General features: G+C 38.9%; 3 protein-coding genes across 4 annotated transcripts; all 3 read right to left on the reverse strand.

The window, feature by feature from the left end:
- Positions 1–291: 291 nt before the first annotated feature.
- Positions 292–14,267, reverse strand: LOC137096079 (keratin, type II cytoskeletal 5-like). The gene is made up of 9 exons (XM_067463875.1): positions 13,530–14,267; positions 11,782–11,996; positions 9,818–9,878; positions 9,271–9,366; positions 6,861–7,025; positions 6,078–6,203; positions 3,818–4,038; positions 2,020–2,051; positions 292–1,900 (listed from the first exon to the last, which is right to left on the reverse strand). Exons 1-9 carry the CDS (start codon positions 14,148–14,150, stop codon positions 1,554–1,556), a joined length of 1,884 nt encoding a protein of 627 aa, XP_067319976.1. The 5' UTR covers positions 14,151–14,267; the 3' UTR covers positions 292–1,553.
- A 4,841-nt stretch (positions 14,268–19,108) lies between these two features.
- Positions 19,109–36,806, reverse strand: LOC132768382 (keratin, type II cytoskeletal 5-like). The gene is made up of 9 exons (XM_060764201.2): positions 36,085–36,806; positions 34,244–34,464; positions 27,732–27,792; positions 26,251–26,346; positions 24,967–25,131; positions 24,005–24,130; positions 23,030–23,250; positions 21,205–21,239; positions 19,109–20,120 (listed from the first exon to the last, which is right to left on the reverse strand). Exons 1-9 carry the CDS (start codon positions 36,721–36,723, stop codon positions 19,801–19,803), a joined length of 1,884 nt encoding a protein of 627 aa, XP_060620184.2. The 5' UTR covers positions 36,724–36,806; the 3' UTR covers positions 19,109–19,800.
- Positions 36,807–48,158: 11,352 nt separating this feature from the next.
- On the reverse strand, positions 48,159–60,440 carry LOC132768381 (keratin, type II cytoskeletal 1-like). Of its 2 annotated transcripts, XM_060764198.2 has the most exons (9): positions 60,043–60,440; positions 57,251–57,462; positions 56,477–56,537; positions 54,374–54,469; positions 52,994–53,158; positions 51,482–51,607; positions 50,430–50,650; positions 48,719–48,747; positions 48,159–48,593 (listed from the first exon to the last, which is right to left on the reverse strand). In XM_060764198.2, the coding sequence occupies exons 1-9, from the start codon at positions 60,382–60,384 to the stop codon at positions 48,538–48,540; spliced, it is 1,308 nt and encodes a 435-aa protein (XP_060620181.1). In that variant the 5' UTR covers positions 60,385–60,440; the 3' UTR covers positions 48,159–48,537. The 2 variants fall into 2 exon arrangements, with proteins under 2 accessions (XP_060620181.1, XP_060620183.1); XM_060764200.2 differs by lacking the exon at positions 48,159–48,593 and having other exon boundaries at positions 48,699–48,747.
- Between the last annotated feature and the right edge of the window lie 3,067 nt (positions 60,441–63,507).

Below are 63,507 nucleotides of genomic sequence, written 5' to 3' on the forward strand. Positions count from 1 at the left end.
ACATGTGTCCAGAGTCGTAATCAAATCCTCAAACCAGTATGCTCTGTGACTGTGGGGTAAAGTGCTCCACATACCTGAGGAACTCAGACTAGTTTAAGGATATCAAAGAATCTGTGGGAAACAGAGGGAGAAGCGGAAGGAGCAGTAGGAAAGGCTGACAGACTGCCATACTCTAATGTCTGCAACCTGAGGTGATTGCCTCATTGTAAATAGGGAAAATCAATCCTGAAACTAGCAAACACACACCAGATTTATGCTTTTCAGAAGAGGGAGAAACAAGAAGACAACAAATTTAAAAAGACAATTGCTCTTTATTTGTCATGCAGCCTTAGCCATGAGAATCAAGCAATAGAATTCAGTGTTACAGTTCACAAAATAGCAACAGCAAAAGCAATCACCTTTTCCAATGGTGCTTACACTTCAAAGAAAGGAATCAAAGATGTTGTGTAGTAAAAAAAAAACTGGGGCTGGAGCGTGTTGGAACACAGGGTGGGAACAGATCTTATCACAAGTGTCTCCAAATTGTTTTCTTTTGGCAAGAGCTGGTACTTTCATGGTTCATTAGCACTGTAACTGTCTCTTGTTTGAAATTACAAAGAACATGTTCAAACAGGTGAAAAGATCTTCAGAAAGCATGTTCTGAGTGAAACAAATCCCTGCAGTCTGCTTGCCAACCCAAATCCTCCATCACGTTTACCATAGTTGTCTGTCCAAGTGTACTGCTAAAAGCAGAAGATATTACTAAGTGCATTCTGAAGTCCCATTGGCAGGCAAAGGAACCAAATATACATTTAAAGTTGATAATGTGCTAAATTGATTATGGATTTCTTGTTGTTGCCCAGAACTAGAGGGACAGACAAGTTAGACCCTCTCTTGAGTGAAACCAGGTTATTGATAAGTTGAACCAATCATGTAGCCTTTAGCTGGTTCTCAGAAACTAGTAGAGTACACTAGTAGAAACAGATTACACATTCTAGTGGACAATTTGTGCTTCATTAGAGAGATCTAGAATCGTATGAGTGGCACATAAGTTTGTTGAAATAGGTAAATCCCATGATTTCATTACAGAATGTCTGATGTGACTCTGGAGCTGATCTACATGATGCACTGGCATTGCATTCTAACAAAATATTTGTGTGAATTTATATCATATCATGTATCAGAACCTATTTCATATACTCACGACCCACTCCATTCCCAGTGCTGTACAAAGCAAATCTCTTTTGCTTAAATGAGACTTTTCCTCTAAGAGGTCTACATATGGTTCACTTGATAATGTGGCTTCACCCCTCTGCATATCAAGCTAAGATCCACTTGCTACAGCTGATTCATTTACAGAAACCCCTTTTTCTGCAGGTAGAAGGATGAACACTAGACTGGGACAGCAATGCTGGAGCTCGTTACAAATATGTGGATCCAGGTTGAAGCCAAACGCATGTGGAAAAGGTGAAAAGTATCAGAGGGGAAAGCTTTGCTGAGTTATTTACACCATGGGTTGAAGAACTTCTACTGGGAAATTGCCATACCAACAGACACTCAGGACAGGACAAGGTTTAATAGGCCATTTTCTTAGTTGAAGTGGTCTTAGATACAATTTTCACACTAGAGCTTCCTCCTCCACCACCACCACCACTTGAGACGCGCCCTCCTCCAGAACTGTAACCACTACCACCTCCCAGACTGACCCCAGAGCTAAACCCACTCCCGCCACCAAAGCCACTGCCACCACCAATGGAGTAGCTGCTGCCACCGCCTCCGAGTCCAAATCCTCCTCCGGATCCTCCTCCAGAGCCTCCTCCAAATCCGGATCCTCCTCCGCCTAAGGCTAAACCGTGTCCGCCGCCTCCCAGAGCAAAACCACTTCCTCCATAGCCAGTGCTGCTGCTACTGCTGACCACAGCTGTGGAAAAAGTCATTTTAAACATTAGTGAAGTTCTATTTGTCACTTCAAAATAGCAATCACGTTCAGAACCTCTTTTTAAAAAATCCCAAACATGTATAAATAGAGGCATTACTTACTATAGCCCACATTTCCAACACCTTCTGCCAGCCTAGGAGTAAGAAAGAAGAAGAAATTAATATAATAGGTATACATCTTATTCTTCATTCCAGCTAAGGAGTATGCCTGTCTCTCTGTGTGTGTGTTAAGATAATGATGGAAGCAGGTTTGGGAATGGTGAGCCAGAGGACACAGAGTGAGAATTGGACTAAATAAAGTGAATTAAAACAACCATCAGGAATGGGTTGATTTTCTGGGTATTTAAAATGAGATAGTGAATTTGCTCTTTACAGAAATTCTGTGCTGCCTACCTCCCACTATGCTTAGCTTTACTACATTAGTAAATCTGGATATTGCAATCTTAATGAGATCCAGTGTGGTATAGTAGTTCAAACATTGGACTATGACTCTAGAGCAGTGGTTCTCAACCTGTGGGTCCCCAGATGTTTTGGCCTCCAATTCCCAGAAATCCTAACAGCTGGTAAACTGGCTGGGATTTCTGAGAGTTGTAGGTCAAAACACCTTTGGACCCAAAGGTTGAGAACCACTGCTCTAGGAGACAGTATCAAATACCTGCTGATCCATGAAAGTCCATTGGATTACCTCAGTCAAATGACACGTTTTTAGCCTCCAAGATAGGCAAGGGCAAACCCCCTCTGTAAAATCTTGTCAAGAAAATCCCATGATACTTTTGCCTTAGCGTCACCCTAACACATGGGAAGAACAATAATTATTAAATAAAATAAAATATCTAAGTCTGCAATTATGTTTCCCTTCAACCTGGGTGAGCACAGCCTTTTGAACTTACTGCTTGGGGAAGTAAAAAGGGATATCATTTATATGGTATATAATTAAACAAATTACAGCAAAGAATTATTAGGGGGAATAATGAGGAGAGAGAAAAAGCAGAAGGAAAAAGATGCTGAAGCTTGTGGCAAAGTTTAAATGCATTCATGGATTATGCATTTTAAAAAATCCTTTTTTTTTCTTCCAATTTAATGCCATCACTTTCCAGCATCTCTGAAAAAAATCTGTGCATTTGAGTATAATACTTTAGAAATATGGTATTTCTATGAATGCTTGTCAGCAGGCCCTTCCACACAGCCATATAACCCAGAATATCAAGGCAGATAATCCACAATATCTGCTTTGAATTGGGTTATCTGAGTCCACAGTGCCATATAATCCAATTCTATGTGGATTTTATGCAGCTGTGTGGAATGGGCCAGCAATTCTGCCCTAGAGTACACTGCTGAGGATAAGATTTTTCCATTTAATGCAACAAAACATGAGTTTCTTTAAACAGAACATCATAGAAACATGATGTTGTTCTGGTTTGCCAGGAACTTTATTGCCATTCCAGACACATCTGTCAATGTCCCTTTCAGGATGAAAGCTTCCTGGCCCAGACAATCAAAGGGCAAAATCCTCAACTGACTTTTTTTAGGAAGAAAAAAAAAGGCAGAAAATGCTTTGGGAAACATGGAAATGTTATAAACTGAAGGCGATGATGTTTGAACCATACACCCCCTGGTAAAATGTTAAATTATAAGGAAGGGTAATTGTACCAAGACCAACAAAAAGAACAATCTGAAAGTAGCATTGAACAATTATTTGTTCCTGAATTTTGCCTGCAGAGAAGTGAATTTACAAAGACCTGATGTTATGAAAAAAAAATGAAGATACATTCTGCTTTTCTTGTATGGCAAGGCATGAAAGATGTTACCAGGGTTTAGATAAAACCTATAAAAGAACTGAACCATTACTTCATCAGTGACTAAGGCCATTTTGCGAGAGCTTCCTTCCACTGCTGCCTACCTGGTTTCCTCTCCTTCCAGCAGCTTCCTGTAGGTGGCAATTTCAATATCCAAGGACAATTTGACGTTCATCAGCTCCTGGTATTCCTTGAGTTGCCGAGCGAGGTCCTGCTTTGTTCTCTGCAGGGCTTCCTCCAGTTCGCTCAGTTTGTGCTTGGCATCCTTGAGGGCCATCTCCCCACGATCCTCAGCCTCAGCAATGCCTGCCTGAAGATTGGCACACTGCAAAGGAGGGAAAAGGTCAATTCTTCTTGTTGCGGTGATTTCAATACACTCTAGATCTGGGCTTCAGAAAGGGCTCTGTGACTGAAAAAGTTTGGGAACCCCTGCTCTAGATATTACAACCAAAGATCAGTTGTTATGAAAGTTTTTGTTCAAAACATCAGAAGGGTGCCATATTACACAAAAGGTGGGGAAACCTTTCTCATCCATAAACCAGGAAAAAATGAAACATTTCAAGAGCTAACTAAAAAAGGTTTTAGCCATTTATCGGTATTGTCCAAGCAAATATTTTCCTGGCCTAGAAAACACTGATGCTTTTTTGCTCCATTGTTCCCTTTAGTGCACCAGTGAAAGCAATAAGTGAGTTTTATACAGTTCCCAAATTATGTTCTTCTTCAGCTCTGGGGATTAGTTTCAAAGTGATTTGTCAGGAAAACTCCCTCATGAGATTTCTTACCATGGGATCTTGTGGATGCTTCAGAAAAAAAATACTCCTTCCAAATCACTAATCATTTAAAAGGTCACAAAGTTTCAATGCAAGCTTTGACCCCAAATCTCCATATGGAATCAAGATATTTTAAACAACTGGTGCCATTTGCAAAGTCACTGATGCTGGATATGCATTTGTATCTGCATTCAGACAGGTAATATATGTATATATATGCAAAGGTTGCAACATTTTGTACCTTCACATGGGCCTGGATGAGTCCATTGCCCCATTTATGTGGGTTGCTCAGTTTTCCTATTTATGGCAGTATAAAGAATAGAGCAGAGGTAAAACTGCACCAAACTGATTGAGTGAAGTAGGATTTTGAGCTTTTAATAAATGCATCTATTTAATTCATGCCAGGACAAGACCCCCCCCCCCCCCCCCAATTGTGCACAAAATGCAGTATAATTGCCAGACACATTGATTCTAACTAGATACACAGACATCTACACATTTATGGGTATGTAACAAATAATTCCAAATAAAAAGCAGTGTTTGCACCCTCATCCTCATTTTGTTTATAAATATTGGGGGGGGGGTGTCCTATTTTGAAATGATTTTGAGAACCTAGACCACTGTGGCTGGTCTTCTCATGTGAATTTTGGGGGAGATTGGGGGTAAAACCCTTTTATATTTCATCAGACTATCTGTGTGTCTAGGGAAAGGTGAAGAAAGAGATTTCTGATCTTATTTGCTGTGTTTCAGTGATACTACAAAGATAACAATTGTGGTTTATTCAACTCATTTACATTTGATGCCCCACAGCATTTTTATTTTTTTTGCAGTGAGAACTATATTATCTGTGACATTACTAGCATGGTGGTGGAGATATTAACACTTGCTTACATTTTGCATATATAAAAAGAAATAGAAGCAAACTTAATGGAACTAAATATTCTACAACGCAATGATTGTCCAATCCTACCCTGTTTCTGTATTGTTTCTAATAATATTAAGCACAATTATTATTTCAATGTTCAAAGAGCAGATTCAAGGAACCCAAAAGTGGCCATTCTGTACCTTTTTCCTATCAAGGAGAAAAGGAGAAAGAAAGGGTGATATTGTTTACAATACCTGAAAGAAGATGAGAGAAGAATTCCCTTGAATGATAAAAGAAATGACTAATTTTGGTTATGTGAAGTAGGGGAGGATATCACTTATTAGCTTTAATGGAAAATGGTTGAAATAGTTTATGTACAAGGCACTGCAGTGGATCTAACATCGCGGTCCTCTGTTTCAAGGTCTTTATTGAAAGAATAGATACAGTCAACAGAATCAAGTACTAATTCTCACTCCCAACTGAACCACATGTATGAAGTGATGGGAAAAGTGGGTTTAGTGATATATTTAATTGTTTCTTCCTGATAGACACATTTCCTACATAAATAAACCAAGCACACCAGGGAAAGAGGATTCAACATAGCATTACTCCTGATGTGATTTTCCATTATTTTAATCTTGTTGAAAGATCCATTGACTCTCCCATCACAAAGAGTCAACACTGGTATATTTGTTAGCTAGACAATTGCAAGGCACATCCAAACCTCACCTGTTTCTTCAAGGAATCTATTTCACTACGCAACCTCTGGATCATCCGGTTGAGCTCAGCAATTTCTGTTTTTGTGTTGCGCAGGTCATCACCATGACGCCCAGCGGAGACCTGCAGCTCTTCATACTGATATTCAAAAGACAGGGAAGAAGAAAGATATATAATTCCAATCATTATAGGGTGGGTGTGTATTATAGAACAGGTATTATGTATGTATCATGTAAGGTTGTAGTTTCTGTAGGGGAGTAACAATCCCATGTGATACTGACCAAACAGGTAGTTTTACCTTGTAACTCTGACAATAGCAACAGCAACTATCTTCCTTCCCGATACTAGCTTTGGGGGCATATGCCACACCCAGATCTCAATATCCCTTGGCCATTTGAGGCAATTACACTATTCTGCCAAATGGTATGGCCAGCTCTGCAAAGACTTATCTCACTCCATTCTTCAGACCTGTATGTTAACATTTTGGTATGGCCACAGACCACCATATGTATGTCAATTGGTCTCCCCCTTTTTCTTTCTCAGGATGAGATCCTGAAAGCACTAGAATCAAAACGTTTGCATGATGCAGTCCAACAATATTTATGGATTAGGCTTTGGACTAATTTCCTTCCTTATCACCCAAAGTAGCACCTTTAGACAACCTTCCAGGTACTCCTAAGCACAATGGGAAATCCATCACTGGATGGTGGAAGTAGTTGTTGTTCACCACTATTTGGAGGGCAGAAGTTTCTCAATTTTTGCTTCTAGGCCCTTCACCGAGTCACTGTTACTCACCTTGGTTTGATACCATGATTCAGCTTCAGTTCGGCTCTTCTGAGCAATGTCTTCATATTGTGCCTTGACTTCTGCAATGATGCTGTTCAAGTCCAGGCATCTATTGTTGTCCATAGATAACACAACAGAGGTGTCAGATACATGCTGCTGCATCTGTGATAGTTCCTGCACAGAAAAAGAAACATGTGTCATTAAAAATACAGGAAATAACAGAAATATTACAGTTTTGGAGATGCAGTAGATGGTATGTAGGAAAATAAAATCTTCAGTAAATAGCTTTAATATTGGTCTATGGGAGAAAGGGTACTGTTTTGCTTCAAAAGCAACCTTCATCAAAACTCATTATGTTCATTTTTATACAAGGAGTTTTCCTGATCCATAACAAGGAGATTCACAGGAGGAAGCAGTTTTTCACATGGTTCACATGGAGACAACAAAAACATTTCCCCACAATTTGATGCCACTCAAAGACTACTGAATTGGCTGTCTTTTGGTATGCAGCCTTCTCCATACCTTTGATTATTATTATTGCAGTTTAATTAGAAACACATCTGGATCCAGACATTTTCATTTACTTTTACATTTGAAGGTCAACCTAACAGAAATTGTACCAGTTTAATTAACAATAAAATAAAATAAAATACATGAACAAACCATAGCCTTTAAGATGCAGACTATGCACTTCATTCTTGCCAAAACTCAAATTGAAGTCTGGAAGTCTGGAAGTTTTGGAGGGAGCGGAGAACGGGAAGAAGCAAGAGAGTCATCTCCTCTTCCTTTGAGTTTCTATAATTTTGTGCTTCAATATTTCAGATGTTGCCGCATTGAAATAAGTTCAATTACTGTTTGAATTCTCCGGCCTTAACCATTGCTTAAAGTGTGATTTGAAAGAAACAGACACAGGGTTCATATCCTTGTTGGGTCTTATAAAAAGATAAATCAGGGGGGAAAGCATTGTTGGTTTTATGCAACCATGTGATTGTTGTTCAATATTTTTGCTATGACTATTGTCAATTTCATTTATATACCATCTGTCCTCAGGAATAGCTCTCTTTTCTCCCACTTCACAACAACCCTGGTCACCCAGTGAGTTGTTAGTAGCTTTGTGGACACTAGAACCTTGCTCTTTCATCTCCTAGTCCAGAATCTTAGCTGCTACATGAAACTGACTCGAGTTGCTGATGCTCTGACTACTCTCAAACAGAATTGAATGCATGCAATCACTTTAATGTGTTTCCTAATTCAAGTGATTAATATAACTGGGAGAGGCTGCCAAAGAAAAAGGTGGATTTTCCATTTCTTTTTAGCATCAAGTCTAGACAGGTTCCCAAAGGAGAAGCATTATTCAACAATTTATCTGTCTTGATCCAGTAATAATAGCTGGAGGAAACTCCACATGGGTTGCACAAGATGTGATAATTGATGCCACTAAGTCTGTGCTTGCTTTAACATCTATTCATCATTGCAGATATATTAGCAGAGGTGGGTAGATACAAAAAAAAAATCCCAAATATCCCCACACATATACCTGTGATGTGAAATTTTCTACGCTGGAACATGTTTCAACACAATAATATCATTGAAAGCCTTGGGGGCTTCCCAGCCCTTTCCTCTTTCCCTTTGACATTGTCAGAAAACATTTTTTCCCATTTTAAACTGCATTTTTTTATATTGTGAAAGGTGCAATACTGGTAACTTGCAGTGATTTTAGTTGTCATTCAAGTTTGGAAGGCGTCAGGGAGACACGGCTATATAGTTTCAAGATGAAGTCTGCAAATCTGAACATGTATGAACTTCGAGAAGGTTTGGTTGAAATCAGTGGAGAAAAGGCTGTCAAATCTTATCAACGTAATCTTAAATTATAAATGCATTAACAGTAGTTGAACTGATTTAAAAATTATAGTTCTGGATTTTCAAGGCAAACGGGTAAGTAAAGATAAAGGTTTTCCCTTGATATTAAGTCTAGTTGTGCCTGACTTTGGGGGTTGGTGCTCATCTTCATTTCTAAGCCGAAGAGCCAGTTTTGTCCATAGACACCCCCAAGGTCATGTGGCCGGCATGACTGCATGGTTGGCAGAAGCTGGGGCTAACAGCAGGAGCTCACCACGCTCCCCAGATTTGAACCTGAGACCTTTCTGTCAACAAGTTCATCAGCTCAGTGGTTTAATCCACTGTGCCACCAAGTGAATACCTTTGGAATTTCCCCTTCCCATATAGTACTAGCTTTTTTGTTTGTTTGATACAATTTATTTTAAGGAAGTCTGCCTTTGCTATAAGTATGAGATTAAGAGAGTATGACTTGTACAAAATCATTTAGTGAATTTCCATTACTGAATGAGCCCTGTCCTATAAAGAATGACAATTCAGCAAGGTCAAATAAAATGTAACATTTCCAAGGGAAGATACATACCGCATCATACAGTGCTTTCAGGAACTCGCATTCATCATTCAGGCACTCCTGTTTGCTAGCCAGTTCAATCTTGTTCATATAGGCACCATCAACATCCTGCAAAAAACATGGGGAAAGTAAGCTTGATTTGTGTGAGTCTGTGTTGTTTCTCAGTGGGAGAAATCTATGGCATTTATCATTGTATTTTGAAATATATTAGCCAGTTGTATTTTAAAATAATGTGGAAAATTCAACATGTTTTAAACAATTTCAGAGGACCTAATATTGTAGGGACTGGCTGTTGTCCTTTATTTCTGATTAGGATTGACTGGACCCAATCAGCAGTGATTGATTCCTAGCAGAACTTACTCAGGGGATGTTAAAAATATTCAGCTTCAGTTAACATAAACATATGAAAATTTTTCGGTAATGTAATATGTTAGAGATCCTAAAGGGTACTGGTCTGTTAGAAAGTATTGTTCTGAACTAAGAGAAGACCACTACTTTTACTTGGTACACAGCTTATTGTATTCATATTATTTCTTTTGTTATTTTAAAGATAAGTTACCTTCTTAAGCACCACAAATTCATTTTCTGAACCTGTACGCTTGTTGATTTCATCTTCATATCTGTAAGGGCAACAGAAAAAAAAGATGGCATTAGTGATTTTTAATATGAAATCTTAATGTAGGAAGCCAAGCCAAGACTTATATAAAGGACATTTAGACCATAGTGATTGACTGTTGAATTATTTTTTAGAAGATCAACCTGCCTTGATTTTTTTAGGTTATAAACCTTTCTAAAAGCACCATATGTGCAGCGCATTGATTTCAATGGATTTCCAGTGTGTGCAGAAAATTTATAGGAATAAAGTTTTCACAGGCAAATAGAATCAATGTGTGGTACTGTTTTTAAATTTCCTCTGTGTTAAACTTTCTCTTGCACATCTGCAGTGATATCATGGGAAATAGGTCTGCCTGCAATTTAGCACAAAACTATTTCTCAACTGGATGTCAAACTTTTTCTTCAGCTATGGGTTGCAGAGTGATCGGTCCTCCTGCCCTATGGAGTATGAAGGTTAAAATGATAAACAGTGCTTATATATGAAGCTGTATATAAAGACAGATCATCCTTTAATGTTATACATTTGGAAGGCAGGTCTAAAGGACAAATTTTAACAGGATTAATAACCATTTATGATGGATTCGTGTGAACTTTATCTACTGAGATGAGCAGAGCAGGAGAAATGATAATAATCAATTATTTCACTAAACTAACACGGTTACCAATATGATTAAGACTAGAATACAACTTGCTTGATGGCTTTGTTGTTTGACTATATGCCTGCATGTGGACTGGCTTGATAAATTTGGTGATTTCAAGGGATATATTTCCCGAGGAGTCACATGTCTGGTTTTGGAACAATACTGAAAAGTGTCTTACAATGTTTCAGGCATACATCAATAATTTTTAAAGTATTTAAAGGAATTCTGACCTTATAGCTAAGACTGGGTTAAATGAATAAAACAACACATATCTACTAGATATATAAGCATCAAACACACATATCTGTGAGGCAGGATTAGCTGCTTTTCTCCATTCGGATATATATAGAATGTTTGTTGTATGAAACTGCATGTGTGCAAATATCTATGTGCATCATCTGTAGCATTATCTGATATAATCCATGTTCCTTTGCCTTGGTTTCACAAGAGACCCATGTTACCATAAAGGCATCCTTTTTATGAAATATCATGACTTAGGGCCAAATTGGCTATCTAGTAGGCAAGGTGTGGCTAACATCAATTGGAGAAAGACTTAAAAGATTTGGGCATGGCAAGAAGATATGGTGGTGCCAGGATTTATGATGATTCATTTTGCCCTCTGGCAAATGAAATTTAAAACAGGAATATGTCTGGCATGGATAGAAAAGATAGTATCAAAAAAGATATCTCATCCATGTAACCACTGCCAAGTTTTTGATCAGCAAAAACTTTGTGGGGGGGATGGGTGTTTGGTTAATCAAAATGGGGAAGGGGGAAGGATTGCAGATAAGATTTATGAGCCAGTGAAATAGCCAATCATCTTGAACAAATATATTAGTGGTGTGTGGACTCTTAAGTTATGCCTTTGTAGTATTGTCTTGATCCAATCAAGTAGAGCAACATTTACATTTCAAATAGTCCAGAAAAAAGAAGAAATATAGTTTGTTATCATACCTCTCCCAGTTATGCCAGATGGAATGCTGCTTAATTTTCTCTGAGAAATAACTTGTGTACATTTTGCCCATAGGTTACTTCAAAGTGAGCAAAAGGTATCAACCTTCAGGTTCTTACCAATCTAAGGATGCAATCTCATTTTAACTTATTTGAGGATAAACCCCCTTGAACTAAATGGAGTCATCTGCAGAATAAAATCTCACATAAATGGGCAACACATCATCCAGCAAAAACTGTTGACCTTACTGCTTTCTGCCAATTTGTTATACAGAATACCTCTGTTCACCTGGCTATGGAATTGAAATATTCTTACTTGTTCTTATAGTCTTCAACCATATCTTGCATATTCCTCAATTCTGAATCCAACCTTCCCCGTTCATTTGTCAGGGAATCGAGCTGCCTCTTCAGGTTTGTGATGTACATATCAAAAAGGGGATCAATGTTGCATTGTCGGGTAGTTGTCCCTTGCTGTTGCAAAAGATCCCATTTGGTTTCAAGGACTTTGTTTTGCTGTTCCAAGAACCGGACCTGCAAGGTAAAGTAGGCAAGCAGTTGAAATGCTTTGCATGTTACAAACAACCCACAAGTCCACTGGAAAGAAAAAAAGATGAATTGTCCATGAAGCAGAAATAGAGGTGGTCCTCATTTGTTTGGAAAAGTCTTTAGTGTACCCCAGTGAGCCTTCCTTTCTTATCTCCAACTGAAGCAGCCTAAATATTCTGGAACTTACTTTTCTTGGCCTTTCCTACCATCTTTTATGTTTCTTCCCTATAATCTAAGCTCTTTGAAGCAGAGAGTTATCTTGGTAATGTATTCAAAATGCTGCCAGTTATGATCTTAAAAAGGACTGAGGAGTTTTTGACTTTCAAGATGATATTGGACTTTCAAGTTGCTGCTATTCCTGCCTCTTATTTATTCAAGAACACAGGGAGGGCACATGTCTGCTATCCCTAGATATAAGAAAGGAAGCAAGTGAATTGAAGAAAAGAAGACAAGGATGGAGATAAGAAATCAGAGGCAGAAATATTCAAGACAACTATAACAACTGGCAAGAAATTACTGCATCTGCCCAGGGAACACATGCTGAGCATGCACACACTGATATCATTTAATGGAGAGTTGAATAGACTAGAATTCTTTAGCAAGGGGTGGCTGTTTCAAGAAATATGTGGACACGTTTATTGGCACATCTTTTTTTAAAAGGTTGGTGGGGTTCTATGTTAGCCATTATATTTTTGTTCAGCCAATTCTTCAAAATGCTGTCATGATGACATCACACTGGTACCTTGTGGAATACAAAGTGTGTTGTGTTGCAATGCAAAATGATTGTGAATTCATTCAAAGGATGAAAGAAACCATATTTGTTTCATAGACTCATTTACAAAAATAAATGTCAGCCTGTAGTATGGATGGACTGAAAATTTAGTTTTCATGTATTTTCCTCATGCATTTAATTTAATCGCACAAATAGGATGTAGACACCATTATCAGTGTTGAGTGTATTAAAGCAAATCCCTTGTGCCATCTGTTTCTGAAAATAATATTTTGGACCATATTTGATCTCAGGATTTTCCCCTTTCCCTCTATCTTTATGGATTTCAAGCAAATGAGTAAAGTCTAAGTACACAGTCATAACAGGTTTTATTACTGTTAAGGCTAATGAAGCAATCAAGCTATAATAGGCTTCTCTTTATCTATTTGGCCACATCGCATTTTCAAATGGATCTGGAAGTGCATTTTGTCACTTAGCTGACCTTTTTACACACATTTTTCTAGGACATTACATAGCTATCCCTACTATAAATAGTGACATTGACAATTCAGATATACTCAGTGACTTTGGAGAGTTAGAGGCGTAGTTGTCCATCCTTATGTATGTGACTGATTTAAGGCATGAAGTCATAGATGAGCAATCACCTTTCCCTATGCTTTAATTATCTCAATAAATGACAATGCTGGCAGCAAGAACAGGTGTAAGATATTCATTCACAATAGACTTGGTGCCTCAGAAGTACATATTAACAGAATTCGTGAAGATATTAATCAAAAGTATTGACTTACCTTGTCAATAAAGGAGGCAAATTTGTTGTTGAGAGTCTTGATCTGTTCCCTTTCATTTGTGCGCACTCTTTGGATTTCTGGGTCAATTTCAAGTTTCAGGGGTTGTAGGAGGTGCTGATTGATGGTCACCTCCTGTATCCCACCGGGTGGGCAAACTGGAAATCCAGGTCCACCTCTTCCACCAAAACCTGGACCACCTACCACAAAGCCAGCACCAGGTCCTCCATACCCAGGCCCACCAAAACCCAAGCCTCCACCACCGCCGCCACCACCAAGGCCAACACCAAACCCAAAACCTCCTGCTCCACCACCAGCACCATATCCTCCACCACCAGCACCAAATCCTCCACCACCACCAAAGCCAGATCGGTAGCCTCCACCAATGCTACTATAGGAGATCCGCTTGTTTCCACCCAAGTTGTAGAGACTTCGGCTACCAAATCCACCGCCGAGCCCATAGCCGCCACCACCACCTCCAGCTCTTCCTCCTCCAACCCGAGACACAGAGTAGGAGCTGAAACTTGATCTCCCACCGCCACCACCGCCGCCAACAATCGCAGAACCAGAGGTGAAGCCTCTGCTTCCTCCTCCAGTGGATGCTCGATAGGATATACGACTCATGATGACTTTGTTCAGAGGGAGAAAGGAAAAGGTGAAGAAAGGTTTTGACTACAAGCGGAGCTGCAGGAAAAGAGCGGAGAATGAAGGCAGGACCCCTCTGATAAAGATGAGCGGGAAACCTCCCCTTTTATTTGTTTGGGAAATAACCTGGCACAGGTTCCAAGGCAATCTGATGTAGTCATATGTTTAATATGCCTTGCAGCAACTTGTTGATGAGACACACCTCCTCCAGTCGACAACGTGGAGCTGGAGAGGTGGGGAAAGGCATTGTCTGCAAGTAACTGCAAACTATCAGTGCAAGCAAGTGAAAATTATCCCCCAGCCCCTTTTTAGCAAGGTATTTCATTAAGGGAGAGGAGGAGGGAAGGAAACGAGATATCAATACTCACAACTCTACATATTTTATAACTAGGATTTCCAAATCTTTTTAAAGGATAGGATAATATTCTTTTGCAAGACCCAATCTGTACAAAAGATGGCAGTATGAATTTGATGACTCCAGCAATAGTCATCTATGGTCTTGCATGACACTGGGCAATGGGAAGAAAGTGTCTTTCAGGACCCCACTACATGTACTGGATTTACCTAAATATGTTGATAAAACTTCATAAAGTGAGACCATGGGTCATGAAGGTTCCTGCAGTAACACATGTATCAACCTTTTATGATGCCTGTGGAAAGCCTGATCTACCTCATTTGCAGCTTGATTTCCCACAATATCTCAATAATATGCTTTACCTTCAACAAGGTACTACACATCAATCTTTGCAATTCCAATGCCATTTGCTCCATAGCAATGTATGAGGTTGAACAAACATGTAATACCATCGCAGTATTGAACATATTACTGTAAGTCCTGCCTATAAACAGCTCTCTGGGATCTTCCCTAGCACCAGTGCCTGAAAGCTGGAGATTCCAAGCACTATACGTTGCATTTTCTGTATATGCTCCATTGGCGTTACCACTGAGCTCATACTAACATAGGTTACTTGCAGGGGTGGCTCAACCCATTACGCAAAGTAAGCATTTGCAGTATAGTTGATTTTGTCCAGGGGTGCTCTTGAGGCTCTTTTGGGGAAAAATAGACCTTGACATATGCGAGTTGTAGTTACTGGGATGTATAGTTCACCTACAATCAAAGAGCATTCTGAACTCCACCAATGATGGAATTGAACCAAATATGGCACACAGAACTCCTACAATGAACAGAAAATATATATCAGTGATTGGTTGGTTGGGGGGGTGCCAAAATACTGTTTGCTTTCTGTTGAAAATTACTGGGGCGGCCTCTGGTTACTTGATTAATTTCATCACTAAGTAGAAGGCTGAATTAAGCTCCCATTTCTCTAAAGCAAATGTTCCATCCACCGTGTTGTCTACTCTAACAGAAAACCACCGAGATTGGTTTTCTTGATAAGTCTCCCTTGGGTTCAGTGGGGTTCACTCCCTAGTAACTGTGCCAGGAATTGCAGTTTCAACATCCCTTATTGATTGGCTGCATCAGCAGACACTTATCGGCGGATTTTCTTAATGATCTTTGCATAAGATTTTGGAATGGTTTTCAAAAGTGGCAGTAGATGCATGCCTCCTAATTATCCTTGTGAAAAATTTTCTCTGAGTGCATGTTTGTTAGGAAGGGTGGAATTAATAAGAGAGCCAAGGAAATTTAGCTTGCGATACTGCATGTTAGGTCTGCAAGAAACAAACAAAAAAAAAACATTCAGGCAGTTCAAACCACATCACTAAGATTGGATTGCCTACACACATGCTTGCACTGAATTTGATGATTATGCCTTTCAATAAAACATCTCTATCTCCGTATTTTGACATAAAACTCAGGGAAGTTTCAGTTCAAGGGTGGAACAGATACCCTCATGATCCTTCCTTCACTGGATAATTAACTAGAAACTAGATCAACATCTATCATTAGTGCTACAAATGCAAATTTCCATCACTGTGCAGGGAGTTAGACTACATCATTTCTAAATTTCAAATTCTCAGTGTCTGTGATTTGATCATCTCTGCTTAATGTCAAACGAAAGTACTTTAAAACCCCTTTATCAATGGCTACTATGCAATCTTCAAATAAGTCATTTGGTACACCATTTTTGCTTTAAGAAAATATATTTGCAGTGAGCTAGGTGAAGTGGTGAAAATGATTTGAACCAAAACTGTACTTTGAAGTTTTTGTCATTGTTTCATCAGTTTTGGAATTGGTCATGCTTTTATTTGTTATTACCTTTATTTTTAATGTTTATGTATGTGTATAGTCTATTTATGTCCCGGCATTGAATGTTTGCCTTTTATATGTTGTGCTCTGCCCTGAGTCCCCTTCGGGGTGAGAAGGGAGGAATATAAATGCTTCAAATAAATACATAAATTTTATTTTAAGATATTGTGGTACTAAAATCTTTTATTGGTTAACAGAGAAATCATGTTACATTTATAATAATAATAGTAATAGTAATAATAATAATAATAATAATAATAATAATAATAATAATAATTCCAGCATCCCCTCCCTGGTATAGTGAAAGACTTCTTTTCAAAAATATATTTCAGATTTCTTATATCTTCCCTTGCAACTTTGTCATATTGAGATGACTCCAGAGCCAACAGCTGGTAAATTTTAATGTAGGTGTCATTAAGTGCAACTTGTGGGCTGTGAGTAATCATTTCATAGGAATGTTTTCCCCAAATGCCTTCCATGTTGATTTTTTATTGCAGTTATACCTGAAGGAAAAACGGGGGTGGGGGTGGGGGAGAGACCCCATTGAACTGGATCCTTGAGTAAATCTATGGTTAGTTCAAGAGCTAGATTCCACATCATCCTATCAATCTTGACTTCCTCCCTTTTTGCCCATAAGATAAGTCCAAGGATATTACATGCTTGCTGGCTAAACAAGTCTCAACTTCATCACCATTTAGATGTGAAACCATCACACCATTCAGTTTCTATGTTCCTGAAGTGGAAGAGCTGGATGTAGCTGACTTAACAGCATCGGCCTGTTTCCCTTAAGCTAACCTCTTTGATTTCATTGCAGTTATGGAGGAGACAAGCAATGCAGTCTGATGACTAGGACTGACAGAAGAACCACCCTGTAGGAGTAGGAATTTGCATAGGCAGACCTGTATAATACAAGCCCAGAGATGGTATCTGATCTGAATGCCTGAAGGGCATTAGCATTGTCCCATTCTTGGAAGCCTTTTCCAAGACTAGGGTGGTTTCTTTTGGATGGTTTCCCCCCTGTTTTCTTTCTAGAGACTTGATAGAACCTGAACCGAAGGAACCAATTTCTTTTCTCACGGCAATCTGAAAAGTCTGATGTTTGCACAATTTGTTTCATATGCAGGCATTCCTGTCCCTATGCACTGCCAATAATGTGATTCATTCACACCCAAGGCTCTTAGAAGAAGATATCTTTGATTGTGTATTAGAAATATTTAGAATGAAACTTCAGCTGCATGGGCAAGCCTGAGCTGTAGCAAGGAGGTGCTGCAATCTCGGAAGAGCTTATTGGAGAGCTTGTGACTTCTGTGAGCATAAGCAATTTTTGTCACTCTCCAATCATCCATTGGTCCCTTTGGAAAATGCCAATGCAAAAGCTGAAAAAGTGTTAGTGGAATTCAGATTTCACCAACTCATTGGATGCATCCATACTGTCCCATTTCTTTTTGGAACATCTGGGAGGCATTGCTTTTCAATAATTGTTTTGCTCATATTAAAGTCCACATTATCTCCAATTAAAGACTGCAGAGTTTCATGAGCTTAGATTGATCAAGAGAAATAACACACCAGGGCTGAGGAACCTGTGGCCTCCAGATGTTGCTGGACTACTCTTGTTATCTGCCTATGCCAGGTTAGTCAATGGTGAGAAATGATTCCAGTTTCAGTCCAGTAACATCTAAAAGACTGTATACTTTCAGCCTGCAGAAATTGAGTTAATGCTTTGATTCACAATGAAACAGTTGCCCATTTTGATTGACTCAAAGTACAAAAGGTGAACTTCATACCAGAGCCCACTTTCAATTTCTTGGTGGCTCTGGAGCGTATGGAGCATTTCATGAGGGCCGATGCAGTCTAGGGCAATAAACATACGATTATCCTGAACTTGCTTATCCTTGCTTCCTTCATTTCTGCGTTTAATGGGAAAGAATGTCCCATTTCTCTTTGATGTGCAAGAATTCAAACATTTCTGTACAATTTCTAGACATTTCTGGACTCTTTTTCAGAAAATGTATTTTTGCAAAAATGTTGTAACTTTTCTGTCCACAAAATATGATTTGGGCACAATATTTTGATGCAGGTAACTGTTTTCAATCAGCCAACCAGCCAGCCATCATCTCTCTGTCTTTCTATCTATCCTGCTTTTTCACTAAGAGTGCAAGTCAAGAGGGCCAAAATAGCACTCAATGTATTTTGAATAAAATGCACTGTTCCATGAGTGAGCATGATGGACAGAATCAACTATGGCAGAACTGTGTAGCCTTGATCCCTCATTTAGAGGCCATGTAGAGTCTGTGAAAGTCACTCTCACTTATCAGTCAGCATTCCTTGCAGTCAAGAAGGATCTGTTCCCCTATTGAGCAGGAAACAGCTGGCTAGTGATCCACTTTTCCTGCACCTTTTTATACCTCCTTTTTATGTGAGTGTATCAGTGATACCCAAACTTTGGTCCTTCAGGTGTTTTGGACTCCAGTTCCCAGGAGTTCCAGTCAACTGGGACAGTAGTCAGGAATTATGGGAGCTAAAACAGTTGAAGGACCACAGCTTGGGAAACATATAGTATTAAATATTAACAAATATTATTCAGATCTGTAGTAGTTCTTGCAAATGTAACAAATATCAAAGCTACTCCAACCTGGGTCTTTTTGTGTGTATGTGACAAAGACGGATAATAAATTCCTTCAATCTTAAAAGCAGGGAAAGAAACAAACATTAATTTTGTTTGAGTAAGTTCACTTTTATTGTTTCAACATGTAAATAATATTTTAGATTTTCATGGTATCAGGTTAAGTTTCAGTTCATACCTTGGTATGGATATATTCTCGTGGCTAAAAACTCATGCATACATGTTCATTTTCATTCCTGAGGACTCACACATATACACATTTTAATTACAGTACAAAATCCCAATAGTAGGCAATTGTTCAGACATGCACATCTGACTTTTTAATGCAAATTTTTGTCCTGGACATTAAAATAGAAATGCTCTTACTAGGAATCTTTGTGACACTTTAGTTCAGGTTGGATATCAGGAGGGCCAAAATCAAATGTATAGGCAAAGAGCAGCTCTAAAAACCTATTTATTTTCTGACAGATAGGTATGACTTCTACTAATGCTCAGTGGTGTCATTCAGATGGTTCATAGCAGTTAATCATAAGTGGTAGTTAAAATTCTAAAAAGGCATAGAAGATGCAGAGGTTAAAAGGGGGTAGGTGAAGTGGAGGAAAAATAGAACAGAATGGATGAGGAGGCCAGATAGTAAGGAGTAATAAAGAAGTGGGTTTTCCAGAGCCATGGAGAGAGCTGCTTAGCATGGCACCGTTACTAATTCCCACAAAAGATGGGAGCATATATGTGGTTTTTTCGCTTGCTCATGTTTTTTTTTGTGGGGGGGGGGAGGGGAAGGAAGTATTCTGTACATTTTAGCTTTTGATACTTTTTTGGCTAGTAGATGTTTTGGAGATAATTTTCACACCAGAACTACTTCCTGCCCCAATGCCTTTCCCACTCCCAGAACTGAAACTTCCTCCTCCAAAACCCAACCCCCCACCACTGCCACCGCCATAACCAAAACCAAGTCCACTTCCAAAGCTGCCACCTCCTCCAAGATTGAAACCACTTCCAAGACCAAAACCACCTCCGCCGCCGCCGCCTCCTCCAAGACCAAGACCAAGACCTCCAAGTCCTCCTCCAAGACCACCTCCACCTCCGCCGCCACCTCCACCACCGGTGCTCACAACAGCTGTGAAAAAAGCACAAGTAGCTACTTAGGTGCCCGGTAATCGAATCATTCTTGCATAATATACAAACAGAATGGCTATGGGAAGTGAAATTCTGTGGCTAGGAGAGTGGTCACAGGTCCTCCCTTACAGGTAGAAAAGATTGCCAACCTGCTGGTAGAGCCTTCCCTAGTTACCACAATGAGTAACTGCATTTCCTTACAGGGTGTGGGAATCTCTCGGATGAAAAGGTACCTGCCCTAACTTGGGACAAAAAACAGATATTTGCTATTGTTGCCAATTGGTTCTGCTGGGAGTGCTGAATTCAGATTTTTGAAAGCTAGAACACAGATTTCCTTTTTTTCTGGAAGAAAGCTGCAAGTTCATCATATAGTTACTTCCAAAATATGTGTGTGTATGTTTGTGTGTATGTGTGTGTGTGTGCTCACAGTCAGGTTTCTAAACAATAGATTGGTGTGCACCTAAGGCCACCTAATTAATCTTAACTTCTGCACATGTTTTTTTTTTGTCACCAAGTTTACTTCATCTTGCAGTAGCATTTAGAACCCTTTCTTCACAAGGACATAAAATAGCATTTTTCATCTCTCTTGGTAGGATATTTCTGAAAGGTTTTATTTGTTTGCTTTCTTGAAAATGTCATGAAAAGCAGTTTTCAGTGCTCCCTCCTTTATGAATATCCTGACCTAGAAGTCACAATAGGGCGAATCTGCATTGTAGAATTAACACATTTGACATCCCTTTAACTGTTGTGATCCAATGCTATGAATCGTGGAAGTTGTAGTCTTACAAGGTCTTTAACCTTCTCTGCCAAAAAATGCTGGTGTTTCATTGCAGTTAAAGCAGTGTCAAGCCACATTAATTCTACAGTGTAGATGCCACCTAAGTAAAACATTTCACATACTAATATGCTATATTGTTGGCTGGATAGCTAAAGTACAAACAAACAGGAAAGCAATCATATATTTTAGCTAAGGGGAACACCTTCCTATATTTAATGGAAATGACCTCAGTTTAGACACAGATGGGGATCAGATTGTAAAAAAAACCAACCAAACAAAAGCCAAAATAACTAGTCAAGGTACTTACAGATACTGACAGGATTAACTCCCTCTCCAAAGAGCCTGTTGAAGAAGAAGTATAAAATAATTTTAAAAGACAGGATGTGATTTTTCCCCATGAAGATTAGGATGATGGGAGTTGTAGTAGGGCAAAGCTGCGGAGGCAGTTTCAAATTAAGCTAGACAAGCAAGATGGGTATGTCAGGTACACTCAGGGTGGATTTACACTGCCATATAATTCAGTTTCAGAATGGAGGTTAACTGCATCGAACTGGATTATGTGAGCCTGCCATATAATCCAGTTCAATGCAGTTAATCTGCATTCTGAAACTGCATTATATGGCAGTGTAGGGGCCTTAGCCCCATCAGCTATTGCCTCATATCATTTCTTACATGGCATTAAACCTGAACTGTGTACTTCTTGCCATCATCTTCTTGATACACAGCCCTTTTGCAGCCCAGTACTCTAACTTTCCACTGTGTATTATTCTCATATTTGAAATGCCTCTAGAACATGGCCATATAGCCCGAAAAAACCCAAAAGAACTGAGATATTTGAAATTCCTTGATGAATGGATGCAGTCAAATGAAAGGAACACTATCTCTGGCACAGTGTTATAGAGCTGACGGGCCTATTCTTCTCTTGAATTGGCCCATATTTAGCAGATAATAATAATAATAAGAAGAAGAAGAAATGCTTGTTTCTGGCCTCTAGGAAGTTTATGACTGCTACCAAAAGGATTGTTCACCACTAGTAACAGTTCCGCTTTGACCCTACACTAGACTGTGAGTACTGTGAGAGATTAAAGATTCTTGCTAGAAGTTTGACAGTAATTGATAGTTAAACCCTAGGGAAGATCCTAGTACATAAAACACCCTCTTAAATAAAATAGCCATATAGCTAAACAAAATAAAGCCCCCCATCTGCTAGGACCCTGAACCAATTGACATCCTGAAAGAGACTGATGACCTTGTCACTTAGACGTCAGAGTTCCTTCACTTTGTGTGTGTGTGGGGGGGGGGGGGCAGCACCCCACGCCCTGCATTGTCCAGCAGTGGCATATGCTGACTCCACCCTCCTTCACCTATGGAATGACGCTGCCATTGTTGAATGGGAGCCAGCGGGCTTTGTGGGTTACCTGAGCTAAATCGGCACATGCAGCTGATTTAGCCCCACGTGAAGAGGTCTTTCGTAAGGAGTCCAGTTTATCCGATATGCTTATGATCTTCTTTTGGTTTTTTAAACAAACAGATGTAGAGTAATAAATAAGTCTTGATTTTTAGCTCATTTCCCAATTCAGAAAATTTCATTGGATAGACTACACTAGTTCTAGTTTCTTAGATATGTGTATTGAATGACAGGAATGTTTGTATCATAAATCTGTGCTTTTAGCATAAAATAAGCATATTTTCATGTAGTTAAAGACATGAAAATATATTGAGCAAATATCAACTGGTATATGGTAGATGTTATGTATGTCAAAAACTAGAGCTGATCATGGGAAACAGGTGCCATTTTTTGAAATCAGAAAGTCAAATATGCCCAGAAACAGGTGTAACATTTCTTTCATTTTTGTGCCATTTCCTAGACTGGTTGATTAAAATAAACCATTCCACCCCTCTACTCCGTTTGAAAAACATTTTCCACAAAATCCAAAAGGTGGTTGTTGTTGTTGTTGTTGTTGTTGTTTTGTGCCAATAAAATTTCCCCCCAAAATGTGAAATGCAAAACAATCTCATTGAGGTTGACTGATTTCTCAATAGGTTTTCTTGATCAGACACATTTTCTCTTTGAAGGTGAGAAACCTTGGAAGTATTCTTTGCTTCCCTATCATGGTTCTGATAATCCTTACCTGCTTTCTTCACCTTCCAGCAGCTTTCGGTATGTGGCAATCTCAATATCCAGAGCCAGCTTGACATTCATGAGGTCTTGGTACTCCCTCAAGAGCCGGGCCATTTCTTCCTTAGCTTTCTGGAGAGCCTCCTCCAACTCAATGAGCTTGGCTCTGGCATCTTTGAGAGCCAACTCACCTCGATCCTCAGCATCTGCAATGGCTGTCTGCAGATTGGCACACTTGAAAAGAGAGCAGACATGTTTAGATTATTGTTCCCCTTTTGTCATTCAGCTGTTTCCAGGCATTATAATGGTTGTTGTCATCATTCATTTACTTATGTTTTTACTGTTTGAAGAATTTAGACTGTAGTCTTATCTAGCAGGTAGTAAAGAAAGTCAGATTTCCTCTGAGTGAAAATACATATGGTGTCTCATTTTTCATGTAGTTTCTGTTCTACAGTTTAAGCAATTAGAGACAAGAGTTCTCATCCAAAAAGCTCTAGTACCTTACCAAGCTACAAATCCCAAGATTCCATAAGAAGCAACTATGGTATTCAAAGTACAGTCATAGTACGCTGACTATGTAGGATGAAAAGGCCCTTTGTTTGTTTGTTTTACTTTGTTCCAATGTGTGGCTTGTAGAAATTGACCTAATGTCTCCCTTTCTTTCATTTGAATGTATGTACATATATGCATATAGTGAAACACATATTCCCATATTAGAATGTGGTATCATTATGTTCTTCTCTGCTGAGAAACAATACAGCAGTAAGAGCACTCCTCAATGAGTACAAGACATTTTATTTATTTCAGTAACTTATTTCCAGCCAAAACTGCAAATTCTCATCTGCTGCTGCTAATCTAGAAAACTATGGTAATGGTGTCAAGTCAAGATGATATCTTACCACAAGAACTGTGAGATATAGATCCCCTGTGTTGTTATGTTATACAGTGTGCTGAGAAATAACATGATGCCCTTTATAGATGTTCATACCTGGTTCCTGGCATTTTCAATTTCTGCCCGTAGCCTCTGAATCAGCCTACTGAGCTCTGAAATTTCTCCTTTAGTGTTTCGTAGATCATCACCATGTCTCCCTGCAGTTGCTTGGAGTTCCTCAAACTACAAAAGCAAAATGGGGGTAAGCACAGGGAAGGAAAAGGAAGACACAGATGAACATTGTCGGTTAGTAAATAATTCTTTCAGAAATCTGCCGGATTATGACTGTGCTGTCTTAAACTGGAGAATGGATATAAATCTTTGCTTATTCGGTTTTGGCATGTATGTTCCATTCCTCACTGCATGAAAATGCAAGGTCTTCCACATAATTCTGCACAAGATAAGGATTCAAATGTAAGACAAAAGGCTTCACAAAGAAAACGTTAGCTGCACACCGAACATGTGGAGAAAAAAATATGTATTGTCGAAAAAAATGTGTATTGTCGAAAAAAATGTGTATTGTCGGGAAAAAAAGTGCACACATATTGATCTCTGTATATCCTGGTCTTGATCTTCAGAGAATATTAGACAGAGCAGGTGCTCTACCACTGAGATAAGGTCTGCTCTTAAAATTATTTCAACATTCCTCTTCCTCTCCAAATTACCTTGCAAGATTGTTATATATTTTTACTGAAGAGGTAGGCATATATAATATTTTATTTTATTTTTTAAAAAAAGATATTGTATGTTATAATTGAAAAATTATTTTTAAAAAAACAATTAAAAGCTATAGAAAAGTGAAAGTGTGGGAAGGTAGGGTTACAAGAATACGCAGAAGTACAACCATTGGAATCAGCTAATTGTTGCTATTGCATGGATGAAGAAAGATGCAATAACAGGAGTGCTCATGCTGGTATGTGGCTGCTATTGGTAACTGTGCACTGCCATGGAATAGCAGTATTGTGTGACGAAGTCCTCAGTATTAGCAAGTGCAGGATGTATGGAATGGATTTGCCCACCTTGGTTTGGTACCAGGCCTCTGCTTCTGCACGACTCCTGTTGGCAATGTCTTCATATTGTGCTTTCACTTCAGAGACGATGCCATTTAGGTCCAAATCCCTGTTGTTATCCATAGAGAGGATGACAGCGGTATCAGACATCTGTGCCTGCAATTGAGCCAACTCCTGGAAAGTACAGAAATTAAGAATCTGGATGAAGGGACAAACCTCAGATGTGCATGTAATTATACATTCAGTATTGGGATCGGACAGAGAGATAATCTTTTTCTTTCTTTCTTTGCTGGCTGGCTTGCTTGCTTATTTGCAACATTGCACAGAGTTGTATAAAACATTTATGTTTGTAGAGACCAGCATTACATGGGCAAGAGGGAGTTTAAAAATTCAAAATTTGGAATTTGGTTAGAATCAGCATATCTTTTTTATATAATGATTTTGAAACTTGAGTTTAAAATATGAAATGAACATTTTGCTGATTATATCTTTAGAATTTTAAAGGCAATCTTTGGCCTCCACATCACTCCATGGTGAAGAAACCTATGACCAGATGTCCAGCATGCCTATTCATTCTGAGATCCAGATGCTAATGCTGCATGGATGGACAACTTCAAGGCCCTGCTCTACTCTCCCATCTCAGGATTTTGAATTTTTAAATCAGGGCTCAGCTTAGCCAATCCATCAAACAGATGAATGCCCTCTTTAAAAGGTATAGGGCCTCATTTACCAAAGGCCTTTCAAGCCTTTGTTCTTAAGCATTATTCATGAACAAACATGTGAGATTAGGATGGAAGGCTTGAAGAAATAATTGTGATTCATTAGCTCCATGTAGGTATTTTGCAATCGTCCATCTACAGTAGAGATTGACATAGAATGGCCTACAGGCTACATATGTGTCAAAACCTTTTTTTAACAGTCCTAGGTTCATCCCAAAGCTCCCCAAATTCTGGCATATGTGAGAAACAACTGAAAATATCCTACTGTCACTCTGGATACCAGGGACAGTGTAGCATAAAACCTCCTGAGCCTACCATTCTCACTGTTGTAATTGAAAAAAGACTTACACATTTCTAATTGTAATTTCCAGTCATTTTTTAACTGATTCAGGGTATGGCCCAACATATATCTATGAGGAAAATATTGGCCTGTGTGCCAGCTGAAGTTACCCAGCCCTGTTGCTTTGATACTATAGCTATGTGCTTCTTCATCTTAGGTCTGCACATGATTTTAATTGTAGGGTTGCATTTTCTGACTACTAGTCAAAGTGTATAATATAAGCAGACATAGTACCGCTTCATAGAGGGCCCTCAGGAAATTGAGCTCATCAGTTAGGGAATCCACTTTGGCTTCCAATTCTACTTTGTTCATGTATGCAGCATCCACGTCCTAAAACGATAGGGAGAAATCAAATTCAGCTAGATTTCACTGGATGAAAAGCCCACACTTTGTTACATATAGGGTTACATTAAAAAGACAACATGCCTAAAAACCATTTCTTGGGCTTTTTTCATTGCTTCCTTCCTTTAAAAATGGTCTGTGTGGGATGAATAAATACTACTTCTTTGCAGCCAGAGGGATACAGTCATATACTTGTGTCCCCACAATGGTTGCTGTGGCTGCCAGTTTTCTGGGAGGTCCAAATGGAGGACCTAGTGAAGGGTACAAGAAATGGGCAATAAGCCACTGGTAAACTCAGGCCACGAGGGACAAAAGATTATCCAGAAGCAATGAAGAGTTATCCTGAAGTACAGTCTCTCTTTACTTGGCTGTGACCATGGGCCACCCATGTGACTGCATCAAGCAGCACCTGAGAATATCACAAGGCCATCACATTCAACTGGTATTGCCACAGTTTCTTAGGCTTGCACATAGGAGACCAGTGGCAGTTTTAGCCCTCAAATTCTCCAGCTGATCCCACTCATACATAAAAAATACAGAACTCATGAGATGGGCTCTTTCAATATTCTGAGCAGAAACTATCCATGGTTATGTAGAGGAAAGGTCTATCCCACTATTGCCCTAAATCATATGCCTACAAGTGTGCACTTCAAAACTGACACAGAATGGTTTCTGGGGAGATGTTTATCATGGCATTGTTTTGACTTGTTTGCTAAATTCTATAAGAGTTCCAGGTACTGATACCCTCTCCACTTAACCCTCCTTTGTTTTTCCACTGCTTTGTTCGCTTCTTTCCCATACTAAACAAAATGTGTTAAGGAAAAAAAAACAGAACAGGTTCACAGAGCCTTTGGACTGTTTGCAAAGTCCTTAGCTGCTTTCTGTCTCACTACGATATACGTCAAATCAGGCCCGTAGCCAGGATTTCGTTTTGGGGGGGGGGGGGGAGGGCTAAATATTTTTCAGGGGGGGAGTTTGGGGGGGCTGAGTTTCAGGGGGGGCTGAGTCTGAGTGAAAGAGGGTCTAGCCTAGCAAACCTTTTGTATCATTACCCCAATACCCCCATGCATATGGGATATATTGAGTATGGTGATCAGATCATGATATGAATAAACATAACAGTTTAAATAATGCACCAGTAAGGCCTTTTTGCGAACCACCATGAGAATTTCGGGGGGGTGGGGCTGAAGCCCCTCAAGCCCCCCCCCCCCCCCGGCTACATGCCTGCGTCAAATGATGAACCAAAACTGTGACTTCTGTTTCTGGCTAAAAGATGTGGAATAATTCTTGGAGGCAAGAGATACATCTATCCAGAGTCACTCCTGATACAGAATCTTGAGGACATCCCAATTAATTCAGCAACGCCACCTCACCTTCTTGAGCATAACAAACTCATTTTCAGCAGAGGTACGCCGATTGATTTCCTCTTCGTATCTATGATAGCAAAAATTAAACATTAGTTTAGTTTCCCATCATTCTCTGGGCATAAAGAAAGAAATAGGTCATTAGTAGACATGGTTTGAGGGCACTTAAACGATCAGCAATAGCATAAGTCACAGTTTTGAAAAGAAAATTTTCTCTAGTGGTTTCCTAAAGTCAGGAACACGCTCTCCTGGATTGCTTATCTAGTACTTAATTTACAGATTTTAAACACTGGGATGCCACTTTTTATTGCTTGTCACAGGCTTTTAATGTTTAACCAGATTCTGCTGCTGGTTTCTATACTGCTGCTTTATTATACATGGATGTGTTTTTGAAATGGTTGTCTTTATACTGTGTTCTTCTGTTGTAGGGTGCCTTCAAAGTATTTCAGACTTATAACAACCCACAGGTGAACCTATCATGGGGTTTTCTAAGCAAGATGTGTTCATAGAAGGCTTGCCTTTACCTTCTTACTAGGTTGAAAGAGGGTGGTTTGCCCACACCCTTTCAATCCAAAAGGTTTCCATGGACAAGTGGAGATTTGAGCACTGGTCTCCAGAGTCATAGTCCTAGGCTCAAAGCACAACACTATCCTGGCTCTCATAACTAGAGCATGCATTCTGAAACAAACAATTGAACATACACAGTCAAATACAGGGAGTAGTTTTGCTAGTCTGAAGTCAGAATATCAAAGAAATATATGTTTTCAAAGAACTGACTATGGACTCCTACAATGACAGTGGATGAGGGCAGTGTGAGAGCTCCTATGTACAACAGGTTTTTTAATGCCTTATTAATTAACCAAGGGTGGTTACATTCTGAATGGTACACAAGTACTTAAAATTATACATGTGGAAGGCATGAAATAAAAAAAAAACAGCTTAAGAAAGAACAGTGTATTTTGCACATCAGCAGAATATGATAGATCCATCCATCTTAGTCACAATAAGACAGTTTCACTCATTTGTGATGGATATACCTCTCATTGTGGCTTTCTCCAGCATTCAATTTTTATTTTGAAATCGTCATTTTTTTTAAAAAAAACATGGCTATGAATACATTTACAAATTTTGATAAATTCTTCAAAAATGAACTGAAACAGATCTGAAACTTATCTATACCAGCCAAATAAAGCACTTTCAAAGGAGGAGAAGGTATGCAAACCTAGATCATGCATGACTAGAAACACAGCCAGATTTCAACCCAGGTTTTTAAGAGTTGAAAACATTCAAACCCTTCAGCCTGAGCAGACAAATCTAGCCATTTTAGTTTGTTCTGCATTCAGATTGTTGTTTTAAAAATCAGCAACAATGAAGCCCTCGGGATTATAAAACAAACAAAACTATATCAAAACCCAATGAAATTATCTCAGATGTTCCTAGGAGAAAAACAATAATTTGCTTGCAAAGTAAATTCCTCCCCCAGATGACTCAAGTAAGTGAGGCAATGCAGAAGCTCCAGGAGAAGTCAATAAAATCTACATGTCTCATTAGCCAATCTGACCTGAAGGAAAACTCTCACAATTAATTCCACCTTTTATTGACAGGTCTCATTGTCCCACTGTGGTGTGGTCTGAGATAGCAGTCCAGGTTATGTCATACAGTCTAGGGGAGTGTCCCTTAGCAAACTGGCTTCCTACCAGTTGCACACCTCACTATCTGTTGTTTAACTCCTAACAATCTGTTGGAAACCATGACGAGCCTGAAAAGGGAGGTTTAAATGTTTCAAATATATAAGATAAATAATGACACTTCACTGTCTGAGCCCACTCTCTCACAATAAGGTATCATTATGTGTTTGGAAATGCAGCGGAATAAATAATTATGAAATAGGAAGAAGAACATAGAATGACTAGACGATGCTGTTGGACAATGATTTTAACATGACGACACTGGTGATGATATGTTTTAATGGTTTTAATGGTTTATATGGTTTTTATAATATTAGATTGAATGTTTTTAACTGTACTTTATGAATGTATGGCATCAAATTCTGCCAATCTCTGTAAGCCACCTTGAGTCGCCGTAAGGCTGAAAAAGGCTGCCTACAAATGCCATAAATAAATAAATAAATAAATCTTGTTTATTTGAAACCTTTAGATTTCCCTTTTAAATTTTCAATAGGAGTATTCATAATAACATAGATTTCAAAAGACGATCCCACCCCCCTTCTTTCTTTCTCTCTCACACAAACCTCATCCAACAATCTCAATCCTGCTGGTTTAAATCCAAGATGGTTGTTACTTTTATCATGCACCAACTTTCTATGCAAAAACCTGTTTTTAGACTCAGTATCTTAAGACCCAATGGCAAATTGCCATAATGTCTCATTGGCAACAGGTACTTTCATAGTCCAAACATTAAGGGAGCCATCCTAGGTCCTTGAGGGAGGTTATTGTTCAGCACCTTGGAACCCATCCCTCAATTTTAAGTTCAAACTAAAACCTCTAAATTCATCACCACAATGACATCAAACTCCACCATAACTTTGTCTCCTTCAGATAAAGAAGGCATAACCACCTCATCTACTGTTACAAATTCTACTCCCATATATCATACCATTAACGAAGACACACAATTATATTTTGTAGCATGCCATACATGTTCAGGCACACAATTAAAAGTATCCAAAGAGAAAGTGCACAATAAAAAGATTGCTGGAGCCAAGCAGATTACTATAAAAAGGCCTATTAGTGGCTCAGTTCAGTTGAGATATTAGCCATTAAAACCCCACAGGGCAGAAAGTGGCTCACTATCTAGGCTCAAATATGTAACTGGGTCTAATGTGGTGGGTTTTCCTCCCTTGCTCTCAGAACAAGTCAGAGCTAAACAAATGAGGCTTCAATCAGGCGGGCAAGATGAAGAGCCATGCCCTTGCATTTATTATTAATAAAGTATTGCTTATTTAGTTAGATTTTAACTACTATAGTGTGAAATTTAATGTTTTTCCCCCCTGAGGTACCTTAACATTTTTGCAGCTTTTTTTCAGGTGCCCTTTTTATTTTAGATAGAAAACTCGCCTACTAGGAAATCACCTAAACCTACTGTACTATTGCTTCACATTACAGAAATACTTTCCCCAATCAGACAGACTCAAGCTTCTTCACCACCAGCATTTGGTCATGAATTCAGATGGGAGTTGTGATTGAGTCACCATGGCATAATGATCTGAACATTGAACTATGACTCTGGAGATCAGGGTCTGATTCCCTGCTTGGCCATGGAAACCCTCTGGGTGCCCTTGGGCAAATCAAATACTTTCAGCCCAGACATCCCCATGATAAGTCCTAGTCAGAAACTACTTGAAGTCATGCAGCAGCAGCAACAACAACAACAACAACAACAACAACAACAACAACAATACTGGAGGTGGGAGTATGAAGTCAGAAAAGACTAACACAATGGAAAACCTCAACAGAAAAAGAAAGCAGGCGCATATCATAAGAGATGAGAAATGGGAACTTGGGTTTCTCAAATATATTTTAGACTTCAGTGAATTTTCAGGATTTCTTTTCACTGCAAATATAAAGCAGGCCAGACCCAGGAACTATGGAACCTCAACCCCCAGAATCTTATACTATTTGCCACACCTAGCTTTTTAGACATGAAGTTCAACAACACCAGAACTCCCCTGCTGAGAACCACTGATCAAGACATTTGTTTGTGGAGACATGAGCAGTCTGAGTAGAAGGGAGTGGGGCACATGCCGTTTTCAATAGCTTACTAAGACTGAACCTATTCGCACATTCTGATGTTCTAGCCAATATCAACAAAAGGCACTGAGATGGTTGGCAAATGCTTGAACCATTGGTTGCTTTTGAGTATACGTACATTGTAATTTTATGCTTAGGTTATCCTCAGGAAACAGTTTGCAACTTTTGACAAACTCTGTTTGAGGATCTGTAAGAATCACAGCAGCTGCTGTTTGGAATCCAGTGAAGCAGTTGTTTATATATTTGATCATGGGACTCCAGGGCAATTTAATAGAGTTCTTGACCAAACTTGATATGCCGTTGCATCAATTATTGGGTGATGTCTGGGAGAGTCTTTGATAACAACAGGAACTAGCAAGTCATTCCTTCATCAAGGACATCAGTGGACTTTCTTCTTAAGTCATGAACAGTCCACACCCCATCACATTTTGGAATGCCCCAAGCGAAATCCCATCTTTGATCTTTATGTTGAGCCACTGCACTGGTATTGCTTAAAGAGAACCAATGTGGTTTTATGGTTAATACTGTATGTTGCACTGTAATTTGAGAGACACAAGTTCAGGCTTCTCCTAATGCTTTCTCAGCTTTACCTTCGTCAAAAAGATAGCTATCAGACCTGAAAGTGGGGTGGGGGAGTCATGTATGTCACGCTGACTACAAATGAGGGTAAATGGGTTATATATGTAAATAATCCAAATATACACAATAAGGAAATGAAGACAATCATTTTAGGGAGCAAGCAGCCTCCACTGGCTCTCTTTAATAGCTGTCTGAAACCTTACAAAATGGACCCCACAGAGGGTTTCCTTTTGCAAAGAAGGTGGTCCATGCCTGTGTTAATTTTTTATTTTTATTTCCAGAGAGTGACTTGATCTTAAACTTCTTCCCAAATACTTTTTGACTCTTTGGAAATAGCAAATGTGTATCCATCTGGCCTGTGGTGAGGGAGGTTGCCAAACTGACTACTCCTGCAGATCTCCGAGAGAAGAACCACACATTGAGGCAATTTATGCAGATCATAATTTACTAGGTCCTGGATTGAGTCACTTTACTTTTTGTTCCCAGGATGCAATCAGAACATGCCAGAACATTCCCTAAATTGGTCATCAAAAAATCACTGAAAATTTCAATTAGCATCACTTTCATCACATTAAAAATTAATGGTTGTATAATTTAGTCATGAGTCATTAGTCAGTTCCCACTGTTTCCTAGTATTATTATTAATAATAATAATAATAATAATGACTATAAAATGCTTTCTCTGCATTCCCCTGAAATTAGTCAACATGGCATTGACCTATCTTGTTTTTTTGTGCCCTGTTGAGGCAACTGGGGATGTGATGAGAGAGTGATTTGTTATGTAGTTAGAGATATTAAAAATATTTTGGTAAAACTACATGTCAGTAGCAGTAGAACCCCATGTTTTAGGTCCATAAAAAAAGAAGAAATCTGTTCTATTTATTTTTCAGAAAATGTAAGTATTATTCCACCAGTTAATAGAACAAATATAATGCTATACTGGTAAATACAAAAAAAACCTAGTAATTCTTTCCTAAACTCCACATTATGTGCAGGCACATGCCAAGCACATTTGATTTGTGAGAAGAGTATTCAAATGGACCCATTCGCGTTTGTCCTATTGTATGCAACTTCTTAGGCACCATGTTGCCAACACTTCCATGTTGGAACTCATTAAGTCAGGCCATATTGTAGCCATTTGCCATTCTTCCCATCTTTTCAATTGCTCTCTGTGTTCCCAATTCTTATACTAGAATCATATGGCACCTATATTAAAATCACTTTACTGGCTGCTAATTCGTTTCTGGGCAAAGTACAAAGTATTAGTTATGTTTAAAGTCCTATGTAGGTTGGATCCAGGTGACCAACAGGATTATTTATTTGTATCCTGCTCTCTCTCTCTCTCTCTCTCTCTCTCTCTCGCTCGCTCGCTCGCTCGCTTTGACACCCAAAGCAGCTAACAATTAACATTGCAAAATGTAATTAAAAATATTGCTTCCTTCTGTCTTTTTTTTTTCGTGTCAGGAGTGACTTGAGAAACTGCAAGTCACTTCTGGTGTGAGAGAATTGGCCATCCGCAAGGATGTTGCCAAGGAGATGCCTGATTGTTTTGATGTTTTACTATCCTTATGGGAGGCTTCTCTCATGTCCCCGCATGGGGAACCGGAGCTGACAGAGGGAGCTCATCCGTGCTCTCCCCGGATTCGAACCTATGACCTGTCGGTCTTCAGTCCTGCCAGCACAAGGGGTTAACCCATTGTGCCACTGGGGGCTGTCTAATTAGACAGGAGGAGGCTTTCCTCCTGTCTAATCCACCCTGTATAATGGGGTCCACTGTGACAACCAAGACTAAACTGGTGATAGTCAACCTCGGGACCTTTTCTTCAGCTGCCCTTAAACTGTGGTGTGACTTGATGGAAGAGATGGGTCTTCATTGCTATTTTCAATTCAGACAGCATATTCAGCTGATAAATGTGTTTCAGCAAGCTTATCCTGATTATTAATAAATTATTGTTTTCTAAATTATAAAGTTTACATTATGTATTGGTAGTTTTAAATATTTCTTAATACAACCAGTACATAATGTAAACTTTATAATGTAAACTTTATAGATAGATAGATTTAATATACAATTGTTCCCTCCCTCAATCCATGTGGAAAAGCAGTGAAATAACAACTAACAACCAAACAAACAATAACACTCTGGCTCCCACCTGTCAGACATTCACTTACTTTGTCTTGAAGTCTTCAACAATATCCTGCATGTTCCTAAGTTCCCCATCCAGTCGCCCTTTCTCGTTGATCAAGCCACTGAGCTGTTTCCTTAGGTTATTGATGTAGGCTTCAAAGAGCGGATCAAGATTGCCCTTGTTACCACCAGATTTAAAACCTTGATCCTGCAAAAGAGTCCACTTGGTCTCCAGAACTTTGTTCTGCTGTTCCAGGAATCGAACCTAAAAGACAAAGATACATGAATCTGTCATCTATTGACCACCCATCATTCAACACAACATTGACGCCATCAACAATCAAGAGGAGATCTATTCCAGCTATGATAGCGGAGATTCTTTAACTATATAAATGCCAGGGTTTAAACCTGGATGCTTCTGCATATAAAGCATGTACTGTACTACTGTGGTGAATTCATTGCAGAAGAAAGATTTTAAAAGACATTTATTATGAAAATATTGGTAACTTATTATACAATATTTTGTCTGAGTATTAATAAATAAATGCCACAGGTTCAGCAGAACTTACTCCCAATAAAGTGTAGCCTTAGGGAATATGTGGGTTTAGATTTGATGTTATTATAATGTCAACTGTGAAATTTGAAAGAAAACTGAAATAGGCCACAAGGTGTGAATCAGATTCATTTTCCTCAAAATCCAGGCTGAACAAAATCCAGTAGCTCAGCTTCAATATCCAACAATAATTAATAAATAATAAATATGCAACCTCAGTACAGCAGGAAGGTAAGGTTACAAGTTTGTGTGGAAGTCTGATCACAGGTCTGGCATAATTGAACCAGTAAAGAACTGTGAGATATCAAAAGTGTACAATGTGATATGTTTGCATCATTTACACTGGCACAATTGTGCGGCATAGCAGGTTGGTGCTAGATTGTCTCTCATCCAAAATTCAAACAACACCACCATGTTGGCAGTTATTTCTTGGAACATGAGTGCTCCTAGGTTTCTTTTACCTAGGTTTTATTACAAGTATGCTGGCCATTTTATATTACAATCCTAGATCTATATAGAGCAAGTTAGTTGCAGATTTGAATGGTCAGTCATGGAATACAATAGTTAGTCATCTCAACTGTTACATTATTTGCAGTTAGTTTTGTTTCGTGGGCGTTAGGCTTTGGACATTTTGTTTTTGTTTTTAACTATCTATCCATTCATCAGACTTGATGATTCCTCTTAATAACAAAAATCAAGTACAGGCAATAGTGGGAACAGGATCTGAAAAAGGAAATGATTGTCCATTTTTAATCTAATCTTAAGATCCACCATATGAATAGAAGTCCAAACTCTTATTTTTTTTCCTTCCCAAATTAAATTTTTGGTGAAAATATGTGGTCAAGCAAACCTAGTAAGATACAATTTACTCACTGTGATGTTTCATTTCTCCCCCCCCCCTCAACCATTCCCACCACTCCCAGCCACAGTTGCCAGCACTGTAAATTTGAAAGAAGTTATAAGATGTTAAAGTAGTTCTGTTATGATAGTTTAAAATATTATAAGTCTGAAACTCCATCACTGAAATCCTTTTTACAATCATTATTTTAACGAAGTTTATATTTTTCTTTTTCAAGCTGCAGTTCTGATCCATTAGTTTCTCTGTTTGTTTCAGTACATATTGAATAAGGTCCCTTCCACACCACCATATAACCCAGAATATCAAGGCAGATAATCCACAATATCTGCTTTAAACTGGTTTATTTGAGTCCACACTGCCATATAATCCAGTGGATTATATGTGGATTTTATACAGCTGTGTTGAAGGGGCCTAAGACAAGAATTTCTGTTTGTTCTTATCTTTTCAGGAAATAGATGAAAAAAAAATCTCACCTTATCAATGAAAGAAGCAAATTTGTTGTTGAGAGTTTTAATTTGTTCCTTCTCTTCTTTCCGGACCTCTTGGATGGCTGGATCAATTTCTAAATTGAGCGGGGCTAGGAGACTTTGGTTAATGGTCACTTCTTGGATGGTGCCAGCCCCAGGTATAACACCACCACCAAAGCCTAGAGAACTTCTAGCTGCACCAAGCCCCCCACCAAAGCCATATCCACCTCCTCCTCCTCCTCCTCCACCACCACCACTACCAAAACCAAAGCCACTACCTCCAGCTAATGCACCAAAACCAAATGCACTGCCAGATCCGCTACCAAAACCAAATCCTCCACCTCCACCACCGCCTAATCCACTGCGTAGGTTACTACTTCTACTAATTGATATTCTTTTAGCACCACCAAGACTATAAAGACTCCTGCTGCCAAAGCCACCACCGCCACCACTGCCACCACCACCAATCGTAATCCTTCCTAACCCTCCTCCACCACCAAGACCACCTCCACCAGCTCGGGCAAGAGAAAGTGAGCTGAAACCAGATCTATTTGCACTCGGGATAATGGCGGAGGCTGTGCTGAAACCTTTGCCAGCACTGCCTCCTCCACTGCCTGCCCTGATACTGTAGGACTGCCGGCTCATCTTGGAGGATGGCCTCTGAGAAAGAAACAGCCAGAGGAGGGGAACTAAAGAACAGAGCTCTGGTGGGAGAGCGCCTGGATCTGGCTGCTTTTATCCTTCAAAAGACCTGGGTTTGGCTGCTTTGAGAGTCAGGAGATCAACATTGTGCATTCATGTTTTTGACATACCTGGAAGGCAGGTGTCTAATGGGACTTGTTTAATGCTAATTGAATATAGCACACACCTATGGAGTGATATGCTTTTGACTGGCCTGGGGCCTTAAATAACCTAAAACATGATTGGTTACTAGCCAGATGGCAGTGCTTTCATCCATAGAAAGTTGGAGAGGAGAGTAAAATCTGTGCAATGCAGCCTATCCAATCAAATGAAAATGTTGCATTTGAGCAACCAGAAGGCAAAGAACAATGTTTGGTGATAATACATATGTACATTTGGGCACTGGTGCTTCACAACATCTTATCTTATATGTACAGTTCAACAACTACCAAGTCTTATTGACATTCTATATAACATAGCAACATAAGACCCTGCTTTCTGTCAAAGGATGCCCTTATTCCACCTAACTCAGTAGATACTGATTGCCAGTGGATGTCCAAAACTTTAGGCAGATTTCTCTTTCCCTAGACCCACTGGAGATGCTTAGGATTGAACATGGGGCCTCTTGCATGCAAAGGAGGACCACCGAGCTCCTGGAAAAGAAAGAGAAGAGTTGAAATGAACACAGAGACTATCTGATGGAAACTGAGGAGGAGCACTACTTGCTTATTTACTCAGTTCACTTTCATTTGTTAAAAATATTTCAATGGCTCTAATACACTACAACTAAAAGAAACACAAGTACCAGAAAACAACATCTGCCACCAGAAGAAAGTTTGTTGTCCTGGTTGCAGGATTCTGTGGATTATCTAAAGGGAAAGCAACCAGTAAGCATTTGGAGTGAAGCATGAACTCGAGAAAACAATATATATTGCCAGTTTTAAAAGGGAGCTACACATATCCATAGCCAATCAATTTATCAGGATAGTTTAATCAAACTACTATGTTCTCAGGGACAAGTAGTAGAATGGAGTGTAGTAGAATGGAATACAATAAAAGAGGGAATGCCTGGTTGACTGGATGGCTAGAACTCTGAAATAGCAGCCTACACTCTACACCAGGCATGGGGAAACTTTGGCCCTCCAGGTGTTTTGGATTTCAATTCCCACAATTTCTAACAGCCGGTAAGCTATTTAATTTAATTGCAGGTCAGCGTACATGTTAAACAGAAGAAAATGGAACCAATTGGAAACCATTTGGTTTCTCTGTATTCTGTCTTAACAGTAGCCTCTTGTTCTGAGAACCGGTTATGCTTATAATATTTACAGACAAACCTGTATTCATTTCAATCAACTTTCCTTTGGAAGCATCATGCACAACCATGAACTGAAAAGCATATGAAAACACATTTTCAGTAGACTGAATATGGCATAGATGAGTATTTTGATGCAGAATAAGTGTACATCTAGAACCACATGTCACTGTGTGCATGGGAAGCTGGGAGCCTGCCACCACATGCAGATTTCCCTTATAGGATGGTCTGCCATTATAGTTTTCATCTGCAAATAAATGCTTTTTTATAAATAAATCTGAACTACAGAAATGCCAGAAAACCTTTGATTCGTAGCTATGTAAAAGTTGAGAGGCAAATGCACATCAGTTTGACTTAATCTTAAGTAGAAAGGAAAAAAACTCCCTCTGTGTAATCTGATCTGTCTAAGCAAAATGAGCTTACGGGGAAAACAGAGTTTGTCAATTCCCATGATGGAGTAACTGAAACAATGATGATGCTGTTGTGGAGTAGGGATGAGCTTCTTCATTATATTGATTCCAATTTGGGGTATGGTAGTTATCTGTTTTCTCCACATGGTGAGAATTCATTGGAAAACTGCCCAGGGAGAAAGTTTTCCTCTGAAAGACCCAGCATTGTCATGTCTTCTCACTCAACATGACCATATACAGTTGTCCCTCCAAGTTGTGGTTTTGACTTTTGTGGATTTGATTATTCACAGGATTTTTAAAAATCCTCTACTAATCTCTAGGGCCTTCAGTGTGACTCCACAGTCAATTTTCTCCAGTCATGTTGAAGAAACTAAAGATTTCTAGAGAGAACACTTCTATAGTCATCTCTAGGACCTCCAATGCAATTCTAAGGTCAATTTTCAGCAAGAGTTGACCATGGAGTAGTGCGAGAAGATTTGAAACTTCCTACAAAGGTAAAGACAATGCAAATTCTTTATTTGCAGTTGTTCACTTTTTGGGAGGCCTTGTGCTCCCAACTCCAGGGAATGTGGATTGCTTACAGTAGTAATGGGAGTGAAAACAAAGTGTTAAGCCAAAGACTGTATTGCTATATTCTAATCGGCAGACACACAATGGCTGGAATCCAGTTAGGGAGACAGTTGCATGTAAGTATTTTTTTATGGAAGTGCTTACAGGGGTTGGGATTTACCTCCTCCGTCCATACCATCCAAAGGTCACCCTCCTATAAAGCTCCAAAGTTGTTTTTCATGGACATTCAATACTCCATGGCAAACAAGCAAGATCAAAGAAACCATCTCCTAGTGGCCAATCACAAATTGTTGACATCATTGCTGGGATTTGTCTGTTTCCTCTGGGGGTTTCAGTGCTGCCACAATCATTGTACAACTGGCTATGAGAAGGTCACCAGCTACTTCTTCAAGACTCTCTGGAGTTCTGTGGCCATGTGCCATGATGACAAAGGTCAGCACAGGTAAAGGTGACCAACCACTGGAGCTGAACAAGGTTCAACCTGATTGAAGTCTCTTGCTACAGTTCAGGATCAGAACCACTCTGATGAGTTCAGGATCAGTCTGATGCAGCAATGCTGTGGACTGGCCCCAGATTTAAGTGGTTCTGTAGATGGCACCTCCTTTCCTGTTGCTGTTTCACCAATAGGCAAATACTTTATTATTCAGACAGACTTTTAGCAACTGATTGCCTGATTCACCCTTAGATTTTAAAGGGGGTACAATAAACTTTTAAATATATTGCTATTTACTTATTATTGGTATGGCATTTACAACCATTTAATTTGTGTTTTAGACATATAATTGCTTTAATTTACATTTTGATACATATAATTTATTGTGTTTTATTGGGATCATTTAAATTATATTGCAATCTATCTTACATTCTAGCCCTGGAATTAAGGTGGGATAGGATTATTTTCCATCAGTGCACATTTCTATTCACCAATAGAGGAGAGTTTATGAGAATAGCTGGGGAGCTGCCTCTGCTTGTCTTTCGCAACTGCCTTTTGAGGGATTGTCTCAGAAAATGATGGGATTTGGCATTCTTAACAAAAAGTTGTGCCATTTTGGGCACAAATTAGGAATCATTTTTATGACAATTTCGGAGATTTCCAAGGTAGCATGGTCACTCTAGAAATGTAACTTTTCTGAGCTCTGTTTTTAGTCTGTTATTTATTTATTTATTTATTTATTTATTTATTTGCTATATTTGTATACCGCCGTTTCTCAGCCTAGCCTAGCCGGCGACTCAACGCGGTTTACAACAGAATATAACAATCAACAGTATACAGTTTAAAAGCATAAAAAACATACTACACAATTCATACATCAATACCAATCCAGTTCAACTCTTAACTAAAAACGTGATCCAGTTCGTCGTCCATATTGCCAGTCCTTTAGTCAATTACCATTCATTGTACTGAGTTAACCAAATGCCTGCTCGAACATCCAGGTCTTCAATCTTCTTCGGAATACCATCAATGAGGGGCTGATCTAACCTCCAAGGGCAGGGCGTTCCATAGCTGCGGGGCCACCACAGAAAAGGCCCTGTCTCTCGTACCTGCCAGCCGCACCTGTGAAGCAGGCGGGATAGAAAGCAGGGCCTCCCCAGAAGATCTAAGGGTCCTGGCGGGCTGATAGGCCGAGATACGTTCGGATAGGTAAGTTGGGCCAGAACCGTTTAGGGCTTTAAAGGCCAACACCAGCACTTTGAATTGAGCCCGGTAGCAGATCATCAGCCAGTGGAGCTGGTGCAGCAGAGGAGTTGTATGCTCCCTGCGCTCCGCTCCCGTTAGTATCATGGCTGCCGAGCATTGGACTAATTGGAGCTTCCGGGCCGTCTTCAAAGGCAACCCCACATAGAGAGCGTTGCAGTAGTCTAAACGGGATGTAACCAGAGCGTGGACTACCATGGCCAAGTCAGACTTCCCAAGGTACAGGCGCAGTTGGCGCACGAGTTTTAACTGTGCGAATGCTCCCCTGGTCACCGCCGAAACCTGTTACTCAGGATTTGTTACTAAATCATAAATGTGACAGAACCAATGGTGCATCTACATTGTAAAATTAATGCAATTTGGCACCACTTTAACTGCCATGGCTCAAAGCTATGGAATCCTATGAATTGTAACACTAGCACTCTTTGACAGATAAGGTTAAAGTTCTTGTAAAATTACATCTCCCAAGCTTCCACAGCATTGAGCCATGGCAGTTAAAATGGTGTCAAATTGCATTAATTCTACAGTGTATATGCTGTCAAAGTTACACATTTCTTAGGATGTTTGCATGTCCTCATTATTTGGTATGCCATAAAACTATTTATACATAGCATGTTCCTGTCTTTAGTTGATCACAAATAATGCACTTACTAAAGATATGGTCATGTCTGCATTAAGAGCAAAACTTGCATATACAAAATAATCACTTCGAATTCTTCTGCTTTTTGAGTGGTTTCCCCCACATTTTAGGTTTCCCATAATTTGAGGGGGGGGGGATTGTAAAAAAAAAATAACATTTTGCACAAAAATGATGTTTGCAAAAAAGTGTGTAATGTACAAAGTAAATAGTTTTCTGTGCCAAATCATACCCTTGCACAAAGAACTTTTTGCAAAAATAAAAATTAAAGTCTGCTAATGTGAAAAATCTCATGACAGTTGATTATTTTCTGAACAGAATGCACTGAGATACACTTTCAAGTTAACAATGAGAAAATGTGGGAAATTGATTACACCTTAGTCTAAAAAAGCTAGGATGGGCAGCATGAGAAATAAGAAAATGTAGTTGTCAAAGGCTTTCTGCAAAAATAAAAATAAATGTAGTGTTTGTATTAGTGGGATTGGTCTTTCTGGAAACAGTACTTGAAATTTTTCACATTCCACTGAAATGGCAAATACCTGCTCAACAAGAAGCAATGTAGAAGCAACTTGGCTAGCATGATTTTCATATCAGCAATCATTTTTGTCACTCGTTTTGTATAGAAATTACAAAAAAAAATCTAAGGGAGTGTTCTTTTCTCTGGTGTCGTTTGCCAAGCATATTTCTCTGCTTCCTTTAACCCTTGAATGCAAAATTTCAGCAGCTGATTCTTGAGAGATGCCTGAGAATTAGAATAGATGAATAGATGGAGGTAGACAGATACATAGCTAGATAGATTATAGTTACCTGAGAACATATATAGGGGTGTAAATGAAATTTATGGAGTCTACATAAAATAAGAGAGGGGGGGGGAATTTCTATACAAAATTTATATACATTTTCTCTAGAAAACCAGTGACAAAACTATATAAAGATAAATTTATCAGCAGCTATTTTTTATGTTCCTTACTGTAGTTAAGAGACTACATGGTCAAATAGTTCACAACAAAGATGATATGCCAGAGGAGAGAAAAAATCTTCCTCTTGATAGTCAAAATTATAACTCTGCTGAAAAAGAGTGCAATCCCACTCTTGTTTACTCTTAATTTCCACTATTTTAAAGGATTGTATTCCCAAGAAAGTATAAATAGAATTGTTGTCACAATGTCTTTTTATCTCTTGTGGTCTACACTAGTAGGTTCAATTAGATCTAACCCTATAGCTGACATGTTAAAGCAGTAATTCCCACCCTGTGGTTCATGGACCACCAGTGGTCCACAAGGACTAAAATATGGTCCGTGGCCTCACCGTTATTACACCGTTGAAACAAGAGCAACTGGTCTTGCAAAACCCTCTTATAGTGCCGAAGTTTATTAAATATGGTTTTATTTGTGCAAGCAGATGGCGACTACTGGATGGCATATGTTCTGTATCGGAAACTAGAGCTGATGTGGTCTATCCAATGCAATGTTCTGAATCAGCACCCCAAATAGCTAAACCGAATCTAAAGTTGACCAAAAACTGATTCGGAACCCTTTCAGTACTAATGTTGAAGAGTGGTCCCTGGTCAAAGTGGTTCCTGGTCAAGTGGACCCTGGTAAAAAAAAAAAGGCTGGGAACCACTCTGTTAACAGAACTACTGTTGGCAAAGGTGGATTAGCATCAGGATGAAATTGTTTCCATACAGATGTAGTTTGAATTCCATATGTGACATGTCAATGTTGCAAGAAGTGATATGTTCTACAGATAACAAAAACACTATTGGTGCCAGTTCAATACTAACACCTGTTCATAAAAGACTCTCGGGCTGGAGACTGTTTGATGAGACCTCAGATAGTCACCCAAGGTTGCAGTACACATCATTGGGCTGGATGGATCTACTATTAAATACTTCTGTGCTCCCTCAAACTTCTGGGAAAATAAAATATTGATTGGATGAAGATTATCTAATCACATTTCAACCATGAAAGAGGTAATGAGATTAAGGGTGTGTGCAAGCAAAGCAGCGGAAGCCCTGACTTCTTCGGGCTCTCACTGTTGCTCTTGGGCAGCTCACTGTCTGCATGGTATGTGAATAATGCAATGCTAGGAAGCATGCCCCATTTCCTCAGTAGTTTCTTCGCCAATCTTGCCTCGCCTTCCATGGCAAGACACAAAGTGATACTTAACATTCCCCATTAAGATGATCATGCCTGTCTTCTGTTGAAGTCAAGATGGGCCACACCTAGACAAGGAGAAGTTTCAAGGTGTGAACCCTGAGTTCAAAGTCACCCTTATCCATAAAAGTCCACTGCTTGGTGGTTCCAAACTTTCTTAGTCCTGCCTGCCACATGGTGCTGCTAAAGCATGAAATGAGATGGTGTTTAGATTATCTGATAAAACCCACCTTTGTCTGAAATAAGATGGGTAGCCATGCAAAAATGACTTGTGGGCTGTGGAATGAAAGTCTTCCCAAAGAAAGATGACACTAAAATGACAGTCTTTTTTTTTTTTGCAATGTTTCAGCAGAAATTTTATCAGTTTAAAATAAAAAAAATATCACTCCATTTAGATATAGCCACAGCATTTTTTTTCCTAAATCCATTTTACATGTATCAATATAGAACTAAAACTCAGTTCATTTACTCCTTGAACCTTCTAATCCGCATGCCCTTTGGTCGAAACTAATCTTTTCACACCCTTTAAAAGGTTGCTTTGAATAATGTAGTTTCATCTGCATGGGTTGAAATGATACAATGTTATTTTCATTGTTTCTGGGCATTTTATATATGATTTTGACACATTATTTTTAAGTTTTAGCTACAATAATGTGACCCGATACAGGAGAAGGCCCACGTGGATGACCCCCAAGGGCACTACTAACATTTTTGTGTTTGAGATGCCAGACAAAAAAAACTCTTCTTGTTCATGCAGAACCTATAATGAAGAGAGATACAGATCAACTTTCCTTCCTTCTAGTGAGGAAACAGCTAACAAAACCACTGATCTAAATGTGATGTTAGTCCCAACTAGAACAGACCTATTTAAATCAGTGTGACTTACACAAATAGTTACTAGCCAGTCCTAATCATTTCAACTGGCTGCTCTTCGTCATAGTCTAATGCTCCACACTGGCTTTCTAAGTCCACTATGAATGGGTAAAGGTGTGAATTGTCCCATTTTGTTTAATCTCCAGATAATTTTCATGATTTACTAATGACTTGAACAGATTTGAAAATGTTCACTATTCTCTCTTCACACAATGACAGGCTGAGGTACAGCATTTTCCTGCCTTTTCCTCATTGTCATTTTTATTTAAATGTTAATCTTAGAAATAATCTAAAATTATTTCTAATTGAATTTCACAAAGGGAAAGCTTTGTTAAACATGATCACAGCTATACTCACAAAGTTTATCTCTAAATATGTCAGTACAGTTTCATTATTCGGGCAAAGACCAAAATACCTCCTTCAACTCCCCCCCCCCCCATAAAATGGAGTATTATCTTTCTAGCTCCCCCTTTTGGCCTTTGCTTGAATAATGGAACAGTATCAATATGTCTACTCACAAGGCAATCCCACGTTGAAGAGATGAAATATATTGTTTTCCCATGTTCAGTGATACTGGGTACATTTATTTACTAAAATTATCCCTGCACCAATGGGAAAAACCATAAATTCTTTGGTATGATGTTATGAAGTAGTTTATTGACCCTACAAAATGAAGCCCATTTGCCAGAAGAAAAGCCCACTGAGTCCAATAGGATGTAACTCCTAAATAAACCAAGTGATTCAGAACAAAACAATAAACCCAGAGAGTAGAACCAATTGTTCACAAAGTTGGGGAAAGACAGGCTACCTTGTGCTCAAGAAGGTGGACTTAGATGGCAGTCTCTGGGTTTACTTTTTTAATTACAGTTTTATTGATTTCATTCATAACATAATTGATCAAAGAGGGGAAGATCAGGCAACCTACTGATCTGGCCTGGTCAACCATACCAAGTTTTATTCTTTGGATGTCTGGTTGGTGGTTGAGCTCTTGTGGTCATATAACTGAGTAATATTGTGGCGGCTGGCATGAGTTGAGCCTCCTTATCAGTCAGCTGAAATCTGTAATCAATTCTGTTGAACCTTTCTTCAATAAATCTCAATTCTCCCAGTTATTTCATACTAGCTAAGGATTTGTCACAATTATGTGCGCTTATGATAATGCAAAGGAACATAAGATCTATTGTAAAGGTGCCACCTTAAGAAGGGGGAGCATGTGGTCTCATGTTAAAAATTAGTTAAAAATGTAATATAATTGTCTGGTTGATACTGACACGATAAATAAATAAATAAATAATGTGGTCTCATTTGCTAATCCAGTCAACATGCAGAAAAAAATCATTCCTCAACTCCTGCAGGATGGTTTCTGTATCCACAGGGTAACTGAAAAAGGGAGTAAGCAGGCCATATCAAGAGTGCATGTTCCAATTTACTACAGCGGTGTCAGGGAAAATTAAGAAGTGAGGTAGTAGACCTCATTTAGACCTGCCAAAGATAAAATCTCTTGAAATTTTGCCCTGCATTCCCAGGATTCTCTGGTTTGTCTGCTGTCCTTGTTGGGTCTAACATAGCAAGCTGCACTTGAAGTGCAACCTTCCGGGATCATTCAGAATATAACTGGAAGCCTGCCCTTTGTCAGCATTTGGGAGCAATAGTTAGATGTTAATGATACGTATGGGCAACCTGACCCCTAAGACATACCACCCATACAGTTCAGGGCTGGGAACCATATATCTCTCCAAATATTGCTGAATCACAATCTTTAACAGCCTATCCAGAAAAAAAAACAGTGATGAGAAATGCTGGGACTTAAAATCCAACAATTTCAGGAGGGCTTTAAAAATTTCCACCTCCTAAAAGAGGCATGCATTTTATAAAAAGGGAGAGGAAGAGATTATATTTAATGTACTTTCAATTCTCCACGACACAAGTCTAGCTAACTGGCATATACACCCTCTACTATATTAAGTCTTATTGCAATTCATCACTTCGTTTACATATTAAATCAACAGTTATTCTTTCTCTCCTCCCCACCCATGTTTCTTAATTAGAAAGTTAAAAAAATCATTTGAATGGAGCCAGAATATTACACCAAACAATGTTTCGTTTGCCTTTGGGAACTAAGCAACATGTAAACTAAAGATGATGGAAGAGCTCAGCACATAAACCTCCAGTTAACCGCAATCAGATATTTTGTGGTTTGTGCTGTTTCCGTAATTCATTTACATCACTTCATAAGCAGATCTCTGATACTGGCTTGGAACAAACATCAACCAAACTCATGTGAATGTGGAAATTGATCCATTTTATCAGTTTGTGGAAATGTATATGATTCACATTGGAAAGGAAGGATAAATCTAAACACAATGGCGTACTTGCCTGAAGGCAGTGAGGGCTGGGGCTACATGGTGGGACTATTACTTCTCTTGACTTCAAAACTACAGTGTGGTTAATGCAGGCTAAAATATTATTTGCCTTCTTTGCTAGAGCACCACACTGCTGGGTAATGCCCAATTCATGACCAGCAATCACCCCAAGACCCTTTTCACATATATTTCTGATAAACCACCCTATAAATGTACATTTCTTTTTGTATCCTTATGCAAAATTTAGCATTTGTCTTGGTTGAATTTCATTCTATTACTTTCAGGACAATTTTCTAGTTTATCAAGTTCCTTTGAAATTCTGTACCTGTTTTCAATGTGTTAGCTATCCCTCCAGGCACCTTGTAGCTCCCAGATGGTAACTCCTTTAGTCCACACTAAAATCCAAAGCGGAATACCTCTCTCCATTAGGTAGGAAAATACAGCAATTTAATTGGTTTACCAAGATTACTGCTTTACACTGCAGGAGGGGTTATATTAGTATTGCACATAGAAATAGGGATGATTGAAGTTGATAAAGGATCTTCTCAGCACCCTTTCTAAAATGGCAATTGCCAAAATCATGTCTGAAAAGGCAGGGAAGACCCAAGATAGTTTGCTTCTTGAAACATAACTGCAAATACTCTTAACTACTCAAGTCAAGATGCATAGTTTCAAACACAGTGCAATTATTTTGGTATGTGAGGCAGAAAATGCTACATTTATGACTCTCCCAGGCAAAGAAATGCAATTATAACAGGAAATAATTGTTTATTTGTTTCTCTTTCATAATAACAAAAACCTGCTTCCTGGGAAATCGAATTCCTTTTCCTAACAGTAGGACTGGCCCTACAGAACAGTGATATATGACAGTTAGGGATTTTTAACATTACGTTTACCCACACCAGCATCTCTGCCAGACAAGATCTTCTCATTTGATCATTCTCAAATTAATGCAACATTTGACGTTATTTGCATGATAAGATGAACACCCCAATTTTAACAGCAGTCTAATTATTGCAGAATTGGGCATGCCTTGAAAGGCAAATATGCATATCTTTAACTACCCTGTGCCAGTCTATTGGAAACCTCAGTTTGGAAACATATTAACTGCATTGAAACATCACTGAAAGCCATAAATATTGTGACAAATGTGAATTTAAGATCCCCCAGACCCATGTGTTTCCTCCCTCTCCCCTGGCACAACAAGAAGAAAGAATTTGGAAGCTTTCATTTTTATTTTTAATTAACTACAGCTCATTGTGTCACCAAGCTTGACAGACTGTATATACAGACTGCTTTATATCAGTTGTGGTTTGCTTTGCTTTAAAAAGCCATATGTGAGATATAACTTGAAATGCCTTGCTTAGAAGACTTTGTACAGGACTGTTAGCTATCACGGGCCTTCCAAGTGTTGTTGGACCTGCATTCCCATAATCCCTTACTATGCTGGCTAGAACTTCTGGTTGTTGAAACCCAAAATATCTGGAGAGCCAAATATTCCCAGTCTCTTTTAAGGTCTGCACACAAAAATAGGGAGAGAGTGGGTTTGTTCCTGGCTCAGTATTCAGTCACAGGGATTGTCCCATGTGATTGTTGATCTCTAAATCCAATTCATATCAATCTTCAGGAGCACAGATGCCTACACCCTATATTACCATAAACCCAGGGCAATCATGCAAGGATGAACTCCTCTGGAGTTTCAGCTGCCAGTTCTAAAAACAACACCCCATATTTGCAGCTAGTGTTCTTTTGGTTTTCACTCTATTGTTTCAGGTGACGGGCTGGGTTGTGGAGGGCACATGTAGCATTCACCATAGCTGTAAAAGAATAAAATGTGCAATGAGTGATTCTCACAACAACTCATGTGTTTTAAAGAGAGCTAATTTTGGAAATGAAATATTTCTTATTGCAGAAGTAAATCGCTAAAACTTTAGTTTCTTACCTACGTTCACAGGAACTCCTGAAGAGATTCTGTTTGAGAAAGTAGTAGGGAAGGATGGGGATACAGAAGAAAAGGAAATAAAATAAAGAGATTATGAGTGCTATGGCAGTGCTTTTAAAAAATGGTATTGAATTCAAAGAAGGAATGGTAACAGGCAAAATAGAACAAAACAAAATCACAAGCAACAGTAAAACCTATAGTAAACAAACAAAAGCATAAACATGTTAAATTGACTTCCACTTTATACCTATTAAAAGTATATGACTCTATATTGTGAATCCTCCCTTTAGCCTAGATAAAAATGCTTAAACTTATCATCACCAGATTATTCCCTATTCTACCACCACTATAAATATCAACTACGCAGGAATCAATTCATTCTTAAATCAGTCGACAAAACAAAAGATATTAACCATGCCCCTACTTGATCCTTATTATCCAGCCAAGTGACTCAACTTTTACTCCTCAACCCTATTACCATTAAGTTACATTCTGTTCTTTTTGAACATTCTGCAAACGAATTCTAATCTCACACTCAAACAAAAAAATCTCCAGTCTGTTTTAAATAAATATGTCCATTTATCGGTTTCTGCTACTTTATCTTCTTCCAGAGAAATGTGTTTAGCTGCAGAATAAAAATTAAGGTCTTTATTCAAGAGATTGACTTCACAAGTACAACTAATATTCAAAACTGGGACACAAATCAGTTATTCAACTATTGTAAAAGTAACTATGTTTCCTGTTAAAATGGCTGCCTGGGTTATATATGTAGATTTTTCTTGATGATAGACAGTAGTTAAATGTATGCAGAGGTATTAGGTAGGTAGGCCCTAGGTAATTTTCAACGGTAAGCAAACACTATTTTGGCGCCCCCCCCCCCCCAAACCAATCATTGATATATATTTTCTGTTCGTCGTGGGAGTTCTGTGTGCCCTATTTGGTTCAATTCCATCATTGGTGGAGTTCAGAATGCTCTTTGATTTTAGGTGAACTATACATCCCAGAAACTACAACTCACATATGTCAAGGTCTATTTTCCCCCAAGAGCGCCTCAAGAGCGCCCCTGGGCAAAATCAACTATACTGCGAATGCTTACTTTGCGTAATGGTTGAGCCACCCCTGAATGTATGTGAATGTTATTTCTCTTCTCTAGAAATAATAATAATAATAATAATAATAATAATAATAATAATAAGTTGGTCCCAGTGGTCATTGGCGCATTGGGTGCCATGCCAAAAGATCTCAGCCGGCATTTGGAAACAATAAACATTGACAAAATCACGATCTGTCAACTGCAAAAGGCCACGATACTTGGATCTTCTCGCATCATTCAAAAATACATCACACAGTCCTAGATGCTTGGGAAGTGTTCGACTTGTGATTTTGTGATACGAAATCCAGCATATAGATCTTGTTTGCTGTGACATACTGTGCTTTTGTGTCAGTAAAATAATAATAATAATAATAATAATAATAATAATAATAATAATAATAACTTTATTTTTATACCCCACCACCATCAACCCAAGGGGACTCAAGGTGGCTTATAAGGGAAAGCGCAAAATACAGAATAAAAACAAAGCACAATAAAACAATCAATTAAAAACATAAAACAATTACAACATCATCATAAAATCATATGACTGGGATGAAGTCAACAAGAAGTTTGATCCTTCCTCTCTCTTTTTAAGATGCTGTATGGTACTCTCACCTTTGCTCCTCTCCTTCCAGCAGTGTTTTGTATGTTGCAATCTCAATATCAAGGGCTAGTTTGGTATTCATGAGATCCTGATAATCCCGCACAAGAGCGACCAATCTGTCTTTGGAGGTCTGCACACGATTCTGAAGATCCTTGTATTTAGATTCAGCATCTTGTAGAGCATGGTCTCCAAGTTCTTTAGTTTCCCTGAGGGCTGCATGCAAAGAAGCAACCTGCAAAACATGGGAAGAGAGTCATACTACATGGCAAATTTAATGTCACATTTCATACTTTCCTACATCAGCAGTTATTCCGGATAATCATAGAATTCTTTGGAATGCTATAATACATTCCCAGAGCTTAGAACAATAGGTCATCCTAATTAAGTTCAGTAAGTTCCTCAAAGAAAACATTACTATTCAAAACAAGCTTTTATGAACAGTAGCTTTTGTCCCCACAAGTTGATTTTTACTGTCCCCTGAATGTATTTCAGTAAACACTCGGATCAAGAAAAGGCACAGTTCATCAAAGGGACAAAAATAACAAAGTAAAATGACTACTCTTACAAAATGGCAAAATCAAGATTTCTTTTTGGAAGGATATAGACATATATATTCAAACTATGGGAGAAGGATACATGAGAAGCTGTGGTATTGTTAGAGAATCTGTTGATTCTTCATGTTTTCTCCCACTTCAGGTTATTTGATTTCATTTTGCACATCAACTTCTCATACTGACATACTATATCCTTGCCTACTTTGCATTGAATTACTTCTTCACCCCTGATCAGTGATGCTTGACATCAGCACAACATCACAAGCAGAAGAAGTAGATCCAGAAGAAGTAGTTCTGACTCAAAGAATCATAGGATTATAGAATAATACAGTGAAAGAGACCACATGGGTCATCTAGTTCAATCCCCTGCCATGCAGGAAAATCACATTCAAAGTCCCCACAACAGATGGCCATTCAGCCTCTCTTTAAAAGGTTCTGAGAGAGGGGCTTCCACCATACTCTGAGCAGAGTTCCACTGCTCACATCTGCAAACATAAGAATTTTCCTACCTTCTGCTTCTCAGTTCCTACTTGGCATCTCATTATCTGGACATAGCGATTTAGCTCAGCAATGTCAGCGTTGTTTTGTCTCAGCTTCTCATAGAATTGACTTCGTTTGCTCTGGAGATCCTCCATCTACAAAAGACAAAATAAAATCAAATGGGAAGAGGTGAAGAGAAACACCAGAATTCTAAAAACAACTTTGAATTTCTTTTGGGAAGGGAGGCTACAACTTCCAGAATCTTCTGGCCAACATGACCTTCTCGCTGGATTATTCTGACACAGTATGGACTCTTCTTAAATCTAGATTTTGCATGGCTACCTTGAGAGTCCTTTTCACTAGCTGAGTTCATCAATCATCTCAGAGTTTCTGTGAACAAAAATGTATTGTTTGATATGAAGGTGGCCTCCTGGGTTACATATGGAGCTGAAGCAAGTGGGGAATCAGATGAAATTACACTTAGATTCCCCATGGTGTTTTTCTGTGATGTTGTCTTTTCCAGGAGTAAAATGTCTGCCCTATGAAATGAAGACTGTTTAAAAAATCTATTTTTTTAAGCTTTAACATATGGAGGAGTGTAGAATGCTTCAGAAATGCCTTCTAGACTTACAAAAAGTGATAAACAGATGCATTTGGTGAAAAAATTGGTCACAATCAAGAGTATTAACAGGAAAACAACTTGTTAAAGACCTTGCAGTAAAATAAACATGTTTATCACTCTGAATTCCCCTTAGCTCATCTGACTATAAAGCCAAGCAAAGCTAGATTTGGTTAGTGTTTGTATGGGAAACCATCAAATAATAACAGAGACCTTCAGACAGACTTGTTAAAATTCTTTAAAAATCTGGGAGATGCATACAGAGTTCACAAAACTGAGCTAGATGATCCAATGGTGTGCAGCTAAGTAACACACATCAAGATTATTGCCCAATTCGCTTCTTATTAGTTAACCAAAATGACAGAGTCTACAACATAGTTGACAACAGCATGAGTACTGGGAGAGACATTTCCCCCCAAGTCTCAGTTTGTCATCCCACTCCCAATAGCACACTAAAACAAAAATATACTGCTATCATGAATGGCTGAGTTAAACACTCAGGAATTTACACCATGGAAATATGAGCTGCTTTCACAGAAGTAGATATCAGAACCACCACACCCAGTAGCCATTTTAAATCAGCAGACAACTGTTACAGCATTATATTATAATCATTTTGATACAAATATTATAATAATAATAATAATAATAATAATAATAATAATAATAATAATGAGAGACCATTCTGGTTTAATGAGAAATCTAAGAAGAGATGATATACAAGAATAAAAAAATGAATAGTGAAGTCTCCACAGGACTGGAAGATTTGGGAGTTTTAATATAGAGCATACCATGTTGAGGAAGAGTGTGGTAGGACCTGGTTTACTATATTTCCATTAGCTAACTCTCTTTTGGCACTCTGGAGTATCAGAGCTGTAGATTTCCTAATTACCACAAGCTATTTCAGGTCCCTCTTTCATACCTGGTTCCAATAAAAGAGGTTAGCTTCTCCCTTGCTTTTTTGAACAATGCCCTGATACCAGCCTTCAATTTCCTGGATGAGACTGTCCATATCCAGGCACCTGCTGTTATCCATATTGACCACCACAGATGTATTGTTTAATTGACTTTCCAAAATAGCGCGTTCCTGTTGGTGACAAAGAACCTGTGTGAGACCTTAACCCTCCACAACAGAAATAAAACCAGCAGCCTGTATCGAGAGGGAGAACAACACAATTCACATAGTTTATATTGTGAGAAATACCACCAGGTTTTGCAGCTTTAATGAGCTTTTTGAATGATGTAAAAGAGAACAGCTGGTTTGGATTCTTTAGTACTGTGTGCAGCATATCTAAGTATATAGACATGCTTCTCTGGCAGAGATGTTTATTCAAATCACAACAGGGAGGTTTTTTTCTTTTCTTTTCTTTTCTTTTTTTGACGACACCTTCCAGAATCACTTTTTCTGGCCAAATTGGCCTGGTTCTGGGTGCTGTAACTTTTCCAAGCTAAAAATTAGAGCCCACACAAATGCATACTTACTGATTCTTCCTGTCACAACTAGTTTTTTATCCTCTCCCTTTTCATTTAGCAGCATCTTCCCTATGCAGAAGAGATGAAGGACAAGGAACTTTTTGCTATTTTCCTTCATTGTGATATTCTGGATCCTCCTCTATCTAAAGGTAGCCATTGGTGGCTTTCACATTAGTTTAGGTTTTAGTCCTCATTTTAAAGCAGCTATCCAAGGAGATGACTCCTTTTTCTGCAGTACCTTCAGCACCTTAGACAGTTATTTTAAACTTTGGGAGGAAGCCTGGAGAGAATTCAGCACCCTGGTGACAAGGAAGCAATTTAGTCACCCTGATACTACTGTGAAATGAATACAAAACATAAACTTCAAATTGCTTAGAACACAATGCTTATGGAGTCAATAAAACTCCTATCATAGCCTGAGAGATTAGTTGGTGACTGCAGCTGAGTTATAGGGCACATGCTTTGCATACAGAAGGTCACAGGTTTAATATTGTGGTATTCAGATATCTCCATATGAAGACGAGGGAACGTCCCTTTTTACAGATTGGCCAGTCAATGTAGGCCAATTGGGGGCACCTGCCTCAGATAGGAGATGCAGGAAATGGCAGTAAAGTGCCAATAAGCAAATTTCTGTGTGTCATGAAGCCTAGTTCCATCTGCTGAACTAATCGTTTCTTGTGTGGTAGAAAATGTTGACCTTTTGCTACCTGACAAATCAACTGATCACTTCAGTAAGACTGCTGTTCCTGATCTGCCAAAATTACACAGGTAAAATGTCTGCATAGAAGAGTAAGAGATATGTCTAATGTTGCAACTAAAGGAGACAGACCTTTGCAAAGAAGTTTGTCAAGAAAGCTATGTTTTCTTCCAGCACTTCTTTCTTCTGTTCCAGTTCCTTCTGCTTTTTAAATATGCCATCAACATCCTGAAGAACAAACATGGAATGAAATCATTATATAATTTCAAAGGAAGGGATTAGAAAGAAGGATCTAACTACAAATAATCTTTGGGTGTGGGTGGGGACAACTAAAAAGAAATGATACATTTTCATATGGAACATGATTCCGATTTTTCAGAAGGCTATGTGATAATTTTTCCTTCTACCCAGGCATTTCTCATATTCTTAATACTTTTTTAAATAGTAGCCCTGTTTGCCCACTGGGACTCTTCTCTATGTTGTATGCAAGTACAACTATGTTCCAATTGATACCATCAAATATGGAATTTGGAAATGGAAAGTGTACATATGTGTGTAGAAGATTATGTAAATATAAACACAGAAGATCCCATGTTAGTCTTTCATGTCTACCATCATGAATTATATGCCAAAATATCTTGCAGAATCTTTGAGGCTGATGCAGTGCACATCTAGGACCATTCATTTTGGGGATGAATTGATCCCGTGACATTCATATAATGTATGGTGTCCATTCACATTATCACAGGGAAGGCCACCTAATACAAATTTCTCCCATGTTAAAAAAAGTTGTGGACTATTCTGGAGCTTTAGGGAAGCTCTGGAGCTAGTCTGCATTTTGTGCTGCTTTCTATTCAGAATGCACCTGAAGCTGTTTACACCACCATCTCAATTTCCTCAGGCTTGGGCAGCCTAGGGACAAGGGATGAAACCTATTCTGGCCCATTGTTCTGGTGCCCACTGGGTATGAAAAGGGTGGTGTTCCTTTCTCACTTCCTGTAATATTGCTAGATAATGTGGGGAGACAACAGGAAATGGGAAGGACAAAATAAGAGAGCATTTCCTGCTTTCCTCCCGTCTATCTCTTTCATTGCTTTATTGCTTGAGCTATCACCACTACAGTGCCATGCAGTGACTGGGCCCTGCAAAACTCAGAATGATGGGAACAAGATAAGTGTGGGTGTCTAGCAGTGCTGAACATGATTCAGTGCTACTAGACTGTGTGTGGATATCATCTAACCACTGGTATGCTCAGAAATGTTAAATATGGACACCCACCAGCCTCTAAGCTGGCTCAGCAGGGACCACAGCAATAATAATAATAATAATAATAATAATAATAATAATAATACTTTATTTATACCCCGCTACCATCTCCCAAGGGACTCGGTGTGGCTTACATGAGGCCGAGCCCACAAAACATCAATAATAAAAGCAATAACAACAAATAATACAAAACAAAATAAAACTCATAACAAAAAATAGGCAATAAACATTAACCGTAACACAACAACATTTAAAAACCTATGGCTGGGCCAAGGTTGATTTGGAGTACCTCACTCTAGATCACAATCACTGTGTAGATGCATGACCCAGAGTAAGTGTTTCCAGAGGAAGATTCAAATCTTGTTGTAAGATTTGTACCTTCTCCTGTGTTTTTTTTTTTAACCCAGGGTGCAGTCATATTAAACAGCTTACCTGGGTTAAGCTCACATCATTTAATGGATTCACATAGGCTGATGCGGCCCTCACACTGCAATAAATGGCAGTGTGGAACCACCCTGAATCTACAAAAGATTGTTCTATAAGCTTCTTTCTCTTAGTCTCAGATTTCTTTATATGGTGAAGAGGACTAACATGACTATGGGCCTCATCATAAAGGCCAGGTGAACCACCACATGGGAAAAGTGTTGTTCTCTTGGTGAAACCCCATGCTGGCCCCATTGGAGCCAGCACAACATGGGAAACCTCCCATATTGGGGGGAAAGTGTCCAGAAATACTTTCACCCCAGTTGGAGACAGGGCCTCCAGCAGAACTCACAAAACTCATGTGTGATGTCCCATGTAGGGTTCCATCCATTAGATGGAGTGAAAGTGCCCTAGGACACTAAATTTACCCCATCGGATGAGGTCAATAGTCTTTGAATACTCATAAACCATGTAAGTGTAAACCTTTTCAAATCTTTACTTTAGGTGATTATGATCGTGATGGTATACTCCTCCTGGGTCACTCACCTGCTTTAGTACAATAAACTCATTCTCTGCATTTGTTCGTCTCTTGACTTCTTCTTCATACCTTGAAAGGGGAGAGGGAGAATATGATGGTGGTAGGGAAAAAAGGGAGTTTGTCAGCACATAGTTCAAGCCTGGATTAAAATAAGCTTTCACCTATAATCCTGCTTTTAAGGACTGGAAGGGATAAATTCTGAATTTTGATGAATTATTCACAAGCAATCTGAAACAAGATTGTATTCATTGTTACATATCAAATTTATTAGGTGCAAGTATTCCCACTACAGAGAGAGCCATGTCATAACTGCTTGCACTACAAACATGGTTGAATTCACAGGGATTCATAACCAGATTTTAAGTGTTAAATACTAAAAGTATTTCATGAAGAGGTAAATTCCAGCTTCTCCCACATAAACAAAAATCTTTAAGTCTTTATTTCCCAAATATGAAGAACTCAGGAAAGTTAGACAAATTTGGCTCAACAATTAATTGAATCAAGCTTCCAAACTATTCTTGCCAAAAGCGTGACATGCAACCACCATACTACGTGACAGCGAATGGTAGTTACATGTCACACTGAACTGGAAGGCGAACAGGCAAACAAACCCGCAGTGTGGTGACACCATATTATGTGTTTCATGCCCCTAGATGTGATGCCTGAGAATATAAGAAGAGATTCCAAGCTACTGATTTCAGCCATACTTTCCGTTGCCCTCCATTCTTAAAACAGAGTGCATTTAAGTGTTAGCATTAGTTCATTTTCAGCAGGTTCCTTACTTGCATCGATTTGCTTCAATTAGATCCAACATGGTCTTGTGTTCCTGTTGTAGTTGGTTCTTCTCACACAATAAATTGTCAAGTTTTCGTCTCATACTAGTGATGTAATTTTCACATAGTGGGGAAAGGTCTTTCTTAACTGCTGGGTTTTGAGATTTCAGCAGCTCCCACTTGGTGGCCAAGGCTTGGTTCCTTTCTTCCAAATATCTGACCTGAAATCCAGAAGGAAAGAAGTAACTGGATTTTGCTACAAAGCAGTTCAGATTTTCAAATGTGAATATACATAGCTGGCACTGCTCAGGGCTCATAAGATACATTTAGGCAAGTGTGGAAAAATCTTTGGCCCTCAAGACGATTGACCCACATGTCCCATCAGATCTATCCAGAATGCCCTAATGTAAATGCATTATGGATGTTGTAGTACAAAAAAATTCCCCAATTAGAATCAGGTGCAAAGAAAAGACTTATTGACGACTCTGAACCTAACCTATTACAGACATTTCTTGGTCAAATTTGCTCAGAGGGATTTTGCCTTTGCCTTGCTTTGAGATTAAGAGAAAGGGTGACTTGCCCAAGATTAACCAGTTGATTTCCATAGTTGAATGGGGAATCAAATCCCACATTGTGCAGACTCTCAGATTTAATAATACACTAACTGGAACAATAGCTGAATTGTAAGTAAGCACAAAAAATATTATTGATTTAATGGATCTCCTCTGTTTGGGGTTAACAATTGGTTTTAGACTAGTGCCTCTGTAAACATGCTAAATCCAGGAAATTGTTAACAATATCTGAACTAGACTTTGCAAATAAATACTTTCATACTCATGCCTACACTTATACCTCCGGCTCCGGCATTACTTGATTTCAGCAGTTCCACTTGAGAGGGAAAACTAGCTTTTGACTGTCTATTGTTGCAGTTTCTACTAAAATCATCTGGAGATTTACTAATTAATACCTATCATTCATTTTGTGCCCAGGTCATGAGTAGACAGAATGTAATGACTACATGGATTGCCAAACCAAGATCACTTTACAAGAAATGTTACATTAAAAAATCAATCTCTGCCAGAGTTTAGAAATGTCGGTCCTTGGATATCAAACCCAAAAATCCATTTTGGGCCTGAATTTGTTTACTACATCCATATTTCCCGGAAGCTCCCCGCTTTCTGTTCCTGAGCTCCTTCTACTGGAACATGACTGAAATTTGGCTATACCTTAATACTTGGATTTTCTATAAAATTCTTGTTTAGATAGCTCTTTATGGATGTAGGTTACTGGGTATAAAATTAACTGCCAGTGTTAATAGATCTATTTACATAGTTGTTTGCTTGGAGCATGTATGCATTCATACATGAAAACAGACCTGACAACCACTAGAAAAGTCTTGTTCACATGAAGAACATTTCCATTTCCCTGTAGGAGACCTGGCATATAAAAAATCACATTCATGAAGCATTTGGCACACATATACACTAGAAAAATATACAGTTTTTTCCCTTTGATGATCAAACAGGTCTGTCAGTTACACTCAAACTTTGTTATAGAATTAATTTCAGTGGTGTTTGGCATTAAAAGCCAAGTCAGTTGATATGAAATCCTGCAATCAATTTTTTAAATCCATGTTTCTTTTGTCCTGGAGTATTTTGTAACAATTTATGACATAAGTGGAAATAGTTTATTTCAATCCAAAGTGAATCTCTTTTAAATTTCAAAACATATTAATCTTTCAGCCCCCATCTGTACTGATCATTTCACAATTTTAAATTGCAGCGGTCAGACAAAAAACTTGAACAAAAGAGCGCAATTGAGAGCCCTTCATGTGTACCACTGATCTATGGTTTGTGTCATTGTCACCATCCAGGCCTCAAACTGGTTTCAGGATTTCCTTTGTAATCATCTGCACAGAAAAACCACTTTCTTCAATTCTGAGTTGAAACTGCAATCAATATGCATTATGTAGATGGGGCCTCAGTGAAAAAGTTCTTTTGCACTATAGCACTAAAACACCAAGATATGTATCAGGAGAAATTTTTCCATTCAAAAATTTGAACCATCTCAACAACATCTAGGGACTGACCTTGGCCTTTCATAAAATTTTGTGGACTCCTCAATTGTTAATTAGAAGCTTTACACCCAGTGTGTGTATCAGAGCTTGGGAAAATTACCCTTTTGCATTATAGCTTCCAGAACCCTAAACCATAGCCAGTGGCCATATTGGGTAGGAAACTTTGGGACTTCTCTCATCTGTAGTGTAAATATCGATACACCTACCGTCCCCTCCCTCCTTACTCACATACTATTGAATTTTGTCCACCTTCTACTTTCCAGAGCTGCTCTTAGATATGGAAAGCTACTTTCAAGGCTCCAAAAATTTGCCTCCCTGTAGCTTCATTCATAAAAAGATGGTTATCCTGAGAGTCTGTTCCCAACACAGAAATCCAGACCCATTGGTCCAGCGCAACATGCAGTTTGGTTCTGTGTTATGAAGAAGGCATGGCAAATGTAGCCCCACAAGCAGAATGCTCTTAACAGTATCATCACCAAATGCAATGCTTTTGAACAGTCATTTCACACAACCAGTCACCATGTACACAATAATCAAATATTGGGATCAAATGTTGATCCAAGTCCACAAATGTTGATCAAAATTCATAGATTCAAACTGATGTTCAGAAGTGTCAGGAACCAAAAAAATCCATTGCAGATCAAATTTTGTATGTTCTGTCCATCTGAATATTCAGTTCCTTCAATATGAGATCAACAGGAAATGAAAAACACACTCATCTCACCTTGTCAATGAAGCAAGCAAACTGATTGTTGAGGTCTTTGATTTGTTCCTTCTCATCTGCTTTAACCTGATGGTCATGCGGATCAACCCCAAGATAGAGAGGTTCTAAGAGCTGCTTGTTAATGTAAATCTCACGGATTCCTCCACCCCGGTATCTGCCATTGGAAATCCTATGTGCTTGGCCAAAGTTATGGAAACTTCTGCTGCTGTTACCTTCTCCAGACCTGCCAGTGGCCACGTAAGGTTGACATACAGGTGGCTTGTAGGTAACTCCAGTGGAGGAGGCAGAAGAAAAACCTCTCCTTCTGTGAGAGCAATTGTGAGGCTGCTCTTGGTCCATCATAACTTAGTCAAACAACAAAATGAAACACAGAAGAGCAGCAGAAAGACCTTCTTTGATGTGATACATGGAACAGCTGCTTATATATAGAAGAGGAGGCAGGATGATAGTCTAAAATTTGCAGTGTTGATTTAGGATATTACTGGGCTTGGCTTGCCTAGCAGCAAGACATTGACTTCCACGGGGTGAAAAAGGAAGTAAATAGCACTAGACAAGACCTGGAGGCCACAAGGAACCTTCTAAGTGCACAGTTTGCAAAATTCAGTCAGAAAGCAGTCATTTTCTCAACTGATTGGCTTCCCTTTAGTGAGCAGTAGTGTGCTATATGTGGCATTTTTTCTTGAGGGCAAAAGCATGAAAAGAGTTTAAAATATTTCCTCACTCCTAAATTGGTGTGGCATGCCAGTTAGCACATCACCCTGGCCAATATTGCACTCAGAAATTTTCCCCTTCACTATTAAAGTCAGTATGACACACAAACACACACACCAGTATCTGTGAGATAAGTAGCTGTGGTTTTCTTTATCCAAGACTGAAAAAATATGTTGACGCTAAGCATTTTCTAGGTAATCTACTATAGCTCTATGGTAGTGTGGGGTCAGAGGTCCTTCATTTAAACATAGTTCACTATTTCCTGTGTTTTTTCATATGTGGACTACGTCTGGGAATGTATCCTCCACAGATACGAAAGACAATCCTGCGTGCAACAATCTCCAACTTTACTCTTCTGCTCTCCACTGGACTGGCTACTTTGCGTACCCAGTTCTCAAAATGCTGCTGCCAACATTTTCAGGTTTGAGGCATTCCGTGGCATCATAAAGTCTAAAAAATGTATTTGAACATAACTATAGCTCACTTTAGCAGAGTACATATGATTTCATTATATAATTTAAGACATTTTATGATGGTTAGTGATTTCACAACAACCTGTCCAGTCAAAAACAAGATTAATTTGTCTTTTTAAGAATGCCTTGAGCTACCAAAAAACAGAGATTGTGTTGACTGCTTGATAAAGAATGGCAACGTATGATAAGGAGCAGTAGGTAGTGGAGCAGGGTTTGGGAGGGGGGGGAGAGATTAAATCAGACACTTGTAAATGAAGGAACTCTCTGTGACTGAAGCCCTGTAAATACCAACGTTTAAGAAAGACAGTAACTCCTGTGATAATTACTATAATAGCATGTTATACTGAAATTTTGTACTTTCAGAATATTAAACAAATCTGACCTGATGTTTACAATGCCCCTTTAAAGTGCTTTCTAACCAAGTATCCATCATTTACTCTTTGTGGGTGGGATCCATATGTTAATTAAAATGCTGGAAGGGAAAAGGACTTGCTTCACACAAAATAGAGGTTTGTGCCAAAGGCTTGGCCATATCCCATCCGCTTCTGAGGTTTCCCTCCCTTTTGCCTCCAGTGCATCCTAAGTACAATTCTGTGCTCTAGGCAAAGGCAAGCCTGGTCTGTCCTCCGAGGGTGACTGCAGCCAGTTGTTGGTTCCTCCTTGAAGAATGTGTGGATACAACATACACTTTTGTAAACATGTATTTATCACAGCATCACTTTAGTTTTTCTAGATGCCCTCTTGAAATTTAGGTGCATACCTAAACAGGTGTTTTATAGAGTGGGTCTTTCAGCTTCTGACTAAACAGTACATTGTTAGTTTGATCTTGCTGTTATGTCTGGTTTAAAAAGAAATGCCTGCCTTATAAAGGGAGAATATGACCTACTTCTCAGGGTAGTTGGGAGGAAAAGGGAGGAGGAGGAAGAGGAGCGAAGCTATTAGGCATGTGCAAAAGAATCGGAAAGCATCGTATGTCAGAGCAGTTTTGTATGATTATGACGCAATATCTGACACACATGTGTGGTCTGCACCAAAACTTAAGAAATCAAAACTTACCCCATACTTTTTCATTTTAGTTTTCTAAATCTCGGAAGGCTCCCAAAGTCAGTTTCATATTCAGTGCAAGGAAGCAAAGCTCAAAAAACAAAGCCAAAAAGGCTGCCTTAGTGCTTGCCATGCCTTTCCTCTGTTAATTAATGGCCTCTTGCCATTAGGAGAGGGGAACAGAGGGAGCAATGTGTTCTGGGAGCATCACAGAACTCTGGGAAAAGTTTGGGAAGGGAGGAGGCCAATGCCAGAGAATTCAAAAGGCCCTGCCCTAAGCCACATTTCCTTGAATGCAGTGCACTGCTCAGCAACTCCGGTTGCCCCTCCATCGCCAACCAGAGTTTCAATAGATTGTTTTTTGGTTCCTGGGTTATAAATGTCATTTCCTAATTGGTTCTATCATAGAAACATAGCAGAAGTTTGTCTTTGCATGAGGAACATCGTGTCATAGCACGTTTTGCTGTAGTCTCAATTTAACATTGTTATCCACCCATTTATCAAAGATTTTGCCACAAAAACAAGTTTGTGGAGTAGAACTGCTACTTGCAAAGTAAGAATTACACAATTAAACAGGAAATAATACTTTCAAACTAGGAACATATTTTCTTTATTATTAAAAAAATGTTTTTATAAGAACTTTGAAAGTTCCCCAAATTGACACGTTCTGAAATTTGGTGGACTAAGAGTGATAAATGTGTCCTACCATTGTAGCTAGTTTCACGCCAATAGCTGTAAACCCCATGAAGTTTCCCCAATTATAGTAATTGTGCTCAATTAATATAACAAAATAGTAATGAAATTTCCTTACTCTCATTATAGTAATGAATTTTTCACTAACTGTACTTTAGAAACACTTTAGGAATGAAATGCCAGCACCCCCCTCCCCCAGTTTTGACTTTTGAGCCATTTTTAATAGATCACACATTCCTAGAAGCCATGTATTCAGCCTTTAGCTCCCTGGTAAAAGGGAGAATAGCATCATAACTAATAAATGAAAGATTTATTAAGAACTAATTGCTGTGCTTACAGAGTATTCATTGTAAAAGAAAAGGCCTTTTCACCTCTGATCCTTTTAGGCCAGGGATTTTATGCTTTCTGTGTGCAGGAGAACATACAAAAATTATGTGACTTGGTATCGGAGCACAAGCTCTGCATCAGAATGTGCCAGGTAAAATGTGTGGGCTGAAATCCAGTTGCTAGCACTAACTAGAATGGAACTACTAACATCAATAGG

The sequence above is a fragment of the Anolis sagrei genome, chromosome 2, assembly GCF_037176765.1.
Source record: "Anolis sagrei isolate rAnoSag1 chromosome 2, rAnoSag1.mat, whole genome shotgun sequence".
In the NCBI taxonomy this organism is placed as follows: domain Eukaryota; kingdom Metazoa; phylum Chordata; class Lepidosauria; order Squamata; family Dactyloidae; genus Anolis; species Anolis sagrei.

Bases quoted from the DNA above. Each gene is read 5' to 3' on its own strand.
- LOC137096079 (XM_067463875.1), bottom strand. From the start codon at position 14,150: ATGAGTCGTATATCCTATCGAGCATCCACTGGAGGAGGAAGCAGAGGC. The intron at 11,997-13,529 runs GTAAGTCAATAC...TTTACCTTGCAG, and splicing joins TTGCCTCCTTTATTGACAAG to GTCCGGTTCTTGGAACAGCA. The intron at 2,052-3,817 runs GTAGGCAGCAGT...TCTTACTCCTAG, and splicing joins CTGGAAGGAGAGGAAACCAG to GCTGGCAGAAGGTGTTGGAA.
- LOC132768382 (XM_060764201.2), bottom strand. From the start codon at position 36,723: ATGAGCCGGCAGTCCTACAGTATCAGGGCAGGCAGTGGAGGAGGCAGT. The intron at 24,131-24,966 runs GTGGGCAAATCC...TTGCTTTTGTAG, and splicing joins AGGCCTGGTACCAAACCAAG to TTTGAGGAACTCCAAGCAAC. The intron at 23,251-24,004 runs GTATGAACATCT...TCTCTTTTCAAG, and splicing joins TTGAAAATGCCAGGAACCAG to TGTGCCAATCTGCAGACAGC.
- LOC132768381 (XM_060764198.2), bottom strand. From the start codon at position 60,384: ATGATGGACCAAGAGCAGCCTCACAATTGCTCTCACAGAAGGAGAGGT. The intron at 57,463-60,042 runs GTGAGATGAGTG...TCTGGATTTCAG, and splicing joins TTGCTTGCTTCATTGACAAG to GTCAGATATTTGGAAGAAAG. The intron at 51,608-52,993 runs GTATGAAAGAGG...TGTCTTTTGTAG, and splicing joins ACCTCTTTTATTGGAACCAG to ATGGAGGATCTCCAGAGCAA.